General features: G+C 41.9%; 3 protein-coding genes and 1 pseudogene across 3 annotated transcripts; 3 read left to right on the top strand and 1 right to left on the bottom strand.

The window, feature by feature from the left end:
* Positions 1–18089: 18089 nt before the first annotated feature.
* On the top strand, positions 18090–19304 carry LOC129522216 (olfactory receptor 7G3-like). The gene is made up of 2 exons (XM_055344347.1): positions 18090–18116; positions 18351–19304. Exon 2 carries the CDS (start codon positions 18366–18368, stop codon positions 19302–19304), a length of 939 nt encoding a protein of 312 aa, XP_055200322.1. The 5' UTR covers positions 18090–18116; positions 18351–18365.
* A 6331-nt stretch (positions 19305–25635) lies between these two features.
* ZNF317 (zinc finger protein 317) lies at positions 25636–37865 on the top strand. Its single transcript, XM_055343742.1, has 7 exons — positions 25636–25817; positions 32732–32854; positions 33525–33664; positions 34123–34249; positions 34690–34785; positions 35834–35916; positions 36416–37865. Exons 2-7 carry the CDS (start codon positions 32824–32826, stop codon positions 37733–37735), a joined length of 1797 nt encoding a protein of 598 aa, XP_055199717.1. The 5' UTR covers positions 25636–25817; positions 32732–32823; the 3' UTR covers positions 37736–37865.
* Positions 37866–52496: 14631 nt separating this feature from the next.
* Positions 52497–53435, bottom strand: LOC129521866 (olfactory receptor 7D4-like). The gene has a single exon (XM_055343741.1). It carries the CDS (start codon positions 53433–53435, stop codon positions 52497–52499), a length of 939 nt encoding a protein of 312 aa, XP_055199716.1.
* Positions 53436–66188: 12753 nt separating this feature from the next.
* Positions 66189–67072, top strand: LOC129522215 (developmental pluripotency-associated protein 4-like; annotated as a pseudogene).
* The last annotated feature ends 4537 nt before the right edge of the window (positions 67073–71609 follow it).

The following is a 71609-nucleotide window of genomic DNA, read 5'->3' as shown; positions in this document are numbered from 1 at the left end:
CCAACATATAGAATAACACCCAGTGCTCATCCCATCAAGTGCCCCCCTCAGTGCCCATCACCCAGTCACCCCAACTCCCCGCCCACCTCCCCTTCCACTACCCCTTGTTCATTTCCCAGAGTTAGGTCTCTCTTGTTTTATCACCCTCACTGATATTTTCACTCATTTTCTTTCCTTTCCCTTTATTCTCTTTCACTAATTTTTATATTCCCCAAATGAATGAGACCATATAATGTTTGTCCTTCTCCGATTGACTTATTTCACTCAGCATAATACCCTCCAGCTCTCAGGGAGTTGGAGAAGGATCCTGTGAAAATTTAAATGAAGGGAAACCTTACTGAAATGGAGCCAGTAGGCCAGCAAGGGGAGCTCTCATCCACTTCCAGAGGTCATTACAGATCCAAAAGGAAGAGACAGATTTGCAAGTCCTTCCTACTTGTAGCTACTACTTTACAAAGGGTTTTCTCCTCCTTAGGCAACAGCCCAGGGAATGGGAGACTGCCACAAGTCAGCCAATGGAAAGCCACTATACATTGAACTCCCAATTTATTCAAAAGATGTTTTATTTATAACAACCTTCCAACTCCCTCCTTTCCTCTATAAAAAAGGTTCCTCTCCTTTATTCTCCAGACTTGCCTATAGTTTCACTGTAGCATGCTTGTCCCAAATTGCAATTCTCTTCTATTGCCAAATAAACCCATTTCTGCCAGTAACATCACTGACAAGTCTTATTTTTTAAGGTTAACGCTCCTGAGTGTTGGCAGGAAACGCATTCACTCCAGGACAGAAATGTATTTTAGGAGACAATTCACCTGTAATGCAGAGTGGATGTTTTCCACCTTTGTGATCCTCTCATGGGCACCAGCAGGGTCTAGAATAGGCAGAGATAGACAAGGTGACTTGAGAGTCCAGGCAAATCCAATATTGTAACAGCCACAAGTCTAGAAACTGCCCCACAACAATTGAATCAGCCATATATATACATGCACAAAGCATATTACCCAGATCAACATGCCCTACCCTCCTCCCCAGAGCCAAAAAATACAGTGCCTTAATACCCATGAGGAATGGATTTAGTCTCCATTTTCTTAGGTAAGGAAATTGAAACTCAGAAAGGTTTTCTTTTTTTATCTTTTCCAACTTTATAAAACAAATGGATAGGATAATGAAATGCCACCCCTAAATATTCTTTCCTTTCTCCACCATGCATATATGCCTTTCCTCCAAAATCCCAAAGGTTAATGAATCATATGTGAACAGATTCTCGGGCTCCAAGGGTTTGTAGAGGTCCATACCATCTCCCCTCATCTTGGCCTCCTTTCCAGTTCTCCTCAGTGGTTACTTGGCTCTCTTCTTTGGTGCCCACTCTAAGGTGGAAAGGCCATTTAATTCGAGTAAGGTGCATCTACCCTAGGAACTTACCAAATATATATTTTTAAAGATTTTATTTATTTATTCATGAGAGACACAGGGGTGGGGCGGGGGGCAGAGACACAGGCTGAGGAAGAAGCAGGCTCCATGCAGGGAGCCTGATGTGGGACTCAATCCTGGGTCTCCAGGATCACACCCTGGGCCAAAGGCAGGCGCTAAACCGCTGAGCCACCCAGGGATCCCTGGAACTTACCAAATATAGCAGAGGGATGTTTGCCTGCCATTTTGCAAGTCTCTGAGTAATGAGCCCAGGATGCTCTTCTTGCTTCTATGGTCCACTACAGGCAGGGTTCTGAAACGAACATTAACAGGAGAATTTTCAAGCTTTCTGTTTCTCCTTCACACTGAGGACAATTCCACCATAGCCCATCCTGGGTCTTTGTTTTTCTTGCCATGAACAACCTCAAAGCAATCTCAAAGCAATTGGATAGGTATTCTTGATCTTCCTCATCCCTAATGTAAATCCACCATATTATCAAGCTGTACTGCCCATCATTTATCAAAAGTCCCAACTCCAGGGTGCCTGGGTGGTTCAGTTGGTTAAGTATCTATCTGCCTTCACCTCAGGTCATGATCCCAGGGTCCTAGGATCAAGCCCTACATCAGGCTCCATGCTCAGTGGGGAGCCTGCTTCTCCCTCTCTCTCTGCCTGCTGCTTCCCAGGGCTTGTGCTCTCTCTCTGTCAAATAATTCTTTTAAAGTCTTTTTTTTTAAAAAAAAAAAAAAAAAACATCTCCATTGAGGCACTGCCCTGGTTTCTCATCAGCAAGGGCTCCAATATATAGACCTAACTCATTAATGTCATTAGCACCCGACTCCTACGGACTCTGTCTTGATTCAAGATGATTCTATGCTCTTGGGCATAAGCTAGCAAACATCCATGGCTTTTACATCTCACATACCTTGAACTTATCACCTGAGACTCTTGCCCTCTTCAGGGGCAAAAAGTCAGACATCCCACTCTGAGCACAGTAGCTATACTTTTACCTAGTTCACTTTTTAATCTGTCCTGCACCTGCTCTCTTCCCTCAAAGAATCATCCAAGCTGTTCATCCTCCCATTATTTTGCTATTTATATTCCCCATTTCCTTGGCACTACATATAAAATGTCATGGCCCATTATTTCAATAATATATTTTCCCAGACCTCAAATTCCTCTTTCTCTGTCCTACTATAGCATCTGCCCTGGATAATTCCAGCCATCTGTCTATCCCACTTGGGTGATTCTTACCTAACCAGTTATATGGGAAGCACTAAAAATTTGAGGCCATCTACTCTCAACAGATCTTTGACACTAAAGAAAAAGCCCCACAAGCAATTTAACTCCTTAGTTATCCAAAGCTAACTTTTCACAATTTCTCCAGGACTTATGATCTCAACTTTCATTCTTCAACAAATGGTCTTATATCTTATTTCACAAAGAATTAGTAACAATGATAAGGATTTGCCACTAGTTCAAATGTAATCAGATACCATCCTGGTTTCTTTCTTCTTTCTATCTATGTAAACAAGGAAGTGCCTCCTTTTTTTCATGGTTTTATTTTTGGGGGCACCTGGCTCAGTCAGTTAAGCATCTGCCTTCAGCTCATGATCCCAGGGTCCTGGGATCAAGCCCTAACATCAAGCTCGCTGCACTGTGGGAAGCCTGCTGCTTCTCCCTCTCCCTCTGCCTCTGCCTGCTGCTCTCCCTGCTTGTGCTGTCAAATAAATAAAATCTTTTAAAAAAGAAAGAAAGGGATGCCGGTGGCTCAGTGGTTGAGTGTCTGCCTTTGGCTCAGGATGTGATCCTGGAGTCCCGTGATCAAGTCCCACATCAGGGTCCCTGCATCTTGGCCTGTGTCTCTGCCTCTCTCTCTTTGTGTCTCATGAATAAGTAAATAAATTTTAAAAAAATAATAAAACGAAATAAAAAAAAGATTATTTTTAAGTAATCTCTACAACCAATGTGGAGCTCAAACTCAACCCTGAGATCAAGAGTCACATGCCTTTCCCACTGAGCCAGCCAGGTACCCCTCTTCCTTCTCTTCTGAAGCCAGTGTCTCTTCTTACTTTGCCGTCCCAGGGTTTCCCATCCTTGGCACTACTGACATTTGGGATTAGATACTTATTTGTTACGAGGGCACCCATATGCTTTGCAGCATCTTTGGACTTTACCCAGTAGATGTCAGTAGTATCCTCTCTAGTTGCAAAGTTAAAACTGTCTCCAGATGTTGCCAAAATATTGCCCCCATTAAGAACCACTGGTCTAATCCCTTCATATCTTTTCTCAGAAGGTGTTCTCTATTGTTATTCCTTGGTTCTTCTTTCCCAACACCACTGTAAGCAAAAAGAATTAGAGGTCCCCAGAAGACATAGCTTTCTTGACATAAGAGAAGTCATTTGAGGGACGTCTGGGAGGCTCAGCAGTTGGTTGAGTGTCTGCCTTTGGCTCAGGGTGTGATCCTGGGTCTGGGGATCAAGTCCCACATTGGGCTCCCTGTCAGGAGCCCACTTCTCCCTCTGCCTATGTCTCTCCCTCTCTCTGTGTGTCTCTCATGAATAAATAAAATATATATTAAAAAAAAGAAAGAAAGAAAAGAAGTCATTTTAGGCCCCAGGCCACCTTGTGATCTATGCCTGACCAGACTACTGGCCCAAAGCACATTCTTGAGTTATCTTTGCAGAATTTAAAGCCTTCTGATCACTCAAACACCAGACAAATTAGGGCCAGAGAACTGACAGATGTTGACCCTTGCTGGCCTGGTAACTTCCCATCAACTAAGATCTGGACTCTGTCACCTTAAAATGACTAATTCCATGCTGAATTCCCCATTGCACAAGCCCCTTCATGACTATATGCACCCTTGGCTTAAAAGTTCCCCAGTTTTGCTGTTAGAGGAGACATGGCTTTGAGAAATATCCCCAGAGTTCTTTATCTGTTGCAAATAAAACCCTTCCTTTTCCTCTTCTTTGGCTAAATTGTGTCTTTTGACTCAAAACCCACCATAAGGTGAACCCAGTTTGGGGGAACACCATCAACTTCTACTTCACTGTACTCATATCTTTAACCTTTAAACATAACATAAACATAGTATCTCCCATCCTGAAACAAATTTATGCCTCGTGTCCCACTTATCCCTAATGCTAACTCTCTCTTTACCACCAAACATCTCAAAAGAGTAGTCAACCTTCACAGTGTCCCCATTTCCTCACCTCCCTTAATATACCCCAAACTGGCTTCCACCCCACCACCCCTTCACTACTGTGCCAAGATGGCCAAGGATTTGAGAGTGAGTGAGAATTAATCCAGTAAATGCACTTCTGTCTTTTATTAAGTTGGTCCCTCAGAAAAATTCTATCACTACCCCTTTTTCTCTTCCCTGGGCTTTTGTGACCATCTTACTGCTCTGGCTATTCTCTTTCATCTTTCATCTGGCTAGGCTCTTCCATTGCTAAACGTCCTCCGGGATCAGTCTTGGCCCATTTCTTGCCTTACTCTGTGCCTTCTGTAATCTACACATCCCTTCTTGACCTTATTTTCATCTCTATGCTGGTAACACCCAAATCTTCATTTAGGGATCTCAAACTTAACACAACACTTAAGACCCATATCCTACTGCTTTTCAACTACTGCCATCTAAAATTTTCATAGATGAGGATGCCTGGGTAGCTCAGCGGTTGAGTGCCCGCCTTCGGGCCAGGTCGTGATCCTGGAGCCCCAGGATTGAGCCCCAGGATCGAGTCCCACATCCGGCTCCCTGCATGGAGCCTGCTCCTCCCTCTGCCCGTGTCTCTGTGTCTCTCATGAATAAATAAAATCTTTCTAAAAACTTCAGACTCCTCTGATGAAACTTAAAAACTGAACTTATCTCTTCCCGAAAAACCTGTTTTACTTCAAACATTCACACCCTCAGTAAGGGATACCTGTTACCTGGTTATTCAAAGCAGGCAGAAAGGATTAGTGGTATCCCACCCTTTGCCCCACCCCACAGGTACAATTAATTGAAACAAGATTAACCATTTGACAGGGGCTTCCGGCCTCCTATGGGCTGGAATCAAAACCTAACAGAATCCTTGATTCCTTTCCCTCAGCTCACAACAGCAATCGAAAATTTAAAGTATAGGCTCACTCTCTCCCCATTCCCAAGAGACAGCAACAATCACTAGAAACCTAAAACTAAAAAAAAAAAGAAAGGAAGGAAGGAAGGAAGGAAGGAAAGAAGGAAGGAAGGCAGGCATATAACTATTCCTTGATGGGATTCTCTACCCTACCATATAGCAGAAACGGGTTGAAATTCATACTAATCCAAACCACGCCCCCCCTCAACACCCGAATCCTATCAATCATTCAGTCCTTTCTCCAGAGAAAATATCCCAGCTGCTGAAATCTGCCCCCCAATCCCAACCCCTGCTTCATGTGGATAATTCTGTTATTTTTGGTCTCTTTAAATCTCAAGTCACCTTTACTGTGAGCCCCACATCCAATAAAGCTAGTCAGTCTCCTCTTATTGTCTAAGAGTTGTTATTCCTCCTATGCAGTCTTCTTCAAAATTTATAATTATGTATTTAGTTCTTTGCTTACTTACCTTCTTTTTCTTCCACTAGAAGATAATGTTCAAAAGCACAAGAGTGGCTTTTTCTTATTAAAACATTATACCCAGTCACTGGAACATCACTAGCCACATCAAGTGCCCAGAATTCCAGATGAAGAAATGAATGAGTCTCCAAAGAATCCATTCCACCTTCTATCTATCCCCAACAGCATCACTCATTCCACTTTGAAACCAAGAGTCTAGATTGCCATCATTCATTTCTAAACCCTACTACTAATCCTTAATCTTATCTCCATTCCCTCAAGTTTGCCTTCTATCCTCACTATGCAACTAGCTTTCTTCTAAGCTAAACAAATCGGTGGGCCACCCCAACTCACAATGGCTTCCCACCAGCCTTAGAATTACATTGTTATCTTGCTTTCAGGGTTCAAAAATCACACAATCTAAAAGCTCGCCTTCCTTCTCTTGCTTTGTTTTCAGCCCTGTCCTATCTTGCTCATTTTCCAGAACGTTCTAGAGCTCTTAGTTGCTCCAGGGCTTTTGCATGTGCAGAGCCAATCCTGCTAAAATGCTTTCTCCATTCCTCGTCCCACCACAGCCCAGCTAGTTGCCTAGCTGCACCCTAGTTGTGGTTGCTTAAATGGGGCATCTCAATGGGATGGGGGTCCCTCAAATGTGGTGGAAGCTGGTGACTTTGGTGGTAAAAGGATTTACCAGAGGCAGAACAAAGGAGATGTTTACTGAATGCATTGCAAGGGAGCAGCATGCAGGACAGCATAGAGGCTGTCTGCAATGAGGCAGTAGGTGGAGCTGTTTTTAAAGTGCAGAGATGGGGTGCCTGAGCGGCTCAGTCCGTTGAGCATCCAACTCTTAATTTTAGCTCACATCGTGGTCCTAGGCTCCTTAAAGAGAGCCCTCTATTGGGCTCTGCGCTCAGTTCAGAGTCCGCTTGAGCTTGTCTCCCTCTCCCTCTGCCCCTCCCCACCACTCCCACTCTCTAAAATAAATTTTTAAAAAATCTTTGAGGCACCTGGGTGGCTCAGTTAGTTCAGTGCCTGCCTTCAGCTCAGGTCATGATCCCAGGGATTGGGCTCTCAGCTCCCTGGCCCAGATTGGGAGTCTGCTTCTCCCTCTGCCTCTGCCTCTGCCTCCCACCTACTTGTGCACTTTCTCTCCTTCTCTCTGTCAAATAATTTTTTTAATCTTTTTTTAAAAAATTACCATGAACCAACAACAAAAGCCTCAAGAAAAACTAGAAAATATTTTTAATTGAATGAAAATGAAAACCCAACATATTAAATATTGTGAAATGTATCTAAGACATTGCTTAGAAGAAATCTTTAAAGGGGGAGAATGAGGAGGTATGGTGACTATGGAATCTTCCCTTTTTTGGGAACTGTGCCTGGTTGCAAGTAGCCTATTGGTTAGTTAGGATCTATGGATTTTTTTTTTTTTTTTAAGATTTTACTTGAGAGAGAGAGACGAGCATGAGCCAGGGAGGGGCAGAGGGAGAAGCAGACTCCCTGCTGAGCCTGATGTGGGACTTGATCTCAGGATCCCAGTATCATGAACTGGGTGAAAGGCAGACATTTAACCAACGCTTAACAGAGCCACCCAGGTGCCGCAGGGTCTATGGATATTTTAAGGTGTGTCACCCGATAGGCCTGTAACCCGATAGCCAGGTGGTCACAGTGGCCCTTTTTGTGTACCATTGCTCAAGGCTATTTGCCTAAAAGCATCTATAGTAGTCATTTCTAAGATTGTGGCTTCAATGTCTTTTCTTTCCAAGAAGCTTCATGAAGGATTAGATCAAGTCCTCCTCTGACATCTTCTCATCTACAACAACTCACCATCAGTTATTTAGCACACTTAGTGGCTGGACTGTAAAACCCAGGGACCTGAGCCTAATTAATTTTGTTTGCCATTAAACCCGTGAGGCTGAGCTAACAGTAGTAAGCTCAGTGTAGGCAAGTAATAACTATTTGTGGATCACTAATAAGCAACAGAACTCACCCCAATAACCTTTCACTGTAAACATACTAAATGATAAGAATTACTAAAATATATGTAATGACAAATGATAAAAATAATGAAGTTTATTAAGTTTGTAAAAGATTCATTCTATCCAGGTAAACAAGGCTTTAAATTCTATAAAAGAATACTTTTTATAACCAAATCCCTTGCATTTAAAACCAAAGCTGATAACCTAATTTCACCTCTGCTGTGTTTTATCTGATTTGTGGGAAAATAAACATATATCTCACTAAACAGTAGGAAAAATTCATCTCATGTAGTCAATTCAACTCTAATTTCAGGTAACATCTTCATGAAGTTACAGTACTTTTTTTCTTAGAAATTCTTGATATTAAAGGATTGGGGGTTGTAATTAAAATTAAGCTCACTTGAAAAGAACAAAGCTGATAATAGAACTCGCAATCAAAAGGTAATACATTGCCCTTCCTGATACCCTGTGAAAAAAACCTACCCAACATAGATAACTGAGAAATTACATTTCACAGCATACCTCAACCTCAAAGTGCACCCTGATGCCCACAGTCAAGAGCAAATGTTCCGTAAATTAAAAATTATCTTACAAGGTGAAGGGTAGCAGGGAACCCATGCCACAATTACTCACCAAGACACACAGAAATCCGTAGGTCAGTGAGGTAAGGGTTTGAGCCAGACTGCGGTTCACGTACTCCTCAGCTACAGCATGCTTTTGGTCTGGGGAAACACACAAGGTCACTGACTTTTATCTAGCAACTCGATTGAAAGGACTAAAGGATTGAAAGACACACCCTGTTCTCCTCAATTAGACTTACATAGTGGCTTTGTATAGGATTATTGATAACCAAAGAATATGCCCTGATTACCCTAATTCTGCTTACTTGGTATTCCCTAAATATCCAGAAAGATACAAGGACTCAGAAACCTCAGGAGAGTGAGCTACCTAGGAAAGTCTAAATTGTTGCATCTTTTGCAGGGCATTTTATTATTCATTAATTCATGGAATAAATATTCATTGGGTGCCTACTGTATACCATGCACGATTCTTTTTTTTTTTTTTTTAAGATTTTATTTACTTATTCATGAAAGACACGGAGAGAGAGTCAGAGACACTGGCAGAGGGAGAAGCAGATTCCTCACAGGGAGCCCAAGGCGGGACTCGATCCCAGCACTCCGGGATCGTGCCCTGAGCTGAAGGCAGACGTCCAACCACTGAGCCACCCAGGTGTCCCACCAAGCACGATTCTAAACATTGGGAAAGTAGAAGAAACAACACACATTTATATAGGAAAATTAAGTAACTAAGAAAGCCTGCACAGATGACAAAAGCTGGAAGAGAAGTAAATGGTAAAGAGAAGTGAGTGCTTGGTGTAGGTGAAGACAGGAACTCTTCCTAATTAGCGATTGTGGGTTTTTTGTTTTGTTTTGTTTTTTTATGAAGTATAGTTGACACAACACAGGCACCCTTTGAGAAGCTAATATTCCAGCTGAGACCGTAACAACAAGACTGATCAAACTTTGTGCTTGACATCATTTAAGCTAAATTGACTGGAACAGGGATGCCTGGGTGGCTCAGCCATTGAGCATCTGTCTGCCTTCAGCCCAGGGTGTGATCCTGGAGTCTCAGAATCGAGTCCCACATCAGGTTCCCTGCATTGATCCTGCTTCTCCCTCTGCCAATGTCTCTGCCTCTGTGTGTATGTGGGTCTCTCATGAACAAATAAAATATTTTTTAAATAAAAAAAAATAAATAAATAAATTGACTGAAACAATTGGGCTCTGAATTTTATGTGAACTTCCCCCGCTGTAAATTATTTGCTCCACATCAGGCTCCCATCCCCACCCCGCCTCCACATGCCTGCAACACGTGAACATTCCTGCCTCATCTTTCCTGTTAGTGCAATATTTAATGCAGTCTGTTGCATTTCAAGGCACATCCCCTTCCCTCTCCCCAGCTACCAGCCTCTGCATCTTTTTTTTTTTTATTCATGAGAGACAGAGAGAAGCAAAAACATAGGCAGAGGGAGAAGCAGGCTCCCCAGGGGGAACCCAATGCGGGACTCAATCCCAAGACCCTGGGATCACCAACTGAGCCAAAGGCAGATGCTCAACCACTGAGCCACCCAGGTGCCCCCCAGCCTCTGCATTTTAAATCTTTGTTCGCCCACACCTCCTCTGTTCTGGCATACACTTTGCAGATCTTCCTGTTGCAAGAGTCCCCTTTAAGAAAGACTTTCCTTAGTAATTTTGAAATGCCCTTTAAAAAGAAATTTACCAACCCAATTTACAAGAGCCAACTATTGGATTACTAGGGGAAGACATTTCCAAAGAGAAATACCAGTATGAAGGTCTTCAGGCATGAACAAGTTTTGAGAATTGGCAGAAGAGAGACTTCCTGTCAGTGGGGGAGCTGAAGTCCACTATGCATAACTGATCACTCAGCCTCCTTCCACCTCTGTCTTCAATTACTGCCCATGAGTGAAATCATGGCAGGAGAAATTCCACTACAGACACCTGCCAACACCACAAATCAGAACTTTTACCAACTTCCCACCAAACCATTGCCTCTAATCACTCATCGCTTCATTTCTATTATGGGTATAATAATGGCCCCTACCTCATAGGTTGAGACAATCTCTTGGCTCATACCAGTAATATTTAATCAGTTCTTATTTGGGTCGTGGTGAGCAAAAACTGACAAGTCCTTGTTCTCTCAGAGTTGTAGCTTACAGCACAAAAAGGCCTTTATTTGAGGGCGCCTAGGTGGCTCAGTGGTTGAGCATCTGCTTTCCACTCAGATCATGATCCTGGGTCCTGAGATCGAGTCCCACAGGAGCCTGCTTCTCCCGCTGCCTATGCCCCTACCCCTCTCTGTGTCTCTCATAAATAATAAAATCTTTAAAAGGGGTACCCCCCTTTTAAATAAAGCCCCTTTAATCTTTAAAGGGGCTTTATTGGAACAATTGCCAAAATCCTGCATCTCCCTACAGTTGTAGATGAGTGCCATCAGTAACAGGCCACCATACGGGAGAGCCGCAAATCAAGAGGTCTTGCCCAGGATAAAGTCAGAGCATATCTACCCGAGCAGATACTGCTAAGGCAAAAATCTGGAAGCTGTAGAGATGGCAGTCATTAGTGTTTCCAAGACAATGCAGAGAGCATTTTAAATCTACATAGTTTAGTACATGTAAGAAAATACATTGCCAACACACACACACACACAAACATATGGTTAGGAAAAAACAGTTTGCTTAGGATTGCGACAAGTTAAACTTTGCCAATTAAGAGTTGCTTTTAGGGATCCCTGGGTGGCGCAGCGGTTTAGCGCCTGCCTTTGGCCCAGGGCGCCATCCTGGAGACCCGGGATCGAATCCCACGTCGGGCTCCCGGTGCATGGAGCCTGCTTCTCCCTCTCCCTCTGCCTATGTCTCTGCCTCTGTCTCTCTCTGTGTGTGACTATCATAAAAAAAAAAAAAGAGTTGCTTTTAAGCCAATGAGAATATTGGCAACAACCATGAAAACAATTAGGAATGACTGGGGTTTGGGAGGTCTGGGTAGCTCAGCAGTTGAGCAGCTGTCTTTGGCTCAGGGAGTGATCCTGGAGTCCCAGGATGGAGTCCCACATTCGCCTCCCTGCATGGAGCCTGCCTCTCTCTTTCTGTGTCTCTCATGAATAAATAAATAAAATCTTAAAAAAAAAAAAAAAGGAATGACTGGGGTTTGGCAAACCATCTGCTGAAAAAGTGAGTGGTACATGGCAAGTGATAACTGGCTCTGCTTTGGGGCATCTTCGTCAGCCCTGGACTGGAAGCTTTAGCTCTGGAACAGAACAGAGACAGGAGAAGGAAAGAGCAAATGTCTTACGCCCTGTCAGGCAATTAGCAAGCCAGCAATTTCTTGTCTCCTGCTGCAGGATTAGAATGAAGAGAGAACAAGTTGGGAGCACCTGGGTGGCTCAGTCAGTTAAGTGTCCGACTTTGGCTTGGTTCCTGTCATGATCTCAGGATCCTGGGACTGAGTCCCACATTGCATTGCATGAAACTCAGTGCTCATCAGGGAGTCTGCTTCTCCCTCTCCCTCTGCTCCCACTGCCCCCCCTTATTGTGTGAGCGCATGCTCTCTCACTCAAATAATCTCTTTTAAAAAAGAGAGAAAGAACAATTTGGCTAATAAGGAGCTTTATTCTTTTAAAGATTTTATTTATTTATTCATGAGAGACACAGAAAGAGAGGCAGAGACACAAGCAGAGGGAGAAGCAGAGTCCCTGCGGGGAGCCTGATGTGGGACTCAATCCCAGGACCCCGGGATCACGACCTGAGCCGAAGGCAGATGCTCAACCACTGAGCCACCCAGGTGCCCCTAATGAGGAGCTTTAGAAATGAGGCCTCTATGGACAGAAAAAAAATGTAAATAGACTTCCTGTCTCCTATCAACACAATCTCATACTTACCAGACCAAGAAGGAAGACACTGTGTCACTTCTTACAGAATGTATCTTGTCCAGAAACTCCATACATGACTGTCTCCTTGAAATTCTCAAAGGCCAATTTGTCTTCAACATCCACGTCCTGGGGAGAAACTCAACACCGGTGGCCTTCTGGATATAGGGCCATCCTGGATATACAGAAATACCTTGTAAGCAATTTACTATTATTATTGTTATTCCCATGTAGGGGTAGTCCTAGGCCAAAGTAGTAAGTCTAAAGCAGCAACTCTCAAAATGTCCCCAGACCAGCAGCTAGGGCTGGGTTTATATGTGCATAACACAGACGGTCGCAGAGAACCCCACTCTTGGTTTAATGCTTTGCTGTCACTGTCTTGAAATTTTTGAACTAGGGGTCCCACATTTTCATTTTGCCCCAGGACCTGAAAATGATCCAGCCGGCATTGCCTGAAGTATCATTACCTGGGAGTCTTTGAATACACCCTCCCAGTCCTCACCCAGACATGCTGAAACTCTGGGGTGGCACCCAGCAATCAGTTTTTAAGAAACCCTTCAGGTAAGTCTGATGCATGGCCCAAATTGAGAAGAGCTGTCTAAAGGCCCTCCCGATTTTTCATTAAATTAACTACTTGGCATGTTTCCAAGTTCCCTGGCATTAGATTCACAGTTGCTCTTTATTCTGCTGATGCCTTCTCCTCACCTGAAGTTTTCAAGGACCTATTCCCTGCTTGAAAGAATCAATATTTTCTGAACTTCTCTAAGGATTCCAGGCTTCTCTGATGCACCACTTTATTTCCCAGGTAGAACAGGAGGAGACCTGTCTGCTCTGTTCTCGCGTTGCTAGTTTTATTTATTTTTTTTAAGATTTTATTTATTCATGAGAGACACAGAGGCAGAGACATAGGCAGAGAGAGAAGAGCAGGCATCTATCGGAAGCCCGATGTGGGACTAGATCTCGGGCCCCCGGGATCATGCCCTGAGCCAACATTGCTAGTTTTAAATCCAATCCTTTGAGGGAGGTACTGAAAATCAAGGGAAGGAGACCAGTCTACCCAGTTGACTTGCCCTTTAATGTAATCAAGAGTCCTAATAGAATTTTCAAAATAGTCTTCTTCCTTCACAATTCATGAGTGTTAAAAAAAAAAATTTATGAGTGTTGCCCTCATAGCTGTTCTCTCTCCTCCTTTATCTCCCTGTCTTTTTTTCCCTACACCTTCCAATACATGCCACTCAGGATCTTCTCAAGTGCCAGTGATACTAATATAAATAATAAGAACAAATGAGTACACACTCTGCTGTGTCCTTTGTTTTTCCTTCCCATGTGCATTCCTAGACTATAGATACTATATCCTCATTTCCATTACCCAGATAAGAAACAAAAGATCAAGCATGTTCATGGATTTCCTTCATTGGCTTTGTACAGGATTTGAATCCAGATGGGCTCATTCCACACCCTGCTTTAGAAACTTCTACAGCAATGGTTTTTTTTTTTTTTTTTTTTTTAGTTATGATAGTCACAGAGAGAGAGAGGCAGAGGGAGAAGCAGGCTCCATGCACCGGGAGCCCGACGTGGGATTCGATCCCGGGTCTCCCGGATCGCGCCCTGGGCCAAAGGCAGGCACCAAACCGCTGCGCCACCTAGGGATCCCAGCAATGGTTTTTAAAGTGTGGTCCTACCTCCCTTCAACCAGGTGTTATCACCATCACCTGGGAACTTGTTAGAAATGCAAATACTAGGATCGGACCCCAGCCTAGTCAACTGGAAATTCTTGGGTAGGACACACAGATCTGTGGATTTTCTTTTTATTGAGGTATAGTTAACATACAATAGTACATTGTTTTCAGTTGTATGACATAGTGATTTGGCAATTATATACATTAAAAAATGCTAATCATGATAAGTATAGTCACCATCTTTCACCATGCAAAGTTATTACAGTTTTATTGACTATATTCCCTATGCTGTCCTGCTCATCCCCATGACTTATTTCTTTCATAAGTGGAAGTTTGTGCTTCCTAATCCCCTTTGCCTATTTTTAAAAATATTGGGGCAGCCCTGGTGGCTCAGCGGTTTAGCACTGCCTTCAGCCCAGGGCCTGATTCTGGAGACCTGGGATGGAGTCCCACATCGGGCTCCCTGCGTGGAGCCTGCTTCTCCCTCTGCCTGTATCTCTGCCTCTCTCTCTCTTTCTCTGTGTGTGTCTCTCATGAATAAATAAATAAAATCTTTTAAAGAATTAAAAAATAAATAAAAATATTTATTTATTTAGAGAGAGTACATGTGAGTGTGGGGAGGAGCAAAAGGAGAGGAAGAGAGAGAGAATTTCAAGTAGACTCCCTGCTGAGTGCAGAGCCTGACTTAGGGCTTCCTCCTGTGATCCTGAAATCATAACCTGAGCCAAAACCAAGGCCAAAAAGAGTCAGATGCTTAACTGACTGCACCATCTAGGCACTCCTCCCCTTTGTTTATTTCATCCCACTGCCCTTGGGTTTGTATTCCCTAAGAACATCCATAAAGTATGAGAAATGAGGGGCAATTGATTTCTCCAAGCACCATGAAGGACAGGAGCATAATAAGCAAATCAGAAAAACATTCTTCAACATTTTTATTAATTAATTTTTTAATCATAGGGATCCCTGGGTGGCGCAGCGGTTTGGCGCCTGTCTTTGGCCCAGGGCGCGATTCTGGAGACCCGGGATCGAATCCCACGTCAGGCTCCCGGTGCATGGAGCCTGCTTCTCCCTCTGCCTGTGTCTCTGCCTCTCTCTCTCTCTCTGTGACTATCATAAATAAATAATAAAAAAAAATAAAATAAAATAATTTTTTAATCATAGTAAAATATACATAACATAAATTGTACCGTTTTAACCTTTTTTTTTTCAGTGTCCAGTTCAGTAGTATTAAGTACATCCACATGGTTGTGCAGCCATCCCCACCATCCATTTCCAGGAATTCTTTTAACTTGCAAAACTGAAACTCTCCATCCCTCTCTCCCAGCTCATCACCCATCATTCTACTTTCTATCTCTATGAATGTGACTCCTCTGGGGATCTCAGAGAAGTGGAAGCATAAAATGTGTATCTTTTTGAGACTGGCTTATTTCACTTAACATAATGTCTTCAAGGTTCATCCACATGAACCACCTAGCAGGTATCTGAATGTTGTTCTTTTCCAAGCCCGAATAATATTTAATATTCCATTGTATGGATATACCACATTTTGTTTATCCATTCATTTGTCAGTGGACACTTGGGTTGCTCCCACATTTTAGCTATTGTGAATAATCCTCCTATGAATACTAGTGAACGAATATCTCCTAGAGATCCTAATTTCAATTCTTTTGAGTATATACTCAGGTGAGGAATTGCTGAATCATATGGCAATTCTATTTTTAATATTTTTTATGAAATGTTTCAAAATTTTGACACAGAAGAACTATAAGACTTTTTTGGGTATTTAAGAAATTTTTCCAAATGTATCATTTCCATTCATATTTCTACAATAGTGAAAATTAAAAAAAGTAACAGTCCATGTATCAAGAAATTGAGGGGAAAGGGAATATTCTAAACAAGCTCAATATTTTCCCTTCCATAAAGACTACTACCCTGCTCCTTGGCCTTTTGGCTAATATCAGTGTAATGGTTACTATAACCACTATACTGTTATTAATAAAAATATAACAACAGCAATAATTATGGCCAATATTTCTAGAGTATTCACTATGACCCTAGCACTGAGATCTTTTCTTGTTTAATGCATATAGCATCTTATTCATTTGAAGGACATAAATGTCCTTTGTTGAACTTTGCTCAGTTTCTCTCTTTCATTAATAGATTAATGTCCTCCCACCCTTGCTTCATAAACCATCCTGTGGATTGCAATTCTGTCAAGTGGCCTGGATGTTAGCATTGGCTGGTTCAAAAGTTCTCTCCTCCACATAAGCCAGTGTGAGGGCAGAGGAAAAAATGCTCACTTACCCCCTTGTTCTCTCAAGACTCCATGCATTCCAACCTCCATCCACTTCTGTCATGACATATGAATCCTTCCAAGATCATATCCTAAGATAGTTTAGTTTCAATTAAACCAAGAAAGGATACTTTTATATCAATAATGTATTTGCACACCAGCTCCTAGAATTATTCACTCTTGAAGATATCTTGACTCAATGATGATGTGGAGGTCAGTTTTATGAGGTGGCAATTACTGAGAGTACATAATCCCATATGTAATTATTACAGGAGCCAGATGATAGAGGAATTTCAATGCCACAGAGGACGTGGGAGTTTCACGGGTAGAATGCCATTGAGGTATCCTACAAGGATGTAATGGACCTTTCTTTGCTGGCACCTATAGGAAGATTGCTCTGTAAAGATACACAAAATAAATGCACTTAAGACTACTTGGAAGATGGGAGATATTACAAAACCATTGCTATTTGGAAATATCCTAGAGGGTGGCTACCAAGAAAAAAAGTCAGTCAAAAGATATATGTTATAGGAACACCTGGTGGAACATGCAACCCTTGATTGCATGGGATCATTATGGGTTTGAGCCCCATGTTGGTAGTAGAGATTACTTAAAAATAAAATCTTTTGAAAAAAAGAAATATGCTATAAAATAACTCTTAGTTTCTAGACATGGTCCATATATCTGGCTCTAAGCTTACTAGGAGAGAGAGGGAGAGGGAGAGGGAGAGGGAGAGAGAGAGAGAGAGAGAGAGAAGAGAGAGAGAAGAGAAAGAAAGAAAGAAAGAAAGAAAGAAAGAAAGAGAAAGAAAGAAAGAAGAAAGAAAGAAAGAAAGAAAGAAAGAAAGAAAGAAAGAAAGAAAGAAAGAAATGTGTTTATTAGAGAAAATAGCATTGTTCCTGAAAAGCATTAACCATTCTTGTTTAAGGAACAGACAAGAATTTCCCCTACAGATATTACATTTCTTCAACAGACACAAGAGACTCATTCAGCCTTTTCTTAGAATGTCTCTCATTCACTGTAGTCTGATGACAAATAACAAATCACAACAAAGTCCAACAAAAACAATTCCTTTGAAATAGGTCCCAATAGAATGACCTGATGTAATAGTAAAATATAGAATATTTAGAAGAATGGATTAATGGTGTTATTTCTCACGCTGAGGCAGTAGATAATGTCAGATTATAATTTCCAGGATTACCTGAGATTTGCAATTATGAGCAGACTTGGATAGTACAGAATTAACTATGCAGTTAAGATTTTCTAAGAAAATAAAATCATCTAACCAGGTTTGATAGTTTGAAGAAACTACTAGAATGTAATCCTAGATTTTAAAATGGCATGCAGGGGATCCCTGGGTGGCGCAGCGGTTTGGCGCCTGCCTTTGGCCCAGGGCGCGATCCTGGAGACCCGGGATCGAATCCCACGTCAGGCTCCCGGTGCATGGAGCCTGCTTCTCCCTCTGCCTGTGTCTCTGCCCCTCTCTCTCTCTCTGTATGACTATCGTAAATAAAATAAAAAAAAAAATTAAAAAAATAAATAAAATGGCATGCAGGCATGATAGTTTCTAAAAAAGTAAAACAGCACTTGTTTTCATTCTTAGTTTTAGCATTAGAAAAATAGGTAATACATAGAAGTCACTCAAAATTTACCTGGTGAGGAAAGAAAGGAATAAATGAACCTGATGGGAAGAATTGTTTAAATATTATTAGATTTTATTTTATTATTTTTTAAGATTTTATTTATTCATGAGAGACACACAGAGAGAGGCAGAGACATAGGCAGAGGGAGAAGTGGGCTCCCTGCGGGGAGCCTGATGGGGGATTCGATCCCAGGACCCCAGGATTACGACCTAAGCCATTTGGGTGCCCCAAATATTATTAGATTTTAAAGCATAGATAAAAGACTTCTCTCCAACAAGGGATATCTGTGTCTGTTTCACTGTAACTAACGTATGTCTCTAATTCATCAGATACATCAACAACATGGAATCAGAAAACAGAACAGAAGTATCAGAATTCATCCTCCTGGGTCTCTCAGAGGATCCAGAACTGCTGCCCCTTCTCTTTGGGCTGTTCCTGACCATGTACCTGGTCACCATGCTGGGGAACCTGCTCATCATCCTGGCGGTTGGATCTGCCTCCCACCTCCACACCCCCATGTACTTCTTCCTCGCCAACCTGTCTTTTGTTGACATCTCTTTCACCTCCACTATAGTCCCAAAGATGCTGGTGAACATCCAAACGCAGAACAAAGCCATCACCTATGCCGGCTGCCTCACTCAGCTATATTTTTTCATGGTGTTTATATGCATGGACAATTTACTGCTAACTGTGATGGCTTATGACCGCTATGTGGCCATCTGCCATCCTCTATATTACGTGGTCATCATGAACCCTCGCCTCTGTGGCCTGCTGATTCTTGTCTCTCTGTTCATTAGCATTATGAGCGCCCTGCTCCATAGTCTGATGGTGTTGCAACTGTCCTTCTGCACAGACTTGAAAATCCCCCACTTCTTCTGTGAGCTGGCTCAGATCCTCAAACTTGCCTGTTCTGATACTCTTATCAATAACATCCTGGTGTATTTAATGACCAGCTTGTTGGGTGTTGGCCCTCTCTCAGGAATACTTTTCTCTTACACTCGTATTGTCTCCTCCATCCTGAGAGTCCCATCAACTAATGGAAAGGTCAAAGCTTTTTCCACCTGTGGGTCTCATCTGTCTGTTGTTTTCTTATTCTATGGGACATGTGTTGGAGTGTACCTTAGTTCTGCAGCTTCCCTCTCCCCCAGAAGGAGAGCAGCGGCCTCAGTGATGTACACAGTGGTCACTCCCATGATGAACCCCTTCATCTACAGCCTCAGGAATAGAGACATGAAGGGAGCCTTGCGAAAACTCACCTCTGGAACATCTTCCTTTTCATGATTCTGTCATCTGCCTTGGGTGATGTCAAATGATTGAAAGGGAGTTATGGGTATGTTAGAAATCCTGACTCCTCTTTTTTTTTAAGATTTTATTTATTTATTCATGAGAGACAGAGAGAGAGAGAGAGAGAGAGAGAGAGAGAGAGGCAGAAACAGGCAGAGGGAGAAGCAGGCTCCATGCAGGGAGCCTGATGTGGGACTCATCCTGGGACTCCGGGGTCACACCCTGGGCCGAAGGCAGGGGCTAAACTGCTGAGCCACTCAGGAGTCTCTCCTGACTCCTCTTTAATTCAGTTCTAACAAAGTAGTTAATCAAGCTTTCAAGTCAAATATTTTTGTATTAAGTCATACAGTACTGTGTGTTAGTACCTGTCATTTATTAACTAACAACTCTGAATTCACTTCAACATCTGTAGAATGGGCAGAGTAATATTACACATTTGGTTATTAAATAAACGCTATCTTAAGTTTGAAGCTAAATCTCATACCAAGCAGCTCTATGGATGGAAGAGTCTTTTTAAGCAGAATTTATTTTCTGGGGTGTGTTCTGTGTGCTCTCTGAGAGTGGCATGGGGAGAATATTTGTATAGATTAGAACCTGGCTTTTGTCTCTACAGAGAAATATTTGGTCTTTGTCCCCAGTCCCTGGCACAGAACTCCTTGGAATCTCCTGAGTGATAACAGTGTCCTTGGTATGCTAAAGAGACAACTCTCGGCTCGGGAACTCCTAGGTAGCCTCAGGGCTGGTTTCCGGAAAGCCCAGAAGATTGGAACTTTCAGCCCCACCCCCAACCTCCAGGTGTTACGGTTAGGGTTAGGCTTAGGGTGATTGAACCAATGACCAATGACTTGATCAATCAAACCTATGAAATGAAACCCCCATTAAATAAACTAAAAAGACAGGGTTCAGAGAGCTTCTGGGTTGATAAACAAGAGCACAGTCATGTTCAAGGAGGGTGGAGCACCCCAAACTCCAGAGTAACAGCAGCTCCTGTGCTCAGGACCCTTCTGTATCTGGCCCTACATATCTTTTCATCTAATTGTTCATTCTTATCCTTTGTAAAGTAAAAATAATAATAATAATAATAATAATAGCAGTAATCTAGTAAGTAATCTGTTTTCCTGAATTCTGTGAGCTGCTCTAGAAAATTCATTGAACCTGAGGAGAGGACCAAGGGAACCTCTCATTTATAGCCAGTCATTCAGAAGCATAGGAGATAGTTTGGTTTTTGAAGTGGGACAGGGGCGGTCTTATGCAACTGAACTTTTAACCTGTGGGACCTGACACTATATCCAGTAGACAGTATTAGAATTAAGTTGAATTGCAGGACACCCAGCTGGTAACCAGGAAATGTGAGAATCATTTAGTGTGAGGGAACACACACACACACACACACACACACACACACACACACACTCACGGAAGTCAGAGGTATCAGAAGTAGTTTTGAGTGTTAATAAAGCAATATTAACAAAAGCATGGATGGGGTTTAGGAAAATCACAAAGAGTAGTGTGGTACCCTATGTCTATTAAGAGAAGGCTATACTACTGGGGCACCTGGGTGGCTCAGTAGTTGAACCTCTGCCTTTGGCTGAGGGTGTGATCCTGGAGTCCCGGGCTTGAGTCCCACATTGTGCTCCCTGCATGGAGCCTGCTTTTCCCTTTGCCTGTGTCTCTGCCTCTTTCTTTCTCTGTGTCTCTCATGAATAAATAAATAAAATATGTTTAAAAAGTTGGGCCCTCGGGATCCCTGGGTGGCGCAGTGGTTTGGCGCCTGCCTTTGGCCCAGGGCGCGATCCTGGAGACCCGGGATCGAATCCCACATCGGGCTCCCGGTGCATGGAGCCTGCTTCTCCCTCTTCCTTTGTCTCTGCCTCTCTCTCTTTCTCTCTCTGTGATTATCACAAATAAATAAAAATTAAAAAAAATATATAAAAAAAAAATAAAAAATAAAAAAATAAAAAGTTGGGCCCTCAACCGACTGAGCCACCCAAGCGCCCCAATGATGTCTTTTGATGAGCAGTTCTTAATTTTATTTTTTTAGCAGTTCTTAATTTTAATGCATTCTAGTTATCAAATCTTTCTTTCCTTTGCCTCCTTTTTAAGAAATATCTGCCTATTCCAAGAAATAGTCATACTTTCTCTATTTTTTTTTGTTTTATCGCTCACATTTATTTCTGCAATCATTCTAGAATGATTTTGATTTTTAGACAGCGTGAGAATGGATGAAACTTTACTGAAAAGATAGTCCCTTGCTCCACTGCAGTCGTTGCCATAATACACTAGGTGGCGCTGTTATCTTGCATTGTTCGGGTTTTTACTCTTGCATCAATCCCAAAGGAGGGGTTAACCCTACTTAAAGTTCAAAAAAACAGGCAAAGCTCTTCCATGATGTGTAGGAGAGGGTGAAAAAAATCTTCTCTTCTACCCTTCTTAGGCTCTTGGTTGGGGCTCTGTACCAAAAGGCGGATTAACAAGAGAAAACACGCAAATGCATTTAAGTTTTACTTGACACTAGACACTTCATAAGGAAATGAAAACACAAAGTTGTTAACCTAAACATTTTAATGCTAGGTGTGAGGAAGAGTAGAAAGTAGTGGGGAAATGTGATAGGACAAAAGGATATGTGTTTAAGGGTAGTAAACAGGGAAATTTAGCAATCCCATTCATTTGGATTCCTCTCTGCATCCCTCCATCTGAGTATAGAAAGGACATCTATCCCATGAGCATCTTATGACCTACTTCAGGGGAAGGTCAGAGAGTCCTTTCTAAAACTGCCATTTCTCAAATACCTTCAACTTAACATATTCGATATGCTAAGGTGTCATATTTTAGGGCAATTGTATACTGAACCCTGTCAGATTTGTTAAAAGATTTCATATTAGGGTGTTTCTTGGAAGATGGGGGGGTTGTAGTGACCAACAGAACCATGGAAGAGGCTTCTGGGTTTCTGGTGATTTTCTTTTTAAAAAACCTGGGTAGTGGGATACCTGAGTGTCTCAGTGGTTGAGTGTCTGCCTTCAGTTCAGGGCCTGATCCTGGAGTCCCGGGATCCCTCTTTCCAACTTTCAGGGTGCTGTTTTCTTTAAACAGGCTCCCTGTGTGGAGCCTGCTTCTCCCTCTGCCTGTGCCTGCGCCTCTCTCTCTCTCTCTCTCTCTCTCCCCCTCTCTGTCTCTCATGAGTAAATAAATAAATCTAAAAAAAAAAAGTAAAAAGTAAATAAAAATAAGATTTAAAAAACCTGAGTAGCAATTGCATTGGACATGTACCCTTTGAGGACATTTTTATGATTTGTATATAAATGTTCACTTTTAAGTTTTATCCACAGACTATCTGAATGTTTCTTATACTTCAACAAATAATTTAAAATAAATAAATAAAATAATAAAATAAATAAAAAGTCCACTTTATCTCTTTCCAACTTCTCTAGGCAGTGTGAATGATTGATTAAAGGCCATTTACACAAGTAGGGGGATGTTTACCAGTATAAATTCATCAACTGTGAAAATTAATAAAAGAATCTCATTATACTGGAGTCTGGAAGGTGGGGAGACAGGAGCGGGGTCCTTTCAACTCTACTACTGGTTGGCAATTGCAACCAAACAGAAAGAGTGGCACCTTGCAAGTTGATACCACTTTACTATCACAGCAAGAGGATGAGAGATTTTCTTCTCTCCTGGCAACAGCTCAGCCAATGAGAGACTGCCACCACTCAGCCAATGAAAAGCCACTATATTTCAAATTACAAGTTTATTCCAAAGGAGTTTTTATGACAGCCTTCCCAATTTCCTGCTATCCTTTATGAAAGAGCATTCCTCTCCTTTGTTCTGTGGACTCCTTAGTTTGCTTGTCCTGGGTTGCAATTCTCTGGTTGTCCTACATATATCCCACCCCCCCATCCCCGTTTTTTTGCTGGCAAAATAACTAGCAGTTTCATTTTTAAGGTTAACATATTTTATCTCTCTATGATAATTATATCTTTGTGTAGAAACACAATGTGCATAAAATTTTTCCAACTTTCAGGGTGCTATTTTCTTTAACAATACTTCCCACTGAGGAGTTTTGTAGAATTTTCCTACTCTTAATTTTGAAGAGATAAGTGAATGGTATTTTTCCACTTCACTCATTCCACCAATTAATCCTTGTGAGATTACTGGGATTCAGCCTTGATTAGACAAACTCTGATCCTGACCCAGGTTTGTTTATGAATTTTAAATATCCAATTTCTGTTTTTATGTCCCTAGATCCTACCTGCATCCTAACTGAATCTTTTTCCTTTTTTCCTCCTCTTTGCTGATTCCAGATCTTTAAGATGTGACCCACCCCTCTCTAGAGTTTCCCCAGTCTTGATCCCAAGCACCCACTGCTCCAGGTCTTTCTATTTTCTGCTCACCTCTCTGCAGTGGGGTGATTCTGTCCCCATCTTGTTCCTGTAAAGAGTAATCAGAATTACTTAATTACTTACTTTAGTCATTTGAGTCTCACAGCAATTTAGGAGGCAGCTCATGTTTATAAAAGGGACATGCTATAGACAATACACTGAAGTTGTCTGGCTTGGAGTTGGAATTAGAATTTGTGCTAATACCCTCCAGTTCCATCCACGTTGAAGCAAATGGTGGGTATTTGTCTGGAGGGTATTATGCTGAGTGAAATAAGTCAATCAGAGAAGGACAAACATTACATGGTCCCATTCATTTGGGGAATATAAAAAATAGTGAAAGGGAATAGAGGAGAAGGGAGAAGAAATGGGTAGGAAATATCAGAAAGGGAGACAGAACATGCGAGACTCCTAACTCTGGGAAACGAACTAGGGGTGGTGGAAGGGGAGGTGGGCGTGGGGTGGGGGGTGACTGGGTGGCGGGCACTGAGGGGGGCACTTGAAGGGATGAGCACTGGGTGTTATTCTATATGTTGGCAAGTTGAACACCAATAAAAAATAAATCTGTTATTTAAAAAAAAAGAATTTGTGCTAAGAGGGTGTGGACTGCCCTTTGCACTCCTCTGTGCTCCCCTACTCAGATATTTGCTCTCACTTGGAAGCTGGGCTTCCTTTTTTTTTTTTTTTTTTTGGAGTTGTATTTATTTATTTTAAATATTTTATTTATTTATTCATAGACACACAGAGAGAGAGAGAGAGAGAGAGAGAGGCAAAGACACAGGCAGAGGGAGAAGCAGGCTCCATGCAGGAAGCCTGTTATGGGACTCAGTCCCAGGTCTCCAGGATCACACCCCAGGCTGCAGGCGGCCAAACCGCTGCGCCACCGGGGCTGCCTTTTTGTTTGTTTGTTTGTTTCGAAGCTGGGCTTCCTAACCTTCTGGCTCAGGTATTGTAAAAGAGGACCACTTTCCCAAGCCCTGTCACGACCTCTCTTTTTTTGGCAAAGTGATCAGGCTCTGGGTGGTTGGTCAAGAAAAAACTGAACATTCCCTGGTAGACAGATGAGACAAACCAAAAGATTGAGGATGTTGTCGAGGTTTACAACGGACAGATGGAAAGATGGGGTTGCAGTTACTTGAGGTTGAGAGGGTGAAATCAGGACTTTGTGACATTTTATTTATCTAAGATTTTATTTATTCATGAGAGACACACAGAGAGATAGAGGCACAGGCAGAGGGAGAAGCAGGCTCCCCATGGGGAGCCCAATGTGGGACTCCATCCCAGGGCCCTGGGATCACAACCTGAGTCAAGGCAGATGCTCAACCACTGAGCCACCCAGGTGCCCGGATTTGTGACATTTTATTTTTCTTAAAACGTGTTTCGTTTTTGTTTGTTTGTTTTTGTTTTTTTAAGGATTTTATTTATTTGTTAATGAGAGACACACAGAGAGAGAGAGAGGCAGAGACACAGGCTCCATGCAGGGAGCCGACGCGGGACTGGATCCCGGGTCTCCAGGATCACGCCCTGGGCTGAAGGCAGCGCTAAACCGCTGAGCCACTCAGGCTGTCCGATTTGTGGCATTTTAAAGTGTCTAAAGACAGCCAAGTGGAGAGAGCAAGTCTCATACCATCTAGAGTCCAGGGTAGAGATGTGGGACTGCGGGTGTAAATTTGAACCTTGAGTGCATAGACAGTACTTAAAACGGTGAGATTCGCTGATACCACAGAGAGAGTGATTACAAGACGAAAAGAAATCGGAGAACTGAGTCCTGGGATACCGGATCAACTGAAAGTGGGGAAACGTGGATCGTCAGGCTCCACCTGGGAACGGCGGCCGGGACGGTCTAAACTCGAGAACTACATTTCCCAGAATCCCTTCCGCCCCTTGCTTCCGAGTTAGAGGCCGCCTAAGAAGTCCCGCGAGATTTAGAAGGCGGAAGTGAAGCGGAAGCCATTGCTCTCGGGAGGCGAGTGCGGCTCTACACATGGGCTGGGCAGGGGTCCGCCACGGCTTCCTCAGGGCTGTTGGGGACCCTCCGCTTCCCCGCCACAGACCGGACCTGCTGTATGAACTCGGCGTCCCCTCGGCGGCAGCTTCCGTGACCTCCACTGCACCTGATTCTACCCTCAGCCTTGTAAGCTCCGCTTTCCTCACTTAACCCTTTACCCTCGGTCTTCCCCAGGACACGAAAGGCCCATCGACCGGGAGGAGTGAACGGGGCCGGGACCTGGGACCTGGGACCTGGGACCTGGGACCGGAAAGCCGGGGAGCCAGGGGAGGGTGGTGGTATGAGACGCGGGTACGCGAGGACTGAAATTTAGGACCGATGTGTTCAGGACGAGGTAAAGGCACTGGTGAGCTGATTTATTTAAAAAAAAAAAAAAAAAAAAAAAAGGACTCCTTGGGGTGGGAGGGAAAAGCCCGGCCGTAGTGCATTAAGGACTTTTTGGTGGAGTCTGGAACGGGAAACCGGGAGGAATGATACCTTCCTTTGGCTCTGCGGTGCATTTTCTCCACCACGAGTAGAGGCACCCTGGGCTTTCCGTTGACATTTATTTGCACTGAGTGTTAACATTTTACATGCAAACTAATGGCTGCGCCGATCTGTTGGTTGAGTCGACTCGTGTAAACAGCCTACAACCAAATCTAAAAGTTCACTTCAAAACAAAACAAAAAAAAGTTCACTTCAACATTCTGTTCATTTAACCTTGAGAGTTAGCCCATTAATATTTAGTGTGATCGCTAATATTTTGCATTTGGTTTTTCACCACCTTATTTCGCTTGCTAATTATCCTTTAACTTTCAAGTACTTTTTTTTTTTTAGTTTTTTTATTCGTTCAAGTATCTTTTAATTGGAATATAAAACATATGCAAAAAAAAGTATAAAAACACGCACATTCTCTGCAAAAAAAAAAAACACACACTCTTAAAAGACAGCAGTAAAGCAAATCTATAAACAGAAAGATTATGAAATCTCTGGAACCTGTGTGCTCTTTCCTGCATCCTCCTCTTAATGATTTCCTTTGGATTTTACTACTTAATGTTTTTCCAAATCTTCATTTCCTAATTTCGGTAATTATTTGTAAATGGACTTAACACGCTTAAATACTTTCAGAGACATCCTTTTTTTTCCTATTAATGCAAGCATATTTTTAAATTTATTTTTAAAGATTTTATTTATTTACTCATGACAGAGAGAGGCAGAGACACAGGCAGAGGGAGAAGCAGGCTCCATGCAGGGAGCCTGAGGCGAGACTCCATCCCAGGACCCCGGGATCACAACCCGATCCAAAGGCAGATGCTCAGTCCTACCCATTCTTTTTCAGACACCGCATAGCTTAAATTTTAGAGTCAGTTTACAAAGCTTCACATACTGGAGTTTTATTTTGAGGTTGTGTTGAATCTGTATATGAATTTGGATAATATTGACCTTATAATTTTGTTGTATTTTAACAACATATCTATTTGCATATATTCTGTAATACCTTTCAGTAAAATTTTAAAGGACTTAGAATGGGTTTGTTGGGTTTTTGTTACTAGAATTTTTTTGTTGGGACGCCTGGGTAGCTCAGTGTTTGAGTGTCTGTCTTTGGCTCAGGGCGTGATCCTGAGTCCAGGATTGAGTTCCACGTAGGGCTCCCTGTGAGGAGCCTGCTTCTCCCTCTGCCTGTGTGTCTACTTCTCTCTGTGTCTCTCATGAGTAAATAAATAAAATCTTTAAAAAAAATTTTATGTATTTATTTCAGTGAGCCGAGAGTGCACAAGTTGGTGAGAAGGGCAGAGAGTGATGGAGAAGTCGACTCCTTATTGAGCAAGGAGCTGCCAGCAGGGTTTCATCCCAAGACTTTGGGATCTTGACCTGAGATGAAGGCAGACGGTTAACCAAATGAGTCACCCAGGTGCCTCAAGGTGGGGGGGCGGGGGGAGTTTTTTGTTAAATTTATTCGTAGGAACCCTTTTTTTTTTTTTAACACTTAGGATTTTCCCCCCTCCCCCAGCAGCTTGGTGTATTGAATTTGGGTTAGTTTTTGTGTAGTGTTTTGAATGTTCTTCAAAGACAAATGTTATCATCTGTATAGAATAAATAGATAAATATTTTTATTTTCTGTTTGCATTGTATTGTTTGCTTGTATATTGCTTGTGTTTTATTTACTCACTTTGCTGGACAGGCTGGGGACTCCTGGTAGCATTGAGTGTAGTTCAGATAACAAACTCTAGGCAGTCCTGTTTTTTCCTGACCTTGAGGGAAATTGACCTTCTGTTTGCTGGAGGCTCTTTTTTTGAGCTATTAAAGAAAGCTCTCTTCTTTTCCTAGTTATTCCTCTTGAATGGTTTTTTTTAACAAGTGATTTTTCTTTCAGCATCTACTCTGATATTTTTTATCTTTTATCTTGTGTATCTCAAGCTCCGTAAAAAATGTCTGGCTTGTGGTAGGTGCCACTGCCATTGTGCATTGAATGAATGAGTGAATAATATACTTTTGTTATTTATCTGGTAATTTGGTAAATTAAACCAGTTGATTTTCTAATGATTACACTTGCTTGGTAAATAACTCACTTGAAAAGGATAGGCAGTATTGTATCATTTTTTTGGTTTCTATCTGCTAGTGTATTGGTTATTTGGATCATTGTTTGAGTAAGATTGGCTTGCAGTTTTCAGTTTCCATTTTATGCCAATCTCATAAAATGCATGGGAATATTTCCTCTGTTTTCTAAACTCTGGAACTACTTTATCCTTAAAAGGTAGCCGCACTGGACAAACCATTTGGGTATAGATTTTTCTTTGTGGAAATTTTTTGAGCTACTGTTTCAGTTCCTTTAAGGGTCATAGTGATCTGAGAAAGATCTTAGAGTTCAAAGCTGACAGGCAAGAAAGAACTGAGATGTTCCAAAAAGGTGGGTTTTTATTTTATTTTTAATTTTTTAAAGATTTTATTTATTTATTTATTCACGACAGACACACAGAGAGAGAGGCAGAGACACAGGCAGAGGTTAGAAGCAGGCTGCATGCAGGGAGCCCGATGTGGGACTCCATCTTGGGTCTCCAGGATCATACCCGGGGCTGAAGGCGGCGCTAAACCGCTGGGCCACCGGGGCTGCCCCAAAAAGGTGGGTTTTTAAAAAAAAATTTTTTTAAGGGGTGCCTGGGTGGCTTAGTCAGTTAGGCATCTGCCTTTGGCTAGGGTCATGATCCTGGAGTCCTAGGATCCAGCCCCCACATCGAGCTCCCTGCTCAGTGGTGAGTCTGTTCTCCCCCTGACCCCCATACTCACTCTCTCAAATAAATAAATAAAATATTAAAAAATTAAAAAAAATTCTTAAAGATTTCATTTGTTTATTTGACATCACAAGCAGGGGGAGCAGAAGATGGAGAAACAGGCCCCCTACTGAGCAGGTGGCCAATGCAGGGCTCAGTCCCAGAACCCTGAGACTGAAGGCAAATGCTTAACCAACTGAGCCACCCAGGCACCCCCCCTCTGTACATTTTTTTAAAAGATTTATTTATTTTTAGAGGGTGCAAGCAAGGGGTGGGAAGACAAGCTGACTCCATGCTGAGTGTGGACCCTCCATGGGGCTCCATCCCAAGACCCTCAGATCATGACCTGAGCTGAAATCTAGATTCGGATGCTTAACGAACTGAGCCACCCTGGCGCCCCGCCCTGTTTTGTTGTTGTTGTTGTTGTTGTTGTTGTTTTGTTTTTTAAGATTTATTTATTTATTCGTGAGAGAGACAGAGACTTAGAGGGAGAGCAGCCGATGTGGGACTCTATCCCAGGATCATGCCCTGACTGGAAGGCAGATGCTCAGTCACTAAGCCATCCATGGACCCCCTCTCCTTGTATTTTGAACTTATTTACCCAGAAAAGGTTGACCTTAGAAGGGAGGGCAGACATCTTCGTCCTTGCTTTTTATAGGAGAGGAGGAGTATATCAGATGTCAGTTTTGGGGAAGAATTTTGGTAGAACTAGAGACCAGAAAGTTGGAAATACTCCTTTTAACTTTTTAAAGTAAACTATAATTTATGTTGAAGACAATTTACAGATCTTAGATCCAGTTTGATGATTTTTTTGACAATTGTGTGCTTTGTATAATTGCTAACTAAAAATAAATAAAAATATGAAGACTTTTAGTTGCTCCAGAAAGTTCCTCTTCTCTTAATCTCTCCTGCTCATACTTTTCCATTGAGACAGCCACTTTTTTTTACTTCTAGTGACCGAAATAAACAAGTTTTGCTAACAACCTAAATAAGTTTGCCCATTTATGGATGTCATATAACTGGAATCGGCATTTTTTGTGTTTAGTTCCTATTGGTCAGCACGGTAAACATTTAACCATGTTGTGTGTCTCAGTACTTTTTATTTCTCAGTAGTATTCTAATGTACACACCACAATTTGTTTATCCATTCTGTTGTTGGATATTTAAATTGTTTACAGCTTGGAGCTGTTAGGAAATCAGATTGCTATGATTTTTTTTTTTTTTAAGATTTTACTTGTTTATTCATGAGAGACACAGAGAGAGGCAGAGACATAGACAGAGGGAGAAGCAGGCTCCATGCAGGGAGCCCGACGTGGGACTCGATCCGGGGACTCCAGGACCACCACACCCTGGCCGAAAGCAGGCACTAAACCACTGAGCCACCCAGGGATCCCCATCTCTCTCTCTCTCTTTTTTTTTTTTAAGTTACTATTTATTTTAGAGAGAAAGCAAGCACACTCTGCTTTAGAGAGGAGCAGGAAAGAGAAAATCCCAAGCAAGCTCAGTCTCAGCATCCTGAAATCAGGATGTGAGCCGAAATCAATAGTCAGACGCTTAACTGACTGAGCCACCCAGGCACCCTCTTGTTTTTTTTTTTTTTTTTTGTTGTTGTTGTTGTTGTTTTTTAATAAGCTCTACACTCACCATAGGGCTTAAACTCACAACCCCAGGATCAAGAGTTGCATGCTCTATCAACTGAACCAGGTAGGCACCCTGTTTTCTTGTCTTTTGGTAAGTCATTCTGACAGGTATGAGGTGATATCTCATTGTGGTTTTGATGTGCATTTCCCTGATGATGAATGATGTTGAGCATCTTCTCAGGTGTCTGTTGGCCATCTGTATTTCTTTGGGAAAATGTCTCTTCAGATCCTCTGTTCATTTTTTTATTGGATTGGGTTTTTTGCTCTTGCATTGTCTGAGTCTTACATATTTTGGACATGAACTCATCAGATATGATTTGCAAGGTTTTTTTTTTTTCCTGTTAGGTAGTTGCCTTTTCCTTTTGTTGGTTTCCTTTCCTGTACAGAAGCTTTTTAGTTTGGTATAGTTCCACTTATTTTTGCTTTTGCTTCCTTTGCTTTTGGTGTCGACTCAGAAAATATTTGCTAAGACCAGAATCAAGCTTATTGCCTAGGTTTCCTTATAAGAGTTTTGTGGCTTCAGGTCTTACATTCACATATTTAATCCATTTTGAGTTTTGTGTGTTGTAAGATAGCATGTGGCCATCCACTTGTGCCAGCATTATTTATTGAAGCAACTGTCCTTTCCTCATTCTTGGATTTTTTTTGTCATAAAGCAATTGACTGTATGTGTGTGACTTTATTTCTAATATGTCATTTCTGTTCCATTGATCTATGTGTGTTTTATGCTAGACTGTTCATAATGATATGTGATAAAATGTTAATTTGGGGGGAGTCCAATTTATTGGTTTTTTAAAAATATATTCTACTTGTGTCTGTAGTCTAAAATACTGTTGTGTAACTCAGTTGTTAAAATATTTTCTGTGGGGATCCCTGGGTGGTACAGTGGTTTAGCACCTGCCTTTGGCCCAGGGCGCAATCCTGGAGACCCGGGATTGAATCCCACGTCGGGCTCCCGGTGCATGGAGCCTGCTTCTCCCTCTGCCTATGTCTCTGCCTCTCTCTCTCTCTCTCTGTGACTATCATAAATAAAATAAAAATTTAAAAAAAAACTTAAAAAAAAATAAAATACAGTATTTTCTGTGGATTTTTTTTCCCTCTGATTCACTTCAAAAGTTTTTAATTCACATTTTTGCTTACATGGTGATAATAAAAAAATGCAGTTTCTTTTTACTTATTGAGTTCTTTCAGTACTATTAACTAAGAAGATTGCTTTCCCTACTGAATTGCCTTGTTCTTTTATTGAAACTAATTTGTACACACGTAGGTTTGTTTCTCATTCTCATCTGTTCCATTGGTCTACTTGTTACATATTCCAATGACTCTTCATTACTCTAGTGAACTTAGTAGCATGAATCCTTCAAGTTTGGTTTTCTTTCTTAACATTGTTCCAGCTCTGCTAGATCTTTTGCATTATGTTATACACTTTATTTTATCTTTTTTTTTTTTTTTCAATGTGGGGCTTAAACTCATGACCCAAGTGGTGTAGAGTGTTTGGCCAGAAGGCACTGAAGATTAGAACACGTGGTTCTAGGTAGACCATCCTTGTGGCTGCTAGAACCATTTTAAACCATGGTGAGCCTTGGGGATGGATCCTTGGGTGGCTCAGTGGTTTAGCGCCTGCCTTTGGCCCAGGGTGTGATCCTGGAGTCCTGGGATCGAGTCCTGCATTGGGCTCCCTGCATGGAACCTGCTTCTCCTTCTGCCTGTGTCTCTGCCTGTCTCTCTCTCTCTCTCTCTCTTTCTCTCTCTCTGTCTCTCTCTCTCATGAATAAATAAATCTTTAAAAAATAATAAGTAAAATAAAATAAACCATGGTGAGCCTTGAAGTTGAAAGGAAGAATAGAAGTCGGGAGCCCAAGTGTTGTTTTTTTTTGGGGGGGGGGTAGCCCAAGTGTTTAACAAGTAAGGGAGTCTGACCAAGTTGTGCTTGGGGACAGATTACTTGGGACACTGGATCTGAATCTTCTTTGAGGCACATCAGGGACCTTCTCCACATTGCCTGGAGAATTTCCTGAGTAAGACAAAGGCCCATGATCGGACATACTTGCTGCTCCAAAGAGGAGGTGCTAGAAAGTAAAAGTTAAATTTGTCCTGTGACCCCAAGAGGCAGAAAACCTTTGACTACTCCTAGTCTTTTTATTTGCTACAGATGCTTGCTGGAAGAGTTCCGTGACAGCAAGAGGGAAGCTTCCTGCTGCCAGTCCCCTGTTGTTTAGGCAGATTGACTGTCATTCTCACAGAATGGCAGCTCTTGGTCTATCTTCCACATGTGGTAAGTTCTTGGGTTGATGAACGGATGCCCTCAAAAGTTCAGTTCAAGTGGCCTCTGGACTTCACTGGGTCAGGGCTGTACATGGCCACAAGGTAGGCTGCCAGAGTTGGAGGAACTGAAAAGGGGTGGGAATAAAGTATAGTCTTGGTAGCCTCCCAGTGACTGTCAGATTTGGGGTCTTTGTGAGTTTGGGTGAAGGTAGGGATTGTGTGTAGTTGGTATATAAGGAAGGACAGGTAATGCATGTTATGTTATTTTATTATTATTAAAGATTCCATTTTCAAGAAATCTCTGCCCAGCGTGGGGCTCGAACTGACATCCCTGAGATGAAGAGTTCATTGCTCCACTGACTGAGCCAGCCAGGCATGCCTATTATTTTTTTATTCACTTAGAATTATTATAAATCTGAGCAAAGTAACAGCTCTACCTTGTAGAGCTTTAATTTTTTTCAAACATTAATTTAGAAACATACCACTTTCTTGGTAGATATGTAAGCCCACCATCCTTTTTATGCCCTTGAGTGGAGCAGGGCTGCTCTGGCTTTTTACAAGACATTGTGCGTGGAAGAGAGGTGGGGATAGGTGCTGCATACTCAAAGCAGGTGTGGGGCAGTTTCCTGATCTGTGAGTGTTGGGCAGGCTTTAATCCTCATGGATCTGCTCTTCCCCAGCTGTGTCCACCCGGGACCCTGCCTATATCCATGAGTCAGAAATTCCTCCTTCGTCAAAAGACCATTCCTCTTCTCAGGACATGGACTTGTTTGTTTGCAATGGCCTGGAACCTTCTATGCCAGCCAGTGTTGGTTCTCAGGTACAGGATCTCTGGGCCCCTGGGGGTGGGAGAGGCACTTACCTAGAATGCTCCCTTGTCAGAGTTCTAGTACCACTTGTTATAGATCTTTTAGAGCCTCACCCAGGGCACAGGACAAAAAGCCAGAGACTGTTTACAAGGCTGTCCTGGTAGCAGGGACCTGGTTAGGGAAATGAACTTATGTAGCAGGTATTTCTCTCATAGTAGAGCTCAAAATGCTCAGGCCAGGTTAGAAGTGGAGAGAGATTTGGTCCTCTGTCAGCAGAGTTGAATTTAAAGAGATGAGATCACCTCATAGTGAAGAGTCTTGTGGACTGGCTTCTGGTTTGAGACACCAGAAGTCCATCTGACAATCCTGTGTTTGGAGTCTCTTGTGCCCAGGCTTCAGCCTCAGCCATCTTTCTGTGAACACGGATAGGCTGGTTTCTTACTGACCCCAAATGTGTGTGGTGATTCAGGAGTCAGTGACTTTCCAGGATGTTGCTGTGGACTTCACTGAGAAGGAATGGCCCTTGCTGGATTCTTCTCAGAGAAAATTGTACAAAGATGTGATGTTGGAGAACTATAGCAACCTCGCCTCAGTGGGTAAGACTGGAAATTATTTCTCTGTGTATCAGATGTTTTTGTTCTAAGTACTTGCTGTGACCCAGGGACTATGGGGATTTGGAACTAATTGTGAACAAAGGTGACCTGGTGCCCCCCTCATGGTGTTTCCCAGTGATTGTTGAGACCTGTTCATTGCATTGACCTTGGAGGTTGTCCCGTGTGTCTGAGTTTGGGCATAGGTTTCTGAGTTAAGAGATCCTCATTCTTTTGAAGGGCAAAGCGTGTGGGTCTTTGTGGTTTTGTGTTTTATGAAAGCCTTTCACTGTGTTCCTTAGAAATTTGGCACCATCATTTTGCTGCTCCTAAGTCAGACTTGTCCATCTTCAGAACACTGAAGACCAAAACCTTGACCCCGGCCTAACGGAGGGGGTTGTCCTCTGCACGATCCTCCCTCAACATGTGTCTTTCCCCGTGAGTAGGGTATCAGGTGGGCAAACCCAGCCTCATCTCCCACTTGGAGCAAGAAGAGGAGCTGAGGACAGAGGAGAGGGAACTGCACCAAGCCACATCTCCCGGTGAGCACCAGGCAGACACTACCAGGAAAACATGAGTGCTTCTGGGTACCTGCTTTATTCACTGAGGGGATGAAGGGAGATCCATTAGGGACTTGAAATGTCACCCAGGGAAATTTGAGAATGCTCCTTCTCCATTCTCTCACAGGTCCTTTGCTCTCACTGTCCTCTCCTGTGTTGTATATGTTTATTCCTTCATCTTTTTCAACTGTCTACGTATTCATTTGCCAACTTACTTAGTTTTGAGATGTAACTGACATGATACCATGTTAGTTTCAAGTATACGACATAATGGGGAAAAAAAGTATACCACATAATGGTTCAATATTTGAACCATTATGTGATCACCATGTTAAGTGTGGACTAAGATCCATCACCACAGAGTTACAAACATATTTTTTCCTTGTGATTAGAACATTTAAGATTTACCATCTTAGCAACCTTCAGCGCATTACAAAATTATTTACTATAGTCACCATGCTGTGTGTTACATCCCCACGGCTTATCTCTTTCATAACTGGGAGTTACCTTTTGACCCCCTTCACACCCACATCCACCTACCGCCTCTGACAACCACTACCAATCTGTTCTGGGTATCCATGAGCTCAGTTGTTTTGGGTTTCGAGGAACACTTAGATTGCTTCCATTGCCTTGACTATTGTAAATAATCTGCTGTAAACATGGGAGTGTGGATATCTTTTCAAGGTAGTGTTTTCATTTTCTTGGGATAAATAGCCAGAAGCAGAGTTGCTGGGTGTCATCAAACTTGACATGTCTACATGAGCTCTGTCCCATTCTTTCATATTCAACATTACTGGTCATACTCTTTCTGTTGTTATCACTGTCAGTCTTTGAAGAATTTATCCTTTGGTGAATCAAGTTAAATACAGACATTTTTACTCACATATGTTTCTCCCCTTTGATAACACCTTTTCTTTCTTTAGGGTTAGTATTGCAAAGAAATCTCCCCTGTTTTTGTCACTAGCATCTCGCCATCTTTCTCCAGCTAATATTTCTCTCCTCGGGTTAACATCTTACCAATTTGTTTCAGATTGGGAGACTCCATCTAAAAGCAAATGGTCCATTCTCATGGAAGATATTTTTGGGAAGGAAACATCCAGTGGTATGACAGTGGTAAGACTTCCTTGGGATAATCTCAGAATTCCCATGTTGGGAGGAAACAGGGGCAGCCTCAAAAGCAGCTCAAGAACCAGGCACGAGTGGCCTTCCCCAAGAGGCAGCTGTTTCAGACGTTGAATGTCAGCTTCGGGGGAAAACCCTAAAAACCTAGCCTCAAATTTCTTGACTTAGAGTTGCAACAACCAAATTTTTCTAGAACTGTGCCTTAGATAATGAGTGTTGGGGCTCAATTCAGATTTAAACAGTTAACAAAGTATATATGCAAAAAGCTTTGTGAAAGTTACATCTGTGGAGCCTTAGGGGGTAGCATCCACTCTGTTATTTGATGGAGCCCAAATGGGGTAGAAACAGGACTTTGGCACTGCAAATCATGACCTCATTTGTCATAATGACATGCTTATACATACATCAGTTTTTGTGGGGATGACTAGAGGACTCCTAGGAATGTGGTGAGTTGTGGGAAATGCCTTAGCACTCCTCTCTTAATCAACAGGAAAGAACACGTCTTGGAGAGAAACCCACTGAGTACACTCACCTGTTTGAAGTCTTTAGCATGGGCACTCATCTTACTCAGCAGATAGGAAGGCACGCTGGCAAGAGGCCCTATCACCGCCGGGACTGTGGGACAGCTTTCAAGAACAGGTCACATCTAGCCCAACATGTGAGCATTTACAATGGCAGGAAAATGCATGAATGTCATCAGTGCCAAAAAGCCTTCACCACGAGTGCGTCCCTCACACGGCACAGGAGAATACACACTGGGGAGAAACCCTACGAATGCAGCGCCTGTGGGAAAGCCTTCAATGATCCCTCTGCCCTCAGGAGTCACGCGAGAACTCACCTCACAGAGAAGCCCTTTGACTGCAGTCAGTGTGGAAATGCCTTCCGAACCCTCTCCTCCCTGAAGATACACATGAGAGTTCACACTGGGGAGAGACCTTACAAGTGTGATGAGTGTGGGAAGGCGTATGGCAGGAGCTGCCACCTCATTGCACACAAACGAACGCACACTGGAGAGAGACCCTACGAATGCCACGACTGTGGGAAAGCTTTCCAGCATCCCTCACATCTCAAAGAGCATGTCCGGAATCACACTGGAGAGAAACCGTATGAATGCACACAGTGTGGAAAAGCCTTCCGATGGAAGTCTAACTTCAATTTGCACAAAAAGAACCACATGGTAGAGAAAACATATGAATGTAAAGAATGTGGGAAATCCTTTGGTGATCTCTTATCACGGAGAAAACACATGAGAATTCATATTGTAAAGAAACCCATTGAATGTAGACAGTGTGGGAAAGCATTCCGAAACCAGTCCATCCTTAAGACGCACATGAATTCTCACACTGGAGAGAAGCCCTATGGGTGTGATCTATGTGGGAAAGCCTTCAGCGCGAGCTCAAACCTGACCACACACAGGAAAATACACACTCAAGAGAGACGCTACGAATGTGCTGCCTGTGGGAAAGTGTTTGGGGATTATTTATCCCGGAGAAGGCACATGAGCATTCATCTTGTAAAGAAACGTGTTGAATGTAGGCAGTGTGGGAAAGCCTTCAGAAACCAGTCGACCCTCAAGACACACATGAGAAGTCATACAGGAGAGAAGCCGTATGAGTGTGATCATTGTGGGAAAGCCTTCAGCATAGGCTCAAACCTTAATGTGCATAGGAGGATACACACTGGGGAGAAACCCTACGAATGCCTGGCCTGTGGGAAAGCCTTCAGTGACCATTCATCCCTTCGGAGTCACGTGAAGACTCATCGAGGAGAGAAGCTCTTCGTGTCATCTGTGTGGAAGAGGCTCCAGTGATGCATCTTTAAGAGAAACAAGAGCTCAGACTGGGAGGAAGCCTCCTTGGTGTATGGAAGGCAGGAGCACTTACATGAACTCAACTGTGCACAAACCAGTACATGTAACAGGAGAAATCCAGTTTGTGTAATGGCTGGGAAGGACTTGTTTTTTCACATCACTATGGGGATTTGTGAGAAATGGCTAGGGGCAAAAACACTTGTGGTATGCAGAAACCATCAGTGTACATTCAACTCTTTAAAAGGACAACTCTAGGGAAAGAAACCATAGCTTGGTGTTTAATGTCAAGATGACCTTAGCGCCACCTGGCACCTTCTGGGCATATGAGTAAGCACACTAGAGAGAATCTGTAAATTCACAAACCTTTACTGGTCTCACCCTGTATTCTCCATGAAAGAGATCATACAAAAAAGAAAAACTTATAAAGTAGGAAAGTCTGTAACAGAGGTCAGCAAACAAGCCAACTGTCTATTTTTGTATGGCTTGCAAGTTAAGAATAGTTGTTAAATTTTTAAGAAGAAGAACGTGTGACACACCACATGCAACTCACAATGTCTAAAATAATTAACTTTTTGGCCCTTTACAGAAAAATTTGGCCAACCCCTGGTCTGCAGCAGCAGTTGCTAACCAGGGATGATTTAGCTTCTCTGGAGACATTTTTGGTTGTTAAAACTGGTGGGGGAGATGCTACTGGCACATAATAATGCACAGGAGCCCCTGCAGCAATGAATTATGTGGCCCAAAATGTCAGTATTGCTGAGGTTGAGAACCTTAGCCTAGGACAATCCATCAGTTTTTGTGAGACATCACTCACACTAGGAGAGGTTTCTGTTTCAGACTTGGAAGTATAATCAGTATGATTCTTTCAGGAAATGTTAGAACCCACACTGTACACAGTCCCCATATGGGGAAGATTTTAGCCACAGCCCCCTTTCTTAGGCTTATGAGAATTCATACCCTGATGGAATTTTCTAGTAAACATGAAATTGCATTTGTCAGTCTTTTAATCATGAAAACAGACCCTAGCTCATTACATTATAGTCTCTATTTTTAAGATTATGCTCCCCTAAATAATGCTTAGGCTTCATCACAGAAGGCTTGTATATAGTATTTTTATTATAATTTCATTCCTGATATGTGTATTAATTTCCTTTTGGATAACTTACTTGACCAGTGGACTGTTTAGAATTATGTTACATACTATGTAACGTGGATATTTTTAATATCTGTTTGTTACAAGTGTCTAATTTAAGTGCTTTGGATCAGCGCATGATGTCTTCCATCAGATGGATCCTCTGGGATGTTCTCGGTCTCCTGTCCAGCCAAGAGTGATGTAAACCTCTCATTGCTCTCCCACTGTCTCTTTCATGTCAAGAAAATCCCAAGTTTTTTCAGATTACTAAAGTATGCTGTTTTTAAAAGTCTCTTCAGAGTTTTCTGCAGCTAGTACAGTCTTTGTCTTATGTGTAGCCTGGCTGTTGACAGATAAGCAGATGTCACTGTGTGTGAGCTCTGAGAAGAAAGTACTTGAAAAGGGATTATAACCTAGATTCTTCTACGTGTTTTGTTTTTGCTGTTTGCCCTACTTCACACCTTGCAAGGAGATAAGTACCTAGTGTTAAAAGATCCATCTATGACCATAAGGATGCAAGCCACAGGCTAAAGAGGATCCTGCAGAAAAGGCATAAGGATCCTGGCCTCCCCAGTAGCTTCTTTGTCTACAGTAGCCATGGATTTGTTATTTCCAGACTTCCTATTACATGAGAAAAAAAAAATAAAACATTATTGGCATAAGTGGCTTTGATATTTCATTGTTTATCAATTTAATAATTTTTTGGTTGAGGGAGGGTTCCGCTACTCCTAGGTGGATGCCATCTGGAATACATACACTTAGTCATTAGGTTTTACAACTGCTGTATGTGGATATAATCTTTTGATTGTTGAATATGGGTGGTTTTTACGTCTTTAAGCCATGTTTTAAAATTGTATTTCAAGTCTTTGACTTAAGTATTTATTTTCTTGACTTGAAGTAGTATATTAGTTTTTACAAAGCCCTAAGAAGCAATACTGTCACTCTTTCCCTTTTGCATATGGAGAGTCAGAGGCAAGAAAGTTTAGGTTGCTTGTCTGAGGTCAGCTCACAAGTAGTAGTGCTTGTATTTGAGTCCACACTTATGTCAGGCCTTGTTGTGTCTGCCCCACATCTATAGCAGCAAATTGGAATTTTTGCCTCCATAGCACTTACCTTCTGCTTAGAGTAAGGCATCTGATAAACGAGTAAATATATTTTATATCAAATGGTGGTAAATGCAGTGGAGGAAAAGTTAGGCATAGTAATGGTGAGAGGAAATGCAGGGGTTTAGCAGAGCTGTTGAGTGGGCAAGGAAGACCTGCCTTTAAGGGAGCATTTAAGCAGCGATGTAATATTGTAGTCGGGAAGAGCACCCTAGGCAGTTCAAAGGCAATGGAAAAGAAAACTGCTTGGGACCACCATGCATTAGCAAAGGGTCAGTGTGGCTGGAGTGGAGCAAGCTTGGGAGTCACAGGAGGATGAGTACAGAGCTGGGTCAGGATCCTGATCTTGTGGGTTTACTGGAAGGATTTTCCTTTTATCCTCCATGTGGTAGGAAGTCAGTGAAGGGTTTTGATCAGAGAGGTGGTGACTGTCTGATTTCTGTTTGAATCGCTGGCTTCCAGGTTGACAGGCTAAGGAAGGACAAAGTGCGGACAAGCCTGTTAGAAAGCCTTTGCAGAATTAGAGTGGTAGCCAGATTAGTAGTAGTGGGGGAGGATGAAAAGCACATGGATGAATATAGCCATTAATTTTCGCTTCCACATAGCAATCTTTTTTGTCACCCTGCAGCATACCTTTTCTGTTGCTGATGGACAATTAGTTGTTGACATTTTTCCCAGTTGATGAACAGAGCTGCTTTAAGAATGGTGTACATACTTTGTGGAGCACTGGTGAGTTATTCCAGGAGCGTGAATTGCTGGTGTAAGGTCTGTGCACGTTCAACCTACTTGACAGTATTGAGGCCAAGATCATTTCTGCAGTGGTTGTGTGTGTTAACATTTAAAACAGGTTTTACTGAAACACAAAAATGCTTAATTCACACATGTGCAGCTTAATTATTATGTGAACAAATCCATGTAGTCAACAGGCAAGAAGAAATACCAGCATAGCTAAATCCCTTCTTTGCCTCATGCCTGTGAGAAACCCTCCCCTACTCTGCACAGGTAACCAGGATTTTGACTGACGGCATGGCTTGGGGGTTTGTTTTGTTTTTGTTTTTTTGTCTTTGAACTCTACAGAACCATACAGTACGTATTCTTTTGTGTCTGTCTGAATTTGCCCGTTATTTCTGTGAAATTGATCTTTATTAGAGGATCTCTAGCTATTACGTTTTTTGTGTGTGTTCTCTTCGAATATTCTGCAATTATTTAAGCAGTTTGTATAAATTGACATTTCACTTTTCATTATGGGGGCTATTGTGAATAATGCTGCTATGGACATACTTTAACATTTCTGATAGCGCACAAGTGCATGTATTTCTCTTGGGTGTATATCCTGGACTGAAATTGCTGGGTCATATGGGGTACATATGTTCATTTTTATAGATGATGCCAATTTTCCAAAGTGATTGTGCAAATTTGTTTCCCAACAAGCTATTTTATAGAGTTGGATAAGATACTAAAGTTGCCTGCCTTTTTCTTACCATGATTTACACATTCCATTATGAGCCCTCTGGATGCATGTTTTGCATGTTTTCCATTCTGTGGCTTGTCTCCAATGATTTAATTGGTGTATTTGGTTGAAATGATTTCCTAATTTTAATTTTATGGACAGCACTCTTCTTTTCCTGTGTAAGGAATATTTGGCACTCAGAAGACAAGAAGACATTCTTTAATTTCTTCTACAAGTTGTTTTGGTTTTGGTATTTTTATTTTAGTATATACCTGTAGATATATATTTAGATTTACAATCCCTGTGAAATTGATTTTTCTGTGTATTGTGTAAGCTATTAATCTTAGCTTTATTTTTTCCATATTGACCCAGCATTATTTATACAAGAAGTACATCGTGGCCCTAGGAATTGAGATGTCACCTTTGTCATATATTGAATTCCATATGTATCTGGTCTAATTCTGGGCTTTTATTCTACTGATTTATTTGTTCATGTGCCATGCCACTGTTTAAATTATAAGAAGCTTTATAATTTTCAATCTCTGGAATGTCTCGTTCCCTCTCATGGTTTTTCTTTTTTTAGTGTCTTCCTAGATATTCTTGCTTCATTTTTCTTTTTCTTTTTTTCTTTTTCTTTTCTTTATTTTTATTTTTATTTTTATTTTTTGATATTTTTCTTTTAAGTAATTTCTGTATCCAACGTGGGGCTCAAACTTACAACCCCGAGATCAAGAGTCACATGCTCTACTGACTGAGCCAGCCAGGTGCCCCTGTTTGTGTTTTTTTTTTTTTTTAAGATTTTATTTATTCATGAGAGACACAGGCAGAGGAAGAACCAGGCTTCCTGCAGGAAGCCTGACGTGGGACTTGATCCCAGGTCTCCAGGATCAGGCCCTGAGCTGATGGGGGCACTAAACCACTGAGCCACCCAGGCTGCCCCCCGTTTGTGTTTTATATGCACTTTCCTATTATCTGGTTCAACTCTAAAATTAGCTTATTGGTATTTTTATCGTCATTGCCTTGAATTTGTAAGTTAACTTGAGAACTAACAATTCTATAATATAAAGTCATCAAAGAACAGAGGATGTCTTTCCATTTATTTGTTCAGGTCTATTTTAGTGTTTGTCTGGAATGTTCAAAAGTTTTCCATATACAGGTTTTATACATTCTTGTTGAGTTTTCCCTAAGTATTTAGCCATTTATTATAAATGAGGTTTTTCTCAACCATAATGTCTTCTGTTCACAGTTTTGTACATGAAAGCTACTAATTTTGTAACTTGCTACTTCACTGAATTGTTTTTTGAGCTAGCTCTGTTCCTGGTTTCCTGGGGTTTTCCGGGTATATTGCCATATCACCTGCAAATTGAGATATCTTGTTTACCAGTTCTTACGCTTCTAATTGTTTTTGCTTGTCTGATTGCATTAGCTAATAACCTCTAGTACAGTGGCAAATAGTAACAGATAGTGGGCATCCTTGCTTTGTTCTAGAGGAGATGCCCCTGTTGTTTCCCATTAATTAAGATAATGTCTTTTAGAACTAAGGTATTATATTTATTTTATCATATTGAGAAGATATCCTATATTCTTGAATGTTTTGTCATGAATGAGTGTTGAATTTTATGGTTTTTTTGAACATTTATGAAGATCATGATTCTTCTGATTCATTAATAAAGTATATGATATTAATAAATATCTCAATATTCAACAAATCTTGTATTCCTGGAGTGAATTTCACTTGTTTATGGTGTATTCTTTTCTTAACATGGTGTTGGATCCTTTTTGCTAGTATTTTGTTTAGAATTTTCTCATTGGTATGTTCATGTGTGATCACTGGCCTATAGTATGTACTGTCTGTCTGGTTAAGTATTAGTATTATACTTGTTTCCTAAAAGGGGTTGAGAATTTTTCCTTCTCAGTGCTCTGGGATAATTTATATGGTGTTAGGACTGTGTGGTTTTGGAAGATTTAGTAGAATTTCCTGTGAAATGATCTGAGTCTGGTGCTTCTCCCATCCCCCTTTGCATTTCTGTTTCAGAGGTTTCTATTTAGGCATCTTCCAGTTCACCAAGTCTTCTCAGGCAGGTCCAGTCTGCGACACCCATCAAGGACAGTCTATTTCTGTTGCAGTGTTTTTGGATTTCTGGCATTTCCTTTTGATTCTTAGAGTTTTTATTTCTCAGCTTGCATTACTCATTCGTTCTTACATGTTTGCTTTTTCTGTTAGAAAATATAGCATATTAACCATAGTTATGCTAGTTTCCTGGTCTGACAATTCCAAAATCTCCGCCAGAACAGAGTCTGGTTCCGATGCTTGGTTATCTTGTGTTAAAGACTGTTCTTACTTGCTTTTTTTTCCCCCAAGATTTTATTTATTTATTTGACAGAGCACACACACAGGCAGGGGGAGTGGCAGGCAGAGGGAGAGCAATAAGTAGATTCCCCACTGAGTAGGGAGCCCAATGTGGGGATGGATCCCAGGACCTTAAGATCATGACCTGAGTTGAAGGCAGACACTTCAGTGACTGAGCCACCCAGGCATGCCTCTTACTTGCCTTTTAACATGCCTTGCAATTTTTGGGGGTGGGGTGGGGTAAGTTTGACATGATATGTTAGGGTAAAAGGATCAGCAGTAATAGGCCCTCAGTGTGTTGTAGTTTTTCTGGCTAGAGGTTAGCCTGTGTTTACTCGGTGCTGTAGCTACTGTGTGAGAGGCCTGAGTTTCCTCTGGTGACCCTATTTCTCTGGGTTCTTCTAGAGACTCCTTCAATCTGGACTAAGACTAGCAACTCTTTTAACTGTAGTCTCCTTCATATTGGAGCCCAAGAAGGTCTTTTTCATTCTTCAGTTTAAGCAACAAGAGTTCCTTTATGTTTTTTAGTCCCCTGCTGCTTTTCTGAATTCAGGATAAAAGTGGATTTTTTTTTTAAAGCTTGCCAATTTCTCCTTGAGAAAAAATAAATAATGCTTCTTTAAGACAAGTTCCAGCCTTAGACCTTTGACAATTGTTTTGACTTAATATTTGTCATAATTAAAAATTAGTTTCTCTGCCTTATCCAAGATCATGGCAGATTTGAATATTTTACACTGATTAACTGCTGTCCTCCACACACCATTGTAAGGTTGTCATTGGCCTACAGAAGACACAGATGAGAAGAGTGCTTACCTGCTGGAAAGACCGTTTGTCAGGTGCTGACACTAGTGGATCAGTTTGCCTGAGAGTGCAAGGAAGAGGGGTGTGTGGTTGTGGGTTTCTGTCTTCCATTTGCCTTCCTGAATTCCCAGCAGTGTTTCCATGCAGTAATTGTGTGTGTGGTGGTGGTGGCGGCACTTGCACATCAATGTCCCACAGGCCTCAGTGAAAGTTTTCTGAGCTCATTAGTGAAGAGCAATCATTGCTTGGCATTTGCCTAGGTCTGGGGGAAGAAAAAAAAATGTGTACCCCAGAGGCCAGGCCCAGGAGGAGGAGAGATGAAAATGGAACTGTGTCTTTAATTAAGAGCCTTGGGAATCCAGCACAGCTACGCTCTGTGCAGTCCCTCCATCCCATTAATTACAAGAGCAGAAGGAAACAATTCCCAGCTACACCTAAGTGACCTGGAACTCTTGGACCTCATTGCACTTCCCTGCCATTGTCAGGATAAACATCCTCTCGTACTTGATCTTTCTGGAAGGGCCTTCTAATTACACTCTTACCCAGTCTTCATGTCTCACTAGCTTTCTGTGCTTTTGGGGTTTTCCAGCAGGAACTAGCTCTATCCTCTTTAATGTTTGAGTAACTCCAATCCACTCAGGTTACTCTCTAGGGAGCCAACGAGTGTCAATTAAGTGCCTTGCACTAAATTTGACTTTGAGAAGAGAGTAAGACAGGGTAGTGTCTTCAAGGGAATAAAGGTCTAGGGGGAGAGACATGTAAACAATAAGATTGCTAATGTGGGCAGTTAGTCCATTCAGGAAGTCCCGAGGAGGGGTTACTGACATCCAAAGCCACGTAGAGAGAATGCAAGCTAAGTGTAGGCGGTTTGTGTATAGTGCTCAGGATCAGAATTGAATAAACGTGCCAATCCTAGGTACAAAGGCACAGAAAAAACTCATTCTCTCACAGGTAAAAGGATTCTCTGAAATGGTAGATAAAACTGGAGAAGTGGGATATAGACCATATAATAGGCAACATTGCATCAACATTTTATGTATCAGTCTCAAATGTTAACTGAATTTGATGGAAATCCACAGATGTTTGATGAGATTTGCAGTTTAGAAAGGTAACCTGGGCCCTTTAGTGGACTCTGTATTTGCTGCATAGTAAACTACCCAAAACAGTGATTTAAAACCACCATCACATGGTTTATTGTTGGTTAACAGTTTGGGCTGTGCTTGGGCAGGCTCCCTCATGTGTCCCATGGGCTGCCAGTTTGGCTTGCCAGCGCATTCACTCAAGGTGTCATCCTCCAACAGTCGAGATGGGGGCTGAACCTGCCCTGCCAGGTTTTCTTCAAGTCCCCTGTGCAAATTTTCTTCAAGTCCTGGTTTGTGTCATCTTTCCCTGCACCCCACTGACAGTGCAATCACGTGGCTGGGCCCAGAGGGGAGGGGTAGGTAATCAGTTATATAGAAGGGATGTGGGTACAGGAAAGAGAAGAAATGATGGCCATTTTTGGGGACCCCACAGGGCCAATGTTTTGTAAAAGTCTAAATGAGAGAAGAGTTTTTTATAGGGATAACATATAATAAATTGTACGTGCTTAAATGTTTGGATAAGTTTTGGCCTATATGTACACAGCTCATGGTGGAGGTTCCCATGCCCTCTGGTGGAAGATGCAGAGATCTGAGCAGGTGTATGTTTGCCTTAGAATTACATGTGGAAACAGTACGTAGTATATAGGCATGGAAACAAAGTGCAGGAATGGGAGAAAATTTGGCTTACCAGTGAGAAGCTGATCACCCCCAGGAGACCAAAGCACATTTTTATGAGAATGAAATTCTTTGTACAGCTGCTAAGACCATGGTAGTAAGCAGCTCCTGCCTGACGGGTCTCAAAAACCATAAATCTGGCTAATTTCCTTGGTTCCCATGTACTTATGGGGCGAAGTAAACTCTGCAAGCTCTAATCACTGGCTCCATGTTTCTGTAGCTTGAGGTCTTGATGGCAGGTGAAAGCAGCACATTCTAGCTAGGTTCTGCCCAAGACCCACCATTCAATTGTGTTTTAGAGAAATTAGAGCCTTTCTTGTATATCTTTTCTGGGCTTTGGAAATGATAGATGTTGTCTGTGGATGGCATCCTATCTGATTGGTTGATAGAAATTCCTTTTAGTAGAGAAGTATGATTCAGTTGGGTGTATTTTCTTTGCTTGGGTGTGCCTCCAGTGGTTTGCAAGGGGATTTATGATGAGGTCAGGCAATTGTCCTTGATGGAGTTGGTTTGACCATTAGATGGGACAAGAGTGTAGGGTTCCACATCCCTGAGACAAGGCCATAGAGACTCAGCTAACTTTGTATAAAAGAACCTCTTAGTCCTTTAGCTGGTGGGAGAAAGTGGACCTTATAGGCTGTTGGGACTTCCTTCTGCCTCAGACATAGGGAGGACAGAGATCCTCTGAGAAGGGAGGCCAGTAGGAAGAGAGATACATCTTTCCCCAAAGCAATCCACTTGGAGACAGAATTCATAGGAATGTCTCACCCCAGAGATCAGCAGAGGACATTTTTAGATTACATAGCTGCAGTGATTTCTGTGAATCAGCATTCTGTGCTGCTGTTCCCCTTTTTGCAAAGTAGAGATAATTGGTAGTTTCTGCTTCCTTAAGGTGGTTGTGAAGATGAACTGAGTTAACACATGTAGGTGCCTTGACTAATGGCCTGGCATACGTACTATGAGCACAAAACAGTCAATTTAGTAAGTATCTGCTCAGGATGTTCCACACACTTAGCATTGGAGGTAAAAGCAGGTAATAAGAACAAACAAGGTTCTTTTCCTCTGGTTCTTTTCACCAAGTGTTCATCTGTTTACTCAACAAATGTGCATTGGTGCTTCCATTCCTAACGTATGGCCTCCTGCATGCAATGACTCTTGACTAGAGACCAGTGTCTCGGGTCCATTCTATTCTGGGCCTTAGGAAAACTAGAGTCTTCCCCTCACTTCGTATCTCCTGCATTTTCCTTTCCTTGACTACTTTGTGTCATAGCAGACCAGGTGGTTCTCATCCAGGAGTGATTTTGCCCCTCAGGGACATTTAACAATGTCTGGAGACTTTTTTTTTTATTTTTATGACTAGGATGGGGAGAATGCTACTAGCATCTAGTGCACAGAGGCCACAGATGCTGCTAAACATCCTACAACATGTGGGACAGTCTCCACCACAAATAATTATCTGGACCCAAATGTCAACAGTACCTAGATTGAAAAACCTTGTGGTAGAGTAGTAATTTCTATGCTAGGCACTAGGAGAAAGAAGGCAACCAGATGCTGTTCCAGGCTCATTAGGATGGTTCTGTCCTCTTGACTTCATCTAATTCTGCCCAGGTCACCAAGGAAGGGGTTTCCTTCCTTCCTTCCTTCCTTCCTTCCTTCCTTCCTTCCTTCCTTCCTTCCTTCCTTCCTTCCTTCCTTTCTATATTTTTTTTATTGGAGTTCAATTTGCCAACATATAGCATAACACCCAGTGCTCATCCCATCAAGTCCCCCCTCAGTGCCCTTCACCCAGTCACCCTGTCCCCCTGCCCACCTCCCTTTCCACTACCCCCTTGTTTGTTTCCCAGAGTTAGGAGTCTCTCATGTTCTGTCTCCCTCACTGATATTTCCCATTCATTTTCTCTCATTTCCCTTTTATTCCCTTTCACTATTATTTATATTCCTTAAATGAATGAAACCATATAACGTTTGTCCTTTTCTGATTGACTTACTTCAATCAGCATAATACCCTCCAGTTCCATCGACGTCAAAACAAATGGTGGGTATTTGTCGTTTCTAATGGCTGAGTAATATTCCATTCTATACATAGACCACAGCTTCTTTGAACATTCATCTTTCGACGGACGCTGAGGCTCCTTCCACAGTTTGGCTGTTGTGGACATTGCTGCTATAAACATTGGGGTGCAGGTGTCCTGGCGTTTCACTGCATCTGTATCTTTGGCGTAAATCCCCAGCAGTGCAGTTGCTGGGTCATAGGGTAGCTCTATTTTTAACTCTTTGAGGAACCTCCACACAGTTTTCCAGAGTGGCTGCACCAGTTCACATTCCCACCCACAGTGCAAGAGGGTTCCCCTTTCTCTACATCCTCTCCAACATTTGTTGTTTCCTGTATTGTTCATTTTCCCCATTCTCACTGGTGTGAGGTGGGATCTCAGTGTGGTTTTGATTTGTATTTCCCTGATGGCCAGTGATGTGGGGCATTTTCCCATGTGCTTGTTGGCCATGTCTATGTCTTCTTTGGTGAAATTTCTGTTTATGTCTTTTGTCCATTTCATGATTGGATTGTTTGTTTCTTTGCTGTTGAGTTTAATAAGTTCTTTAGAAATCTTGGATACTAGCCCTTTATCTGATACGTCATTTGCAAATATCTTCTCCCATTCTGGAGGTTGTCTTTGAGTTTTGTTGACTGTATCCTTTGCTGTGCAGAAGCTTTTTACCTTGATTAAGCCCCAGTAGTTCATTTTTGCTTTTGTTTCCCTTACCTTCATAGATGTATCCTCCAAGAAGTTGCTGTGGCCAAGTTCAAAAAGGGTGTTGCCTGTGTTCTCCTCTAGGACTTTGATGGATTCTTGTCTCACATTTAGATCTTTCATCCATTTTGAGTTTATCTTTGTGTATGATGTAAGAGAATGGTCCAGTTTCATTCTTCTGCATGTGGCTGTCCAATTTTCCCAGCACCATTAATTGAAGAGGCTGTCCTTTTTCCAGTGGATAGTCTTTCCTGCTTTGTCGAATATTAGTTGACCATAGAGTTGAGGGCCCTTTTCTGGGTTCTCTATTCTGTTCCATTAATCTGATCTATGTGTCTGTTTTTGTGCCAGTACCACACTGTCCTGATGACCACAGCTTTGTAATACAACCTGAAATCTGGCATTGTGATGTCCCCGGCTCTGGTTTTCTTTTTCAATATTCCCCTGGCTATTCGGGGTCTTTTCTTTTTCTTTTTTCTTTTTTTTTTAAGAATTTATTTATTCATTAGAGACACACAATGAGAGAGAGAGAGAGAGAGAGAGAGAGAGAGAGCAGAGACACAGGCAGAGGGAGAAGCAGGCTCCATTCAGGGAACCCAATGCGGGACTCAATCCTGGGACTCCAGGATTACGCCCTGGGCCAAAGGCAGGCGCTAAACCGCTGAGCCACCCAGGGATCCTCTATTCGGGGTCTTTTCTGATTCCACACAAATCTTAAGATGATTTGTTCCAACTCTCTGAAGAAAGTCCATGGTATTTTGACTGGGACTGCATTAAGTGTGTAAATTGCCCTGGGTAGCATTGACATTTTCACAATATTAATTCTGCCAATCCATGAGCATGGAATATTTTTCCACCTCTTTGTGTCTTCCTCAATTTCTTTCAGAAGTGTTCTGCAGTTTTTAGGATATAGATCCTTTACCTCTTTGGTTAGGTTTATTCCTAGGTATCTTATGCTTTGGGTGCAATTGTAAATGGGATTGTCTCCTTAATTTCTCTTTCTTCAGTCTCATTGTTAGTGTATAGAAATGCCACTGACTTCTGGGCATTGATTTTGTATCCTGCCACACTGCCGAATTGCTGTATGAGTTCTAGCAATATTGGGGTGGAGTCTTTTGGGTTTTCTCTATACAGTATCACGTCATCCACGAAGAAGGAGAGTTTGACTTCTTTGCCAATTTGAATGCCTTTTATTTCTTTTTGTTGCCTGATTGCTGAGGCTAGGACTTCTAGTACTATGTTGAATAGCAGTGTTGAGAGTGGACATCCCTGTCGTATTCCTGATCTTAGGGGAAAGGCTCCTAGTGTTTCCCCATTGAGAATGATATTTGCTGTGGGCTTTTCATAGATGGCTTTTAAGATGTTGAGGAATGTTCTCTCTATCCCTACACTCTGAAGAGTTTTGATCAGGAATGGATGCTGTATTTTGTCAAATGCTTTCTATGCATCTAATGAGAGGATCATATGGTTCTTGGTTTTTCTCTTGCTGATATGATCTATCACGTTGATTGTTTTACAAGTGTTGAACCAGCCTGCCATCAGGGAAGGGGTTTCATGGAATGGTTTGAAGCTAAGACCTTATTATACCAAATAAAGTGATTTTTATGTAAGAGACAGGCAGTTTGTATCACATCGTCAGATACCTGCTAAGGAAGAATGCAGTTGGGTATAGCTTTCCAGAGTACAGGATCTTGCCAACAGATCTACGTTTTTGGCACAAGATGGGGATACAAATAAATAAATGCTATGTTCATAAATATGGTGCCCACTACTTTGTGAGAATCTCTATATTAGACAACACTAGTTTCCTATAATCACCCCAACAGTTATTTATAAATAAAGAATTTGAGAGTAAATATTCTAATAAATGGCCAAGTTAGGATTCAAACATTGGAATCTGCCTGAGTCCAAATCTAGTGATCACCAAGAGGGATCAACAGTCCTCAAATCAACCTAAGACATTTTGTGTTCTCAGTTCAAGAGAGTCTACCATTCTACCCAATCTCGCTCAACTAGTATAAAGGATGCTTTGCCCTCTGAGTTCCCTGTTGGGGACAGTCTCTTCTGGGGCCATTTCCTGGCCTAATCCTTAATCTCTAGGTTCAGGAAAGTTCTCTTCTGGTCTGTGCATATCTGTCCTTCAGCATGGGGTACTCCTGAGGCTGTTCAGAGGGCTCAGCTTTGAACAGGGCCCCTCTCCTGTGTGGCTTCCTTGGTGCCCTGAGTCTGCTCTGAAGATGCACTCATCCCCATGTAAACCCATAGCCTGTTCAACCCTCTTTAGTCGGTTTTTCCAACTCTTCTCTGCTGGTAATGGATCCCTCCCCTGTGCTATCCCTTTTGCTCTATGGCAGTGTAAGCTATTTTAGTTAATAGGGCTCCAGGGATGGCGGCTGTTCACAATCTCTGTACCTTTTCATGGTCAAATTAGACCTTGCTGGCCCTTATGGATCATGATGGTTAACATTTACTGAGTGCCTATGCCAGACACTGTTCTGAGCAATAGTGTGTGGAACATTTAATCCCCACCAGATCTCTTCAGGAAATGTACTGTGATCATTATTACAGATGAGGGCATAGAGGCACAGAGAAGTAACTTGTGTAAGATGGCACCATTGTGATTAATGGCAAATTTTAACTCAGAGCCCTCTCAGCCACTGTGCTGTGCTGCTTCTCAAAATATGGCCAGTGCTATGAAAACTAGACTGGGTAGGAGGTTGGTGGTCAGGGTAGGCTTCTGAAGAACTGCCAGTTTTGATTTGAAGCCCAATTGTGAGAAGGAGCCAGGCACGTGAAAATTTGGCCAAGTGTGCGCCAGATGAGGAAGAGAGCAAATAGATTGCTTCTTATATGGATTGACAAAGACCAGGATTTTCTTTCACTTAAAATAGACATTACAATGAGTTTCCTAAAGAATGTTTTCTTATTAACATCCTAAGTATAGGTTAATGGCCACCACCAAAGCAAGATTCAATAAAATTTTATGAGGTGAAGGAGGTTAGTATGAGACTATCCTGATAGGTAATGGTTTCTGCACTGAGACCAGAGAAACCATGGTCCAGCATTGATGGTGCTAGAAGCTAGAACATAACCGAGAAGGGTAAAGATGAGTCAGTAGCATGAAACACTTGTCACTCCTGCCTCTCTTCTCCCCAATGCACTCAATGACTTGCCTTTTCCCTGGATGGTTACAAAAGTCTGTGTCCTTGAAATAGTGTATTTTCACAAGAATTTTAGTTATTGGTTGACCATTCTTTTTCTTGGAGACTTTTGATGTGCTTCAAGTCTACCTTTGGTTCAGTAATGTTTTTCTTTCAGTAAATCATAAATAATATTTATGTTCTGTCTTAAGATTACATATTCAGGAACACCAGTTATCAGCACTTTGAATCTCTGTTGTCTGTCCTTAACTTTGGTTGTCTCACGGAGAGTAAGCTCCACTCCTGAAAAGTCTCCTCAGAGCCCCTTTCATGTCCCTGTTCCTCAGACTATAGATGAAGGGATTCAGCATGGGGGTGACCACCGTATACATCACCGAGGCTATTGAGCCCTTTCTGGAGGGATGGGTTGTTCCAGAAGTGAGGTAGACCCCAAGGCCTACACCATAGAACAAAGAGACAACCAAGAGGTGAGACCCACAGGTGGAAAAGGCTTTATACTTCCCTGCAACCGAGGAAATGCCCATTATGCAGGAGATAATTTTCGAATAAGAAAAAAGGATCCCAGTCAGGGGAATAACACCCAGCAGGCCACTTACAAAATACAGCAGGATGTCATTGACGAGGGTGTCAGAGCAGGCAAGCTTGAGGATCTGAGTAAGTTCACAGAAGAAGTGGGGGATTTCTGTCTCTTTGCAGAAAGACACCCTCAAAACCATCAAACTTTGCAACAAAGAATATGTAAGGCAGATTAACCAAGAAAGCAGAAGCAGGAGGACACAAAGGCGAGGGTTCATGATGACTGTGTAGTGCAGGGGGTGACAGATGGCCACAAACCGATCATAGGCCATCACTGTCAGGAGCAAATTATCTAGTCCAGCAAAAATCATGAAAAAAAACATCTGGGTAAGGCAGCCTTCATACGTGATGGTGTTGGTCCGTGTCTGGATGTTCACTAACATCTTGAGGACGGTGGTGGAGGTGAAACCGATGTCACTGAGGGACAGATTGGAGAGGAAGAAGTACATAGGGGTGTGGAGGTGGGAATGCAAGCTGATGGCCAGGATGATGAGCAGGTTCCCTGTAACACAGACTAGGTACATGTAGAGGAACAGCCCAAAGAGGAGGGGCTGCAAGTCCACATCTTCTGAAAGCCCCAGAAGGATGAATTTTAAAACAGCTGTTTGGTTCCCTGCTTCCATAGGCCTTATGGAGATTGCCTGGAAAGAGGCAAGAATAATGTTAATAACAAAATAAGAGTGTGCCATACATTTCAAACTCATGAGGTCTTATGTCTTACCTAAGAGTCATGATTTCTTTAGCCGACCAAAATCTCTTCAGTAACACCCTCTTTTTCCTGTTTCTACCACTACAACCAGGATCACCTCTTTTTTTTTTTTTTCAGGATCACCTCTTTAAAATGAATGTCCCAGGGCACCCAGCTGGCATAGTCAGTAGAGCATGGGACTATTGATCCTGGGGTTATGAGTTCAAGCTCCATGTTGGACATGGAGATTGTTTAAAAATAAAATCTTAAGAAAATTCAGGGGCAGCCCGGGTGGCTCAGCAGTTTAGCGCCGCCTTCAGCCCAGGATGTGATCCTGGAGACCCAGGATCAAGTCCCAAATCGGGCTCCCTGCATGGAGCCTGCTTCTCCCTCTGCCTGTGTCTCTGCCTCTCTCTGTGTGTGTCTCTCATGAATAAATAAATAAAATCTTAAAAAAAAAAGAAAATTCATGTCACACATAATGGAGCAGTATCCTCTGCATCACCCCCAACTCATGGTTGTTATACCTCTGCTGTATAATTCCTTTCAGAGGACCACCAGCCTCATGAGCATCTCTATTCTGCCTTGTGGCTGTGGTCTCTTCAAGTCCAGAGAAACAGAGAAGAGAGAGATCATTGGGATTTACAGGATTTAGTGATATTGTTTGCTCTCATGCTGTTTACCAGTGTCTGTCTGGTACCTTACCAGTATCTGGGAAAAGAACATTCTCTGTCTGAAGTTTGGCTCAGAGAAGGATGCTGTGCAAAGATTTTTTTTTAAGATTTTATTTATTTATGTATTCATGAGAGACAGAGAGAGAGAGAGAGAGAGAGAGAGAGAGAGGCAGAGACACAGGCAGAAGGAGAAGCAGGCTCCATGCAGGGAGCCCAATGTGGGACTCGATCCCAGGACCACGGGATCACGCCCTGAGCCAAAGGCAGATACTCAACCACTGAGCCCCCCAGGCATCCCTGTGCAAAGATTTTATAGATAATAACTGCTCCATTGCTGTCCCAATTTGTCACTCTATCACCATCATCATGATCAAGATGCCATTATATGCTTCAATCCCAAAGACTAAATCAGACACCCCTCCCCCATACATTCTAATTATATTCTGCAAATTTATATTGTAGCTCCTTCCATTTCTTTAGGTTAGGATGACTCTGCCTTTCCTATTTCATTTTCATTTCATATCCCAAGCACTAAGCACAGTACCTGGTACTCTCTATATATTTTGGTTGAATGAGTGACAGAAGAAATTTTCAGGTAGAGGCAATTCCCTAACATAAAATCCTCTAACCAGGAACAGACTCCATTTATCATGAAGGCTTTTCAATTGAACATAAAGAGAGTAAGAGCCCTAGCTTTTATTTCACCCTGTTTAAAAAAAAAAAAAAGTAAACCTTAGTTTACATTTGAATATTCAGCCTCTGTGACAGGAGGGAATTTCAAAACACAGAGGCAGTTGTCTTCAATTTTATATACACTTAAGAAAAAGTATATGCAAAATTCCTAAGCAGAAGAAGAGTGAAAGATTATAAGAAATTAGATCAGTTGTTTAGAGTACATACAATAAACTATGTGTTTAGAGATGAACCAAGGGGAAGAAGCTGTAAAATAAGTCAGGATTCCCCAGAAACACAGAACTAACTAACAGATCTGCAACCTGTTTATACAGTTGGAGTCCGAAGGCCTGAGAACTAGAGCTGATGGCGGTGGTTCCGGTCTGAAGCCTGGCAGGCTTGAGTTCCGGGAAGAGCTGACGTTTCTATTCCAGCCTGGAAGCAGGGGGAAAGCCAGCCTGGAGGCAGTCAGGCAGGAGTAATGATCTCTTACTCAGCCTTTTTGTTCTATTCAGACCTTCAATGGATCTCATGAGGCCCACCCACATCAGAGAGGGCAATCTGCTTCCCTCAATCTAGGGAACCAAATGGCAATCTCACCCAGAAACACTCACACACACTCACACACACAACCAGATTTGACCAAATATTTACCATCACAGAAGCATATAGATTTTATCTGGTGATTTCTTTTTTTTTTTAAAGATTTTATTTATTTATTCATGACAGACATAGAGAGAGAGAGAGGCAGAGACACAGGCAGAGAGAGAAGCAGGCTCCATGCAGGGAGCCCAACGTGGGACTCATCCCACCCTGGGCCAAAGGCAGGCGCCAAACCGCTGCGCCACCCAGGAATCCCCTATCTGGTGATTTCAACTAAAAGGTAGCAGCAGCCTACAGAACTAAAAAGCTCTCCACCTGGCTGCAGCGTTAAGGAGTCTGATTGTGAATAGGGAGTAATGTCCACTGCCTGCAGGCCTCTGATGGGAGGCAGATAGAACTCCAGCAAAGTGTTGGAGATCCTTGCTTTGTCTTTGAGTATGTGTTGTTGTTATTGTTGTTTGTTGTTGTTGGTGGTGGTGGTGGTGGTGGTGGTGTGTGGTGTGTGTGTGTGTGTATGTGTGATACAGAATGAAAGATCTGATTTAGGGCAAATTTTTCAGATATGAAATGAGTATAATTCCCCTAGATGACAAATGCAAATTTGATTGCTTCAGGATTCCATGGATCATAGGAAAACAAGTGAGAGGAACTTTGCCAGTGGGAGTATCTGAGACCTTCCATGCAGTAGGACATGGGGATTCAGGAATGGGTGAGGATGGCAGTGCTACAGGACTTATACATGAAGATTGGTATTTAGGGAGAATCTGACTGTCTTAGGTAGCAAAATGGCAACATAAACTTTCACTGGACACCTAAACTCACCAATGAGGCTTTAATTCAGGTCCTCATAGCTTCTCATCTGGGCTACACCTACGTGGCACCCTCATAGCCCATTATGCAGGGGAAGTCAGAGTGGCTCCCATCTCATCATTGTTCACATCTTTTAAAAGTCACTTAGTGGCTCAGTATCCCTCTAGGGAAAAGGTCCAAATTCCACTGCCCTCCATGATTTGGCCCCTGTCTTCCTGCTCTGGACTCATTACCCATTCCACCAATCCCTCCTGTCTTCTGATTCATCCTCTGTCTTAAGGAGAAAGTTACCCAAAATTTTTAAGTTACTCAAAAGTAATGGCTGCATTTCTTTGGAACATTACATTGAAGTATTGCCAAAGAGGCCAACTCAACCTCCCATTTTCTGGGGGAACGTTCTTTGGTTTGCTTGAGATCTAGACTCTGTGACATGAGTGCTAACACATAGGAGATTAATAAACTACAAGTGACTTTTGTCCAGTAGAGATGAAATTGTTTCTGTTCAGCTAAGAAGAACATCCCAAAGTTTATTGTTTATTGCCTGTGGGACAGTGAATCTCTCTCTGCTGGAGAAGATAACCCCCCAAACTACAGGTTTTTAAATTTTTAAAAATAGAGAGAGCACATTGCACACGAGTTGGGGGGAAGGGTAGAGAGAGAGGAAAAAGCAGACTCCATGCTGAGTAGGGAACCGAACACAGGGCATGATCTCAGTACCCCAAGATCATGACCTGAGCAGAAGGCAGATGCCTAACCAACTGAACCACCAGGTGCCCTAAAAGCTACAGTTTTATTTTCCTGTATTTTTGCATCTAACTTGCGAAACTAATTTCATTATTCCTTTCCTGTCAGTATAAATCCCTGTTACTCAAATGCTCTGCAAACTAGTTTTACTCTCCTGGCTTCCTCATTAAGAAAGAGGTCTTTGACATATACTCACTACATATTTGTATGAGAGTCACATTTTTATCTATTGGAAAACAATGTTTTGACATCAGATACTTGACATTTCTTATAATTCTGGGTACATCCGTGCAGTTTTGTAGCTCTGGATCTTTGCATTTACCTTCCCCTGGAGTCCTCTTTCTCCCTGTTCACTTGGAAAAGTTCTATCCCTCCCTCCACACTCTGTCTTTAAATTGTCACTGACACCCCCCAAGCAGTGCTGACCACTCTCCCTTTGCACCTTGGAACCTTGTAGAAATTGGACCACACATGGGGCAAGCTGTCACAGTGCATGTACATGTTTGCTCCTGAGGCTTTCCTCCTTCCAGGGGAGCAACACATTGTAGTTACCTCCTTGTATGCAGTACCTAGCTCAGTATTAAGCATAAGGAAGATGCTCTGTACATGTGGAAAGTTCCCTCTAGAAAATAAAAGGGAGGGATGTTCAAGTGAGTGAAAAGAGAATTCTGAGGGGGGAGACCCAGAACTAAGAGGCAGGGAAAGAAGAGCAGAGCTAGAGATGAGGTAAGAATGGAAGGTGCAGTGGGGCGTGGAGAGCCCTGTCCAGAGCCGGGGACTTCTTTGTGATTTGGGTGGGCTTTTCCTCCCTTTGCATCCCTACCTACGTGCCAGGAAAGCATGCAAGTAAATCTTTGGTCCCCCTCTTACCTCTCTGCACACCAGTTTCTGAGCAATGCTAGGGCATCACAGTGGAATTGCTGAAGGTTTGAGCTCTATAATATTAGCTTCTCCCAATGGAAGACAAATAAGGACGGAGAAGCAGGGACAGATATCTAAGCATGGCTCGGAGCCCAGGGCCAGAATGACACCTGGCATAGCCCAAGGGCTTTTCCTTCCGAGATGTGGGAGAGGCAAGCCTGAATTGAAGGGCACAAGAGGATTATTCAGGGCTGAATTCCCTCACTTCTCATTAAATAAATTGCTGTTTTGATTGTCTGCTTCTGGAGATTCCCCACCCCCTCTCAAGGGTCAGGGAGGTGATCTTTTCTGCCCTGTCTACCCACTGGGAACAAAGATGGAGCCACACGTAGGATCTGTGTGACCCCCTCCTCACATACACATATACACACGTCCTCCATTCCCACCCCTCAGTCTCCAATGGGACTTTTTCTTCCTTCTTTTTTTTTTTAAACAATTTTATTTATTTGTTCATGAGAGACACACAGAGAGAGACAGAGACACAGGCAGAGGGAGAAGCAGGCTCCTGGGAGGGAGCCCAATGCAGGACTTAATTCCAGGACCCCGGGATCATGCCCTGAGCCAAAGGCAGACATTCAACCACTGAGCCACCCAGATGTCCCCGGGACTTTTTCTTCCTAAAATATTCCTCTCCTCTTGGGTGTAGCCTCCAGGGTACACAAGCTTCCCTTAGGGAACGTCTTACTCCATCTCCAGTTTTTGTTTTGTTTTGTTTTGTTTTTTATAAATCTAAGGATCAAGAAACATCTTTTTTTAAAGATTTTATTTATTTATTCATGAGAGACAGAGAGAGAGAGAGAGAGAGAGAGAGAGAGAGAGAGAGAGAGGCAGAGACACAGGCAGAGGGAGAAGAAGGCTCCATGCAGAAGCCTGATGTAGGACTCAATCCTGGGACTCCAGGATCATGCCCTGGGCCGAAAGCAGATGCTCAACCGCTGGGCCACACAGGCATCCCAAGAAACATCTTTGGTCAAGTCTTTCTCAGTGTCCAGAGAAAGGTTCTCCAAGATTCCCAGAGATGCCTGTTAAAATGCATTTTATGGCCCAATTTGGATTCTGAGATATGGAAAATTTCCTGTGGAACTATTATGGAATCATTCTTTTAAATGTTTTCTCCAGTATGATCTCATTTATATAAAGGCCCCAAATGGACAAATCAAATCTGATGTTGAAGTCAGAATAGCAATGATCTTTGGGGAGTACTGTATGCTATTTCTGGGATGCTGGTAATGTTATAGCTGTTCTGGTTGGCAGTTACACAAGTATGTCCACTTCATAACATTGCATAAAGCTGTATATACATCTGATTTGTTTACCCTCTCTGTTTATCATATTTTAATTAAAACATTCACTTGAAAAATTTCCAGGTGGTTTGAATTAAATCCTTAGTTCAAACATCTCCTCTTAAGCAACAGAATCATTATTCCTAAATATATTTCAAGGATAATTTTTTAAAGGATTTAATTTATTTATTCATGAGAGAGAGAGAGGCAGAAACACAGGCAGAGGGAGAAGCAGGCTCTATGCAGGGAGCCCGAAGTGTGACTCGATCCCTGGTCTCCAGGATCAGGCCCTGGGCTGCAGGCGGCGCTAAACCGCTGAGGTACCGGGGCTGCCCTGATTTCAAGGATAATTTTGATTGCATTCTTTAATAATAACAAGATACAGTTGATAGCAACTGATTTTTGTAATGGGGCAATACATGCAGGCAATTAATAGTAAAAATGAACATGCAGAGGGGCGTCTAGGTGGCTCAGTTAAGTGTCTGACTCTGGATTTTGGCTCAGGTTGTGATCTCACAGTCCTGAGATCAAACCCTGTGTCCTGGCTTTGCACTCAGTGGGGAGTCTGCTTGTGATTCTCTCCCCTGCCCCTCTTCTCATTCATGCTCTCTCTCTCTCTCTCTCTCTCTCTGAAGTAAATAAATAAAATCCTTTTTTAAAAAAAGCACCGAGCAATATTCTAAGGCAGGGTTTCTTAACTCTGGATGTTAGGACCATCAAGAACTTTGTATGTAGAAATTTTGATTAAACTGGTTCTAGGGATGCCTGAGTGGCTCAGTGGTTGAGCCTCTACCTTCAGCTCAACGTGATCCAGGGATCCAGGATTGAGTCCTACATCAGATCCTGGCAGGGAGCCTACTTCTCCCTCTCCCTGTGTCTATGCCTCTCTTTTTCTGTGTCTCTCATGAGTAAATAAATAAAATCTTTTTTTTCTTTTTTTTAATAAAATCTTTTTAAAAAATAAATGATTCTAGACTGAAGCTAGTGGCAGTACATTTTAAAATATCCACAGGTAAAATAATGGTCAACTAGGAATGAGAACTGCTGATCTTTTCTTCAAAATTTTAAATTCCAGTTAACATACAGTGCAATATTGGCTTCAGATATACAATATAGTGATTCAACAATTCCATATAACACCCTATGCTCATCATAATAGGTGCCTGTAAGTGGCTCCTTGGCTCCTGATCTATGCAATTTCTTTTTCTTTCCTTCACTTCTCTTCTCTTCTTTCTTTCTTTTCCCCTTTCTTTCCTTCCTTCTTCATGATAAGCTCCTATATGTTTTGTTTTCTTTCTTTCTTTCTTTCTTTCTTTCTTTCTTTCTTCCTTTCTTTCTTTCTTTTCTTATTCTTTCTTTCCTTTTTCTTCCTTTCTTATTCTTTCTTTCTTTCTTATTTTTAATTGAAGTATAATTAATATACATTACTATTCATTTCAAATATACAACATAGTCATTCAAAATTCCATGTTACTCAATGCTCACCACAGTAAGTGTAGTGACCATCTATTGCCTTAGAACATTATTATAATATTATTGACTATATTCCCTATGCCGTACTTTTCACCTCTGGGACTTACTTATTTTATAACTGGAAGTTTGCACCTCATAATCCCTCATCTATTTCACACATCCCCCCCTCCCAGCCACCAGCCCTCTGGCAACTACCTGTTTGTTCTTTGTACTTAACAATCTTGGGTTTTTTGTTTTTGTTTTTGTTGTTTGCTTGTGTGTTCATTTTCAGGTATAAGTGAAGTCGTATGGTATTTGTCTTTATGTGTCCTTCTGTGTCTGACATTTCCTTTTTTTTAAAGATTTATTTGTTTGTTTTAGAGAGAGAGAGAGAGCACACAAGCAGGGGGAGGGGCAGAGGGAGAGAAAATCAAGCAGACTCCCAGCTGAGCGTGGAGCCCAATGTGGGGCTCCACACAGGGCTTGATTTCATGACACTGAGAACATGACCTGAGCTGAAATCAAGAGTGGGTTGCTCAGCTGATTGAACCAACTAGAGACCCCTCCAAAGAACTCTTAAAACTCGGCAATAAGAAAACAACCTAATTTAAAAACAGGCCAAAGACCTGAACAGACATCTCATCAAAGATACAAGCATATAAAAAGATGCTCCACGTGATAGGTGATCAAGGAAATGCAAATTAAAACGACAATGTGATATCCCTACATACCTATTAAAATGATCAAAATCCAGAATGCTAACACTACCTGACAACATCAAATGCTGACAAGGATGTGGAGCAGAAGAACTATTATTCATTGCTGGTGGGGATGCAAAATAGTACTGCTACTTTGGAAGAGAGCTTGGTGATTCTTTTTTTTTAAAGATTTATTTATTTATGAGGAGAGAGAGAGAGAGAGGAGAGAGAGGCAGAGACACAGGCAGAGGGAGAAGCAGGCTCCATGCAGAGAGCCCGACGTGGGACTCGATCCTGGGACTCCAGGATTGCGTCTTGGGCCAAAGGCAGGTGCCAAACCGCTGAGCCGCTGAGCCACCCAGGGATCGCCCCAGTTTGGTGGTTTCTTATGAAACTAAACATATTCTTACATTGATCCAGCAATTACACTCCTTGGTATTTACCCTAAGGACTGGAAAACTTATGTGCACAGAAAAACCTACACACAAATGTTTTTGGTATCTTTATTAATAGTTGCCAAAACTTGGAAACAATGAAGCTGTTCTTCAATGGGTGAGGATGGATAGACAGTGGGACATCTAGACAATGGAATATTATTCAGCACTAAAAAGAAATGAGTTATCAAGCCACAAAAAGACATGGAGGAACTTTAAAACATGTTACTATGTGGAAAAAGCCAGTCTGAAAAGGCTACATACTTTATGATTCCAATTCCCCCAAAAAGATGCAGTGGCATCAATAGTGTATATAATGGTCACCCTTGTGCTGAACCTTTTATCTACTGTTAGAGGAACAGGATCATCAAAAGGAACAGTATCATCTGCTGTGGAGATTCCTCACTGGAACAGCCTAATTGCAATACCTGAGGTGTTTTTTTTTGGGGGGGGGATGTCTGTGGATTAGAAACTATTACAAAACTAGGGGTACCTGGGTGGCTCAGTTGGTTAAGTGTCCCACTCTTGATTTTGGCTCAGATCATGATCTCAGGGTTGTGGGATCAAGTCCCGAGTTGAGCTCCATGCTCAGCAGGGAGTTTGCTGGAGATTCTCTCTCTCTCCTCCCTCTTCTCCTCCCCCAGCTCACACTCTCCTGCTCTCTCTCTCCTGATCTCTCTCAAGTAAATAAGTAAATCTTTTTTTTTTAAGAAATTATGCAAAACTAAACATTTGTGATTGGTAAGCATGTGTCTCTGGACACATAATTTTTATAGTCTTCATGGCTTTTATTTCTCTTGATATTTCATATCTGAATATTGATATTCATATTTTATATTTCATATCTGAATATTGCCTTCTTTGAGAACACCTTTAATGGGATTTGAGGAATATTCTGAGGTCCTACGTGTATCAAAACTATTTTGAGTTTGAATCCCATAACCTATGGAATCTTCTGAATTTGTTACTTATGACCCAGGCTTCCTGGTGAAATGCACAACTCTCTTTTTAAAATGTACATATAAGTCTCAACTCTTTTCACAGTTCATGTTATTATCCAAAAACTTTGGCATTGATCAAATCTGTTGAAAGAGGTTATGTGAGAGAATATATGTTACTGGTTCTCAATCTTGGCTTCATATTGGAAGTCTTTGGTGAACTTCAAAAATCATATTCCTCAGCCATTAGAAACGATGAATACCCACCATTTGCTTCGACATGGATGGAACTGGAGGATATTATGCTGAGTGAAGTAAGTCACTTGGAGAAGGACAAACATTATATGGTTTCATTCATTTGGGGAATATAAAAAATAGTTAAAGGGAATAAAGGGGAAAGGAGAGACAATGAGTGGGAAATATCAGAAAGGGAGACAGAACATGAGAGACTCCTAACTCTGGGAAATGAACAAGGGGTAGTGGAAGGGAAAGTGGACGGGATTGGGGTGACTGGGTGATGGGCACTGAGGGGGGCACTGACAGGATTAGCACTGGGTGACATGCTATATGTTGGCAAATCGAACTCCAATATATATATATATATTTGAAAAATCCTCATACCTGGATCCCACCACTAGGGACTCAGATTTAACTGGACTGGGGTTTAACGTGGTTGATGGTGGCGATGGTTGTACAACAATTGTGAATGTTGTGAATGTTCTTAATGCCCAAGAACTGCACACTTAAAAATGGTTAAAATAGGGCAGCCCAGGTGGCTCAGCAGTTTAGCGCCACCTTCAGCCCCGGGCATGATCCTGGAGACCCGGGATAGAATCCCACATCGGGCTCCCTGCATGGAGCCTGCTTCTCCCTCTGCCTGTGTCTCTACCTGTATCTCTCTCTCTCTGTCTCTCATGAATAAATAAATACAATCTTTTTTTTAAAAAAAGGTTAAAATAGCAAAATTTAGATATTTTTATCACAACTTTAAAAAATCCAGTATTTATACACAAAACATTATTTTGTTGTTGAAATTCCATTTCACTTTCATAGTTGGGTACATTGTAGTGTGTGTACCTTGCAGGTCATCTAGTTAGTACAACAGATTCATTCAGTTTGAATAATTTTTTTAATGCACCAGTGGAACATTATCATAATATCTTTATATGAATTAAGCACACGTTATAGTGATACTATATACATTGGATTGACAGTTAAATTGAAATATTTATTTCAATTACAGAAAATTTTTTTCTAGTTTCAATTACAGAACAGTTCTTTTTCTAGTTCAATTCCAGAACAATTTGTTTTCTAAATAAGTATGGACACATTTTTGAATTCCAAATGAAGGCAAACGTGATGCAGAACCGAGCGGCGATGCAGGAAGCAATACTGTGACCACAATGTAAAGAAACAGACACTGAAGATGTGTCATTGTGGAGGGCAATTACAATGAGCTGCAACAGAGCAAAATGAAACAGATTTTTTTGTAAAAAATTTTCAGAAACAATGAAGTGGACAAAATTAACAGATATTTTTAACAAATAATTAATGAATCTGATAATTTTCCCGTCAGTGGTCAAAAATTGGTTAACTTGGGGCACCTGGGTAACTCAGTTAAGCATTGGACTCTTGGTTTTGGCTCAGGTCATGATCTCAGGGTTGTAAGATCCAGGCCCCATTGGGTTCCTTGCTCAGTGGGGAGTCTGCCTGAAGATTCCTCTGCCCCTCTTCTCACTCGTGTGTGCTCTCTCTCTCTAAGATAAATAAACAAATCTTTTTTAAAAATTCTTAATTTTGTCACTGAAATCAGGTGACCAATGTCTAGCAGTTCTTTTTTTAACTTGTTTTGTTGGTATTGTGATAAAATATAATATATATGTAATAATATAACATTAAAGTTATCATTTTAACCATTTTTAGCACACAGCTTACTGGCATTAAGTACATTTACATTGTTGTGCATCCACCCACATCATCCATCTCCAGAACTTTCTCAGCTTCCCAAGCTGAACCTCTGTCCCCAGGAAGCACAGACTCCCCACCCCCTTCCTCACTGCTGGCTCCAACCCTCTCCTCTCTGTCTCTGTGAATTTCCTACCCTAGGAACTTCCTGCAAACAGAATGATACAATATCTGTCCTTTCAAGAGTACCCTGTTTCACTTGGCACAATATCTTCGACGTTCATTCATGTTGTAGTATATGTCAGAATTTCTTTCCCTAGGTGGCTCAGTGGTTGAGCCTTTGCCTTCCACTCAGGTTGTGATTCCAGGGTCCTGGGTTGGAGTCCCACATTGGGCTCCCTACAGGAAGCCTGCTTCTCCCTCTGCCTAAGTCTCTGCCTCTCTTTCTGTGTCTCTCATGAACAAATAAATAAAATCTTTTTAAAAAAAAAGAATCTCCTTCCCTTTTTGGGCTGAATATTATTCCTTGCATGTATACAGCATATTTTGCTTATCCATTCATCTGTCCAGGGATACTTGGGCTACTTCCATCTTTTGAATATGTGAATAAACTGCTATGAAATGGTTATAGAGCCAACAGAAGTTTTAAAGCCTTCCCCCCCACCCCAGATCTGATCCTGTAACTTTGGTCAGCTACATGTATGGCTCAAAATTTTACACATAAGAGAACGATTTTTAAATGGATGATAAAGCATATTTTTTCAATTATCAAAATTTTGTTAGGAAATTATCAGGAAAAGACTAAAAAGGATATTTTTAACATCAAAGTTTCAACTAAGCCACTGAATAATTGTCCACAGTCTAAAGAGTATCAGAGAGCAATTGATTCAAAATTTGAAAAAATGCAAATACTTTTCTGTAACTGAGTATAATAAGTTGTGGTATGAGAGAGCCTGTCCAATTAATGTTTTGATACATTTTGTCTCAAAGAATTTATTAAGAAATGTGTTCCATTCATAGCCTAAAAATATTAATTCGCGGTCATAGGTTTTTAGCATCTTGCCATAGCAGATTTTTTGCTAAGACTATTTACTAAAAGTGATGAAGAAATTCCCAATATAATATTTGAAGTCTTGTAGTTATGGTTCCAATGGCTGTTAGATTATACCACTGAGATTACAAATGCTTGTTAAGTGATATATATGTGGTAGAAAACTATTTATACTTGTAGACAGGAAATTGCTTTTACTTACTAAAGTTGTTACTAACACATCCAACTTTGACTTCACCACTCCACTTTTAGTTTACTTAACCAATTAAAAAATTAGACATTTCACTTACAATTAAGAGTAACTAATTTATAAAATAAATGATTTTTTCATTTAAAAGAATTTTAAGTAGGTTCCATGCCCAATGCAGGGCTTGCACTCATGACCCTAAGATCAAGACCTGAGCTGAGATCAAGAATCAGATGCTTAGGTAAGACTTTTCTGTTTGTCAACCTTGACTTCTCTTTGGATATGGAGAAAGCAAAAGGCAAAAAGAACTCCATCCATGAAGTCAGGGCAAGACTATCTGGCTGGCCAATCCCAACCTTTATCAGAAGAAGCTAAAGAGAAACAGCAGGCTTTTGGTGAACTAAAGTTACCAGGAACCTCAGCAAGTGGGACCAAACAGAAAAGATCTATGAAAGAAGATGAAGCTTCCTGTTCAGAAAAATGGCCCAAGGCAAGAGTACAAGAGTAAGAATTCGGAAGAAAATCCCAATTCCTCCATTACCTTCTAAACTGCCACCAGCCAACTTGCTTCACTGAGACATCCTGCGGACCTGGTGCCAAGAATTCAAGCTGAACACCAAAGGCCAGAAATTAGATGTATATAAGTGAATCTGCGAATATGCTTACCCAGGTCAAAAGAAGAACATTCTTGTCACCACAGAGGAGACCAAGATTCTCACACAGACACAAAGAAGATTGATGATGGACAAGGTGGAAATGTCTCTGGAAAGTCCTGGAAAAAAGATACCTTCTGGTGGAACCTACCCTCCTGAAGTAGCTGCCCCCCTGAGGGGTCTGATGCTCTCCTGGAGGGGGTCAATACTGTTGTTGTGACAACTTCAGCCCCTGATGCCGTTGGTGTTTGCCCCCTGGTATAGAATTGCAGCCAGGGCTGGGAAGATGAAGACAGTGGCATCGCCACAGGAGGCCCAAGGTGTCAAGTGGTGCATGGTCCATGGGAGAAGTATGTCTGCAGACACCCAAGGTTGGGTTCACCTGCAATTTCATGCAGGACAAGGCTGGGTGCCTGAAAAGCGGGGGAGAGTATGCGCCCTCTTCTTGCTCTCCGCTTGTAACTTTCTACCCCCACAGCAGGGGGACAATATGCTGTGCCCCAAATGTGTTCGGAGGAATAAGGTGTTAATGAAAAGCCTCCAATGACCTTTCAATAGCAGTAAAAAGGACACAGCTGTGATTACTATTAATGGTACAAAGAGAACTACAATCAGCTTGTGGTGACACTGATGACCAGACTGCAGGCTCCTCACACCCTACATGCTTCCTTCTTACAGGGACACAAGCTGGTGCGTTGCAGATGTTACCCTGCGACCTCCACCGGGGCCTGTGGCTTCCTGGGTTGAGATGCAGGGGCTCTTAGGTTGTAAATTGTAAGAGCATTTCAGAAATTACCATTCATTCTGCTCAATAAGAAGAAAAAGTCATTCATACTACCAAACATTTACCTTTCTGAAATAGAAGTGACCTTAACTTCTTTTAAAGTGGGTAATGGGCACTGAGGGGGGCACTTGGCGGGATGAGCACTGGGTGTTATGCTATATGTTGGCAAATTGAACTCCAGCAAAAAAAAATTAAATTAACATTTAGCTTAAAAAATAAAATAAAATGGGAACCTGAGCCTCTGCTGGCAGAGGGGTGGGGGTGGGGGTGGGGGTGGAGTAGAAAGCACAGGTGTGCTTCCACGCTGGATTTCTCTGCAATTCTAACTCCTCCAGAGACTGCTACCTTCTCAGGTTCGTGACTTTAGGCTGTTGAGTATTTTATTTTATATTTTTTAAGATTTATTTATTTATTTATTCATGATAGAGAGAGAGAGAGAGAGAGGCAGAGACACAGTCAGAGGGACAAGCAGGCTCCACACCGGGAACCCAGGATCGGGCCCTGGGCCAAAGGCGGTCTCCAAACCGCTGAGCCACCCAGGGATCCCCTAGGCTGTTGAGTATTTTAAACCAAAGGGAAAACTGTTATTCTTTCCCACTCCCCAAAACATACTCTTAATATACATTTTTTGGAGTTTTCTTAATAACCTGAGACCTCTATGGTGTGTCTCTGGGATAATAATACAGAACACTTTGCGGGTATTATTTCCACTTGTAACTATCATGTGTGTTTCTACTGCTTAAAAATATTTAAGGGTACTTCTGAATCATAAATTCATAATGTATTGGATTTTATTTTTTTAAGTTTTTTTTCTTTTTGAGATTTTATTTATTTATTCATAGAGATGCGGAGAGAGAGGCAGAGACACAGGCAGAGGGAGAAGCAGGCTCCATGCAGGGAGCCTGACGTGAGACTCGATCACACCCTGGGCTGCAAGCAGCGCTAAACTGCTGTGCCACCGGGGCTGCCCCATGTATTGGATTTTAAATTGTATATAAAATCATCTGTTGTATATAGGAGATCATATGCATTGTGGGCATATCCTTAATATTCTTAACTCAGGATTAAACCAAAAATCATGATTTTCTTTGGCATGATTCTTTTTTTAAAACCACTTGAATGAAGTATGATAGCATTAAAAGAAAAAAGCTATACATTTAATGTAAAAAAAAAGAAAAGAAAAGAGAAAAAAAAGAATCAGATGCTTATGTGACTGAGCCACCCTGGTGCCCTTGGTTTGTTTGTTTGTTTGTTTGTTTGTTTATTTTTGCCCTTGGTTTATTCATTTAAAAACATATGGTATGAGCAGCCCAGGTGGCTCAGAGGTTTAGCGTTGCTCGGCTGATCTAGTCCCAGGATCAAGTCCCACATTGGGCTCCCTGCTTGGACCCTGCTTCTCCCTCTGCCTCTCTCTGCCTCTCTCTCTCTCTCTCTCTCTCTCTCTCTCTCCTTCTCTCTCTGTGTGTCTCTTATGGATAAATAAATAAAATCTTTTAAAAAAATAAAGAATCAAAACATGATAGAACTTCAGTTTTTATGGTAAATCATGGAATATCAATTTAATTTTCTACAATCAATTGGAGTGTTTCCTTTGTCATTTAAGTATTTTTTCATATCCAAAATGAAAAAAAAAAAAGCCACTTACGGTATTACCCTCCCTCTAAAGATAGCACTCTTGATAGGGGAAGAAGTCACTTCTCACCCCTAAGTCCCAGTACAGGTAGACTCCTCCCCACCACTCCACCAAATCTCTCTTTTTATTATTTTTCATGTCAATAAATCCCAAGGACATTGTTCAGCCTCTCTGACTTGACCTAGAATCATCATTTTACATGGTTGACCCTCCCTTTCTTGAAACGGGTCTTTGTCTATCTACACAGCATGTTCAACACCATGTAGCCTATGCAGTAGCAATATGGTCACAAGGGATTCACTGAGACAGATGCATCTTTCTTTCCTCTGGGTTACTTTGAGACCCTAAACATTGTGGCTACAGGGAGCTGGGTCTTTGCAGCAGGGACACATTCCTGAGGGGAAGCCTCTTTCCCTCAAAGCCAAATCCATAGTGATGAAGGAAGAGGCCTATGGGGGCGGAGCAACCCATCTGGATCCAAAGCTGCCTTGGTGGAAACAGAATTAGCACACAAGGTTCCGTTCTGCCATTTTCTCTTTACGCCAGGGGAGCTGAATGACTTGAAGAATGGAACATCAGGAGAACAATTTATTTAATGAGGAGCAATGAGAAATCATCTCCCCTCATCTCCCCTCATCTCAAGCCCCCAGGGACTTGAGAAACCATAAATAATTCCCTACCATCTTCACCTATAGTTCAGTGACATCTGACCAGGAGGAGACCACACCTGTGCCTCTCACAGACGTGACTTGGTGACAGGTTCTGTCTTCCTGCCATTCTCTGGTAGAGTCTGTCCTAAGCATCCAACAGAAGAGAAGGAGGTTGCACAACGTTTCTTTATGCAGTGCCAGCCAACTAAGTCCCACTGTCCTAGTGAGTACTGGGTATGAAAAGCAGGATTAAAAATGGGGTAGAGGAAGGAGGTAATAGGGCTAATTATGACTTATGCCCCCCTCCCTTTTTTTTCACTTCTGGGATGTATTTCCCTGGTTATTTATGTCTTTTTGGATTCCATTGCTACTGCTTTCTGTCACCCTCAGCTCTAATGAGCCCTCATTAGAAACTAGTGACTAGTGACTTTCTCAGTGTCACTGGCATTGGCGCTCCCTCAAGTGGACTCTTAGGAGTTTCTAACCCACCTGCCCACACCTTCCTTATGCTTCTCTAGTGAAGTCGTTTTCTCAGTGGGGTTCCTGAGCAGCTGCAGCAGGTCTCCTGGGAGCTTGTTAGAAATGAATATTCTCGGGCCCTGCCCTAGACAGAAACTCTGAGGAGACCCAGAAATCTGTTTTAGCAAGTCCTCCAGGTGATTCTAATGCAGGCAATGATTGGAGAATCTCTGCTCCAGCAGGATATCTGTTCCTCCACCCTACCACCATCATGACTTGGTTTCTACCAGGTTGTATACACCCTGTGATTCATGAAATACGTACTGCATGCCCACTCGGTGCCAGGTGTTCTCTATGTCGTCATTGCAGTTGTGAATGGAACTTTCTCTCTTATCTTTCCTAATGATTGTTTACAGATTCGTAAGAAGCTAATGACACTGATTCATTCTCATTGTGTTGAAGTTGACTTTCTTTAGTGTTCTAGCAGGCAATCACATCAGCAGCTAATAGCAACCAGATTTGCTTTTGATTTCTTACTATTATATCTCATTTACCTTTTCTGTCTTATGGCATTTTTTTTATTTATTGGAAACAGTCTTAAATAATTATAACAGGGCAGCCCGGGTGGCTCAGCAGTTTAGCGCCGCCTTCAGCCCAGGGCGTGATCCTGGAGTCCTGGGATCAAGTCCCGCATCAGGCTCCCTGCATGGAGCCTGCTTCTCCCTCTGCCTGTGTCTCTGCCTCTCTCTCTCTCTCTCTGTATGTGTATCTCATGAATAAATACATATAAATCTTTTAAAAAGTTTTTTAAATAAATAATTATAACAGCAGGCATCATTTCCCTTTTCTGCTTTTTGTTTCCTTGTTTTGTTTTTTAGGATAATGGATCTTGGATTAACACTTACTTTAACATAGCTATTCTTTTTTTTTTTAATTTTTATTTATTTATGATAGTCACAGAGAGAGAAAGAGAGAGAGGCAGAGACACAGGCAGAGGGAGAAGCAGGCTCCATGCACCGGGAGCCCGACGTGGGATTCGATCCCGGGTCTCCAGGATCGCGCCCTGGGCCAAAGGCAGGCGCCAAACTGCTGCGCCACCCAGGGATCCCTTACATAGCTATTCTTTATCACCTTTTGGCAGTATCCTTTGGTTCTATATGACTAAAATTTTACTCTGTTCCCTTCCCATCAGGACTTGTTAGATTTTATTAAATGTATTTTTATTTGCTTTGAAGCTCTATTATTTTCTGCATTGACTGATTCTGCTTCATTTTACTCCTTTTTCACTTTGTTGCTTCTATAGTCAATGTGAGGTTAACCTGTAGATTTATTTTGTAATACATATGATCAGTTTTTTTTTCATTTTTGGTTTCAGTCTTTTTTCCACTTTCCATGCTTTTCCAGTACAAAGCACTGGGGATATGAGGAAAACTAAATTTTACTTTAAACATGTGATCTGAACTTGTGTGGCTGATAATTCAGTGCTGAGGGACATATGTTAAATATCTCCATAAGTAAATGTGAATATATAGCTATGATATGCTATATATCATAAAAT

Source organism: Nyctereutes procyonoides, unplaced genomic scaffold, assembly GCF_905146905.1.
Source record: "Nyctereutes procyonoides isolate TBG_1078 unplaced genomic scaffold, NYPRO_anot_genome, whole genome shotgun sequence".
In the NCBI taxonomy this organism is placed as follows: Eukaryota; Metazoa; Chordata; class Mammalia; order Carnivora; family Canidae; genus Nyctereutes; species Nyctereutes procyonoides.
Note: the sequence above shows the minus strand (reverse complement) of the source record. Positions and strands in the feature narration are given on the sequence as shown.

Excerpts from the sequence above, each read along its gene's own strand:
- LOC129522216 (XM_055344347.1), top strand. The coding sequence starts at position 18,366 with ATGGAATCAGAAAACAGAACAGAAGTATCAGAATTCATCCTCCTGGGT.
- ZNF317 (XM_055343742.1), top strand. The coding sequence starts at position 32,824 with ATGGCAGCTCTTGGTCTATCTTCCACATGTG. Across the intron at positions 32,855-33,524 it reads TGGTCTATCTTCCACATGTG|CTGTGTCCACCCGGGACCCT; the intron begins GTAAGTTCTTGG and ends GCTCTTCCCCAG. Across the intron at positions 33,665-34,122 it reads CAGCCAGTGTTGGTTCTCAG|GAGTCAGTGACTTTCCAGGA; the intron begins GTACAGGATCTC and ends GTGGTGATTCAG.
- LOC129521866 (XM_055343741.1), bottom strand. The coding sequence starts at position 53,435 with ATGGAAGCAGGGAACCAAACAGCTGTTTTAAAATTCATCCTTCTGGGG.